Source organism: Sphaerodactylus townsendi, linkage group LG01, assembly GCF_021028975.2.
Source record: "Sphaerodactylus townsendi isolate TG3544 linkage group LG01, MPM_Stown_v2.3, whole genome shotgun sequence".
Taxonomy (NCBI): Eukaryota; Metazoa; Chordata; class Lepidosauria; order Squamata; family Sphaerodactylidae; genus Sphaerodactylus; species Sphaerodactylus townsendi.
Genome location: NC_059425.1, coordinates 76,337,196 through 76,397,685, shown reverse-complemented (window position 1 = coordinate 76,397,685; position 60,490 = coordinate 76,337,196). Strand labels below are relative to the sequence as shown.

The 60,490-nt window shown below is 63.5% G+C and overlaps 1 protein-coding gene across 2 annotated transcripts; it reads right to left on the bottom strand.

Annotated features, from left to right (window-relative positions):
- Positions 1-10,928: 10,928 nt before the first annotated feature.
- On the bottom strand, positions 10,929-53,631 carry EIF2AK2 (eukaryotic translation initiation factor 2 alpha kinase 2). 2 transcript variants are annotated; one of them, XM_048507599.1, is made up of 13 exons: positions 53,502-53,627; positions 52,074-52,230; positions 51,325-51,456; positions 31,725-31,842; positions 30,246-30,448; positions 27,711-27,837; positions 25,356-25,429; positions 21,770-21,866; positions 21,108-21,142; positions 20,762-20,833; positions 19,096-19,215; positions 11,609-11,743; positions 10,929-11,388 (listed from the first exon to the last, which is right to left on the bottom strand). In XM_048507599.1, the coding sequence occupies exons 2-13, from the start codon at positions 52,145-52,147 to the stop codon at positions 11,325-11,327; spliced, it is 1,251 nt and encodes a 416-aa protein (XP_048363556.1). In that variant the 5' UTR covers positions 52,148-52,230; positions 53,502-53,627; the 3' UTR covers positions 10,929-11,324. The 2 variants fall into 2 exon arrangements, with proteins under 2 accessions (XP_048363556.1, XP_048363565.1); XM_048507608.1 differs by lacking the exon at positions 52,074-52,230 and having other exon boundaries at positions 10,933-11,388; positions 53,502-53,631.
- Between the last annotated feature and the right edge of the window lie 6,859 nt (positions 53,632-60,490).

Here is a 60,490-nt window from a genome sequence, read left to right as displayed (position 1 = left end):
GGTGGGGGGGGGGGGGGGTGGGGGGGGGGGGGGGTGGGGGGGGGGGGGGGTGGGGGGGGGGGGGGGTGGGGGGGGGGGGGGGTGGGGGGGGGGGGGGGTGGGGGGGGGGGGGGGTGGGGGGGGGGGGGGGTGGGGGGGGGGGGGGGTGGGGGGGGGGGGGGGTGGGGGGGGGGGGGGGTGGGGGGGGGGGGGGGTGGGGGGGGGGGGGGGTGGGGGGGGGGGGGGGTGGGGGGGGGGGGGGGTGGGGGGGGGGGGGGGTGGGGGGGGGGGGGGGTGGGGGGGGGGGGGGGTGGGGGGGGGGGGGGGTGGGGGGGGGGGGGGGTGGGGGGGGGGGGGGGTGGGGGGGGGGGGGGGTGGGGGGGGGGGGGGGTGGGGGGGGGGGGGGGTGGGGGGGGGGGGGGGTGGGGGGGGGGGGGGGTGGGGGGGGGGGGGGGTGGGGGGGGGGGGGGGTGGGGGGGGGGGGGGGTGGGGGGGGGGGGGGGTGGGGGGGGGGGGGGGTGGGGGGGGGGGGGGGTGGGGGGGGGGGGGGGTGGGGGGGGGGGGGGGTGGGGGGGGGGGGGGGTGGGGGGGGGGGGGGGTGGGGGGGGGGGGGGGTGGGGGGGGGGGGGGGTGGGGGGGGGGGGGGGTGGGGGGGGGGGGGGGTGGGGGGGGGGGGGGGTGGGGGGGGGGGGGGGTGGGGGGGGGGGGGGGTGGGGGGGGGGGGGGGTGGGGGGGGGGGGGGGTGGGGGGGGGGGGGGGTGGGGGGGGGGGGGGGTGGGGGGGGGGGGGGGTGGGGGGGGGGGGGGGTGGGGGGGGGGGGGGGTGGGGGGGGGGGGGGGTGGGGGGGGGGGGGGGTGGGGGGGGGGGGGGGTGGGGGGGGGGGGGGGTGGGGGGGGGGGGGGGTGGGGGGGGGGGGGGGTGGGGGGGGGGGGGGGTGGGGGGGGGGGGGGGTGGGGGGGGGGGGGGGTGGGGGGGGGGGGGGGTGGGGGGGGGGGGGGGTGGGGGGGGGGGGGGGTGGGGGGGGGGGGGGGTGGGGGGGGGGGGGGGTGGGGGGGGGGGGGGGTGGGGGGGGGGGGGGGTGGGGGGGGGGGGGGGTGGGGGGGGGGGGGGGTGGGGGGGGGGGGGGGTGGGGGGGGGGGGGGGTGGGGGGGGGGGGGGGTGGGGGGGGGGGGGGGTGGGGGGGGGGGGGGGTGGGGGGGGGGGGGGGTGGGGGGGGGGGGGGGTGGGGGGGGGGGGGGGTGGGGGGGGGGGGGGGTGGGGGGGGGGGGGGGTGGGGGGGGGGGGGGGTGGGGGGGGGGGGGGGTGGGGGGGGGGGGGGGTGGGGGGGGGGGGGGGTGGGGGGGGGGGGGGGTGGGGGGGGGGGGGGGTGGGGGGGGGGGGGGGTGGGGGGGGGGGGGGGTGGGGGGGGGGGGGGGTGGGGGGGGGGGGGGGTGGGGGGGGGGGGGGGTGGGGGGGGGGGGGGGTGGGGGGGGGGGGGGGTGGGGGGGGGGGGGGGTGGGGGGGGGGGGGGGTGGGGGGGGGGGGGGGTGGGGGGGGGGGGGGGTGGGGGGGGGGGGGGGTGGGGGGGGGGGGGGGTGGGGGGGGGGGGGGGTGGGGGGGGGGGGGGGTGGGGGGGGGGGGGGGTGGGGGGGGGGGGGGGTGGGGGGGGGGGGGGGTGGGGGGGGGGGGGGGTGGGGGGGGGGGGGGGTGGGGGGGGGGGGGGGTGGGGGGGGGGGGGGGTGGGGGGGGGGGGGGGTGGGGGGGGGGGGGGGTGGGGGGGGGGGGGGGTGGGGGGGGGGGGGGGTGGGGGGGGGGGGGGGTGGGGGGGGGGGGGGGTGGGGGGGGGGGGGGGTGGGGGGGGGGGGGGGTGGGGGGGGGGGGGGGTGGGGGGGGGGGGGGGTGGGGGGGGGGGGGGGTGGGGGGGGGGGGGGGTGGGGGGGGGGGGGGGTGGGGGGGGGGGGGGGTGGGGGGGGGGGGGGGTGGGGGGGGGGGGGGGTGGGGGGGGGGGGGGGTGGGGGGGGGGGGGGGTGGGGGGGGGGGGGGGTGGGGGGGGGGGGGGGTGGGGGGGGGGGGGGGTGGGGGGGGGGGGGGGTGGGGGGGGGGGGGGGTGGGGGGGGGGGGGGGTGGGGGGGGGGGGGGGTGGGGGGGGGGGGGGGTGGGGGGGGGGGGGGGTGGGGGGGGGGGGGGGTGGGGGGGGGGGGGGGTGGGGGGGGGGGGGGGTGGGGGGGGGGGGGGGTGGGGGGGGGGGGGGGTGGGGGGGGGGGGGGGTGGGGGGGGGGGGGGGTGGGGGGGGGGGGGGGTGGGGGGGGGGGGGGGTGGGGGGGGGGGGGGGTGGGGGGGGGGGGGGGTGGGGGGGGGGGGGGGTGGGGGGGGGGGGGGGTGGGGGGGGGGGGGGGTGGGGGGGGGGGGGGGTGGGGGGGGGGGGGGGTGGGGGGGGGGGGGGGTGGGGGGGGGGGGGGGTGGGGGGGGGGGGGGGTGGGGGGGGGGGGGGGTGGGGGGGGGGGGGGGTGGGGGGGGGGGGGGGTGGGGGGGGGGGGGGGTGGGGGGGGGGGGGGGTGGGGGGGGGGGGGGGTGGGGGGGGGGGGGGGTGGGGGGGGGGGGGGGTGGGGGGGGGGGGGGGTGGGGGGGGGGGGGGGTGGGGGGGGGGGGGGGTGGGGGGGGGGGGGGGTGGGGGGGGGGGGGGGTGGGGGGGGGGGGGGGTGGGGGGGGGGGGGGGTGGGGGGGGGGGGGGGTGGGGGGGGGGGGGGGTGGGGGGGGGGGGGGGTGGGGGGGGGGGGGGGTGGGGGGGGGGGGGGGTGGGGGGGGGGGGGGGTGGGGGGGGGGGGGGGTGGGGGGGGGGGGGGGTGGGGGGGGGGGGGGGTGGGGGGGGGGGGGGGTGGGGGGGGGGGGGGGTGGGGGGGGGGGGGGGTGGGGGGGGGGGGGGGTGGGGGGGGGGGGGGGTGGGGGGGGGGGGGGGTGGGGGGGGGGGGGGGTGGGGGGGGGGGGGGGTGGGGGGGGGGGGGGGTGGGGGGGGGGGGGGGTGGGGGGGGGGGGGGGTGGGGGGGGGGGGGGGTGGGGGGGGGGGGGGGTGGGGGGGGGGGGGGGTGGGGGGGGGGGGGGGTGGGGGGGGGGGGGGGTGGGGGGGGGGGGGGGTGGGGGGGGGGGGGGGTGGGGGGGGGGGGGGGTGGGGGGGGGGGGGGGTGGGGGGGGGGGGGGGTGGGGGGGGGGGGGGGTGGGGGGGGGGGGGGGTGGGGGGGGGGGGGGGTGGGGGGGGGGGGGGGTGGGGGGGGGGGGGGGTGGGGGGGGGGGGGGGTGGGGGGGGGGGGGGGTGGGGGGGGGGGGGGGTGGGGGGGGGGGGGGGTGGGGGGGGGGGGGGGTGGGGGGGGGGGGGGGTGGGGGGGGGGGGGGGTGGGGGGGGGGGGGGGTGGGGGGGGGGGGGGGTGGGGGGGGGGGGGGGTGGGGGGGGGGGGGGGTGGGGGGGGGGGGGGGTGGGGGGGGGGGGGGGTGGGGGGGGGGGGGGGTGGGGGGGGGGGGGGGTGGGGGGGGGGGGGGGTGGGGGGGGGGGGGGGTGGGGGGGGGGGGGGGTGGGGGGGGGGGGGGGTGGGGGGGGGGGGGGGTGGGGGGGGGGGGGGGTGGGGGGGGGGGGGGGTGGGGGGGGGGGGGGGTGGGGGGGGGGGGGGGTGGGGGGGGGGGGGGGTGGGGGGGGGGGGGGGTGGGGGGGGGGGGGGGTGGGGGGGGGGGGGGGTGGGGGGGGGGGGGGGTGGGGGGGGGGGGGGGTGGGGGGGGGGGGGGGTGGGGGGGGGGGGGGGTGGGGGGGGGGGGGGGTGGGGGGGGGGGGGGGTGGGGGGGGGGGGGGGTGGGGGGGGGGGGGGGTGGGGGGGGGGGGGGGTGGGGGGGGGGGGGGGTGGGGGGGGGGGGGGGTGGGGGGGGGGGGGGGTGGGGGGGGGGGGGGGTGGGGGGGGGGGGGGGTGGGGGGGGGGGGGGGTGGGGGGGGGGGGGGGTGGGGGGGGGGGGGGGTGGGGGGGGGGGGGGGTGGGGGGGGGGGGGGGTGGGGGGGGGGGGGGGTGGGGGGGGGGGGGGGTGGGGGGGGGGGGGGGTGGGGGGGGGGGGGGGTGGGGGGGGGGGGGGGTGGGGGGGGGGGGGGGTGGGGGGGGGGGGGGGTGGGGGGGGGGGGGGGTGGGGGGGGGGGGGGGTGGGGGGGGGGGGGGGTGGGGGGGGGGGGGGGTGGGGGGGGGGGGGGGTGGGGGGGGGGGGGGGTGGGGGGGGGGGGGGGTGGGGGGGGGGGGGGGTGGGGGGGGGGGGGGGTGGGGGGGGGGGGGGGTGGGGGGGGGGGGGGGTGGGGGGGGGGGGGGGTGGGGGGGGGGGGGGGTGGGGGGGGGGGGGGGTGGGGGGGGGGGGGGGTGGGGGGGGGGGGGGGTGGGGGGGGGGGGGGGTGGGGGGGGGGGGGGGTGGGGGGGGGGGGGGGTGGGGGGGGGGGGGGGTGGGGGGGGGGGGGGGTGGGGGGGGGGGGGGGTGGGGGGGGGGGGGGGTGGGGGGGGGGGGGGGTGGGGGGGGGGGGGGGTGGGGGGGGGGGGGGGTGGGGGGGGGGGGGGGTGGGGGGGGGGGGGGGTGGGGGGGGGGGGGGGTGGGGGGGGGGGGGGGTGGGGGGGGGGGGGGGTGGGGGGGGGGGGGGGTGGGGGGGGGGGGGGGTGGGGGGGGGGGGGGGTGGGGGGGGGGGGGGGTGGGGGGGGGGGGGGGTGGGGGGGGGGGGGGGTGGGGGGGGGGGGGGGTGGGGGGGGGGGGGGGTGGGGGGGGGGGGGGGTGGGGGGGGGGGGGGGTGGGGGGGGGGGGGGGTGGGGGGGGGGGGGGGTGGGGGGGGGGGGGGGTGGGGGGGGGGGGGGGTGGGGGGGGGGGGGGGTGGGGGGGGGGGGGGGTGGGGGGGGGGGGGGGTGGGGGGGGGGGGGGGTGGGGGGGGGGGGGGGTGGGGGGGGGGGGGGGTGGGGGGGGGGGGGGGTGGGGGGGGGGGGGGGTGGGGGGGGGGGGGGGTGGGGGGGGGGGGGGGTGGGGGGGGGGGGGGGTGGGGGGGGGGGGGGGTGGGGGGGGGGGGGGGTGGGGGGGGGGGGGGGTGGGGGGGGGGGGGGGTGGGGGGGGGGGGGGGTGGGGGGGGGGGGGGGTGGGGGGGGGGGGGGGTGGGGGGGGGGGGGGGTGGGGGGGGGGGGGGGTGGGGGGGGGGGGGGGTGGGGGGGGGGGGGGGTGGGGGGGGGGGGGGGTGGGGGGGGGGGGGGGTGGGGGGGGGGGGGGGTGGGGGGGGGGGGGGGTGGGGGGGGGGGGGGGTGGGGGGGGGGGGGGGTGGGGGGGGGGGGGGGTGGGGGGGGGGGGGGGTGGGGGGGGGGGGGGGTGGGGGGGGGGGGGGGTGGGGGGGGGGGGGGGTGGGGGGGGGGGGGGGTGGGGGGGGGGGGGGGTGGGGGGGGGGGGGGGTGGGGGGGGGGGGGGGTGGGGGGGGGGGGGGGTGGGGGGGGGGGGGGGTGGGGGGGGGGGGGGGTGGGGGGGGGGGGGGGTGGGGGGGGGGGGGGGTGGGGGGGGGGGGGGGTGGGGGGGGGGGGGGGTGGGGGGGGGGGGGGGTGGGGGGGGGGGGGGGTGGGGGGGGGGGGGGGTGGGGGGGGGGGGGGGTGGGGGGGGGGGGGGGTGGGGGGGGGGGGGGGTGGGGGGGGGGGGGGGTGGGGGGGGGGGGGGGTGGGGGGGGGGGGGGGTGGGGGGGGGGGGGGGTGGGGGGGGGGGGGGGTGGGGGGGGGGGGGGGTGGGGGGGGGGGGGGGTGGGGGGGGGGGGGGGTGGGGGGGGGGGGGGGTGGGGGGGGGGGGGGGTGGGGGGGGGGGGGGGTGGGGGGGGGGGGGGGTGGGGGGGGGGGGGGGTGGGGGGGGGGGGGGGTGGGGGGGGGGGGGGGTGGGGGGGGGGGGGGGTGGGGGGGGGGGGGGGTGGGGGGGGGGGGGGGTGGGGGGGGGGGGGGGTGGGGGGGGGGGGGGGTGGGGGGGGGGGGGGGTGGGGGGGGGGGGGGGTGGGGGGGGGGGGGGGTGGGGGGGGGGGGGGGTGGGGGGGGGGGGGGGTGGGGGGGGGGGGGGGTGGGGGGGGGGGGGGGTGGGGGGGGGGGGGGGTGGGGGGGGGGGGGGGTGGGGGGGGGGGGGGGTGGGGGGGGGGGGGGGTGGGGGGGGGGGGGGGTGGGGGGGGGGGGGGGTGGGGGGGGGGGGGGGTGGGGGGGGGGGGGGGTGGGGGGGGGGGGGGGTGGGGGGGGGGGGGGGTGGGGGGGGGGGGGGGTGGGGGGGGGGGGGGGTGGGGGGGGGGGGGGGTGGGGGGGGGGGGGGGTGGGGGGGGGGGGGGGTGGGGGGGGGGGGGGGTGGGGGGGGGGGGGGGTGGGGGGGGGGGGGGGTGGGGGGGGGGGGGGGTGGGGGGGGGGGGGGGTGGGGGGGGGGGGGGGTGGGGGGGGGGGGGGGTGGGGGGGGGGGGGGGTGGGGGGGGGGGGGGGTGGGGGGGGGGGGGGGTGGGGGGGGGGGGGGGTGGGGGGGGGGGGGGGTGGGGGGGGGGGGGGGTGGGGGGGGGGGGGGGTGGGGGGGGGGGGGGGTGGGGGGGGGGGGGGGTGGGGGGGGGGGGGGGTGGGGGGGGGGGGGGGTGGGGGGGGGGGGGGGTGGGGGGGGGGGGGGGTGGGGGGGGGGGGGGGTGGGGGGGGGGGGGGGTGGGGGGGGGGGGGGGTGGGGGGGGGGGGGGGTGGGGGGGGGGGGGGGTGGGGGGGGGGGGGGGTGGGGGGGGGGGGGGGTGGGGGGGGGGGGGGGTGGGGGGGGGGGGGGGTGGGGGGGGGGGGGGGTGGGGGGGGGGGGGGGTGGGGGGGGGGGGGGGTGGGGGGGGGGGGGGGTGGGGGGGGGGGGGGGTGGGGGGGGGGGGGGGTGGGGGGGGGGGGGGGTGGGGGGGGGGGGGGGTGGGGGGGGGGGGGGGTGGGGGGGGGGGGGGGTGGGGGGGGGGGGGGGTGGGGGGGGGGGGGGGTGGGGGGGGGGGGGGGTGGGGGGGGGGGGGGGTGGGGGGGGGGGGGGGTGGGGGGGGGGGGGGGTGGGGGGGGGGGGGGGTGGGGGGGGGGGGGGGTGGGGGGGGGGGGGGGTGGGGGGGGGGGGGGGTGGGGGGGGGGGGGGGTGGGGGGGGGGGGGGGTGGGGGGGGGGGGGGGTGGGGGGGGGGGGGGGTGGGGGGGGGGGGGGGTGGGGGGGGGGGGGGGTGGGGGGGGGGGGGGGTGGGGGGGGGGGGGGGTGGGGGGGGGGGGGGGTGGGGGGGGGGGGGGGTGGGGGGGGGGGGGGGTGGGGGGGGGGGGGGGTGGGGGGGGGGGGGGGTGGGGGGGGGGGGGGGTGGGGGGGGGGGGGGGTGGGGGGGGGGGGGGGTGGGGGGGGGGGGGGGTGGGGGGGGGGGGGGGTGGGGGGGGGGGGGGGTGGGGGGGGGGGGGGGTGGGGGGGGGGGGGGGTGGGGGGGGGGGGGGGTGGGGGGGGGGGGGGGTGGGGGGGGGGGGGGGTGGGGGGGGGGGGGGGTGGGGGGGGGGGGGGGTGGGGGGGGGGGGGGGTGGGGGGGGGGGGGGGTGGGGGGGGGGGGGGGTGGGGGGGGGGGGGGGTGGGGGGGGGGGGGGGTGGGGGGGGGGGGGGGTGGGGGGGGGGGGGGGTGGGGGGGGGGGGGGGTGGGGGGGGGGGGGGGTGGGGGGGGGGGGGGGTGGGGGGGGGGGGGGGTGGGGGGGGGGGGGGGTGGGGGGGGGGGGGGGTGGGGGGGGGGGGGGGTGGGGGGGGGGGGGGGTGGGGGGGGGGGGGGGTGGGGGGGGGGGGGGGTGGGGGGGGGGGGGGGTGGGGGGGGGGGGGGGTGGGGGGGGGGGGGGGTGGGGGGGGGGGGGGGTGGGGGGGGGGGGGGGTGGGGGGGGGGGGGGGTGGGGGGGGGGGGGGGTGGGGGGGGGGGGGGGTGGGGGGGGGGGGGGGTGGGGGGGGGGGGGGGTGGGGGGGGGGGGGGGTGGGGGGGGGGGGGGGTGGGGGGGGGGGGGGGTGGGGGGGGGGGGGGGTGGGGGGGGGGGGGGGTGGGGGGGGGGGGGGGTGGGGGGGGGGGGGGGTGGGGGGGGGGGGGGGTGGGGGGGGGGGGGGGTGGGGGGGGGGGGGGGTGGGGGGGGGGGGGGGTGGGGGGGGGGGGGGGTGGGGGGGGGGGGGGGTGGGGGGGGGGGGGGGTGGGGGGGGGGGGGGGTGGGGGGGGGGGGGGGTGGGGGGGGGGGGGGGTGGGGGGGGGGGGGGGTGGGGGGGGGGGGGGGTGGGGGGGGGGGGGGGTGGGGGGGGGGGGGGGTGGAGCTTCCTCCCCAACAAACAACCCTTTAAAGGGTTGTTGTTTAGGGCAGCCTGAGGTCAGCCTTCTGGGGAGGGAGAGCGCATCCAGGTCGTCGTAATCGGCGTGCCTGGGGGCGGCGTTTACCGCCTCCCCAGGTCACGTGGCCACTGAGTGGCCGTGCGGAAACGGCCTCTGTGATGGCAATCCCTTACATGTTTTTTAAAGGCTAAACGCTGCATGGGGATGATTTGAATCAGAGCTACTGCACTGAGAGGGGTTTTTGTTTTTAAGTCCCTTCTTTGATACCCATTTTTCCAATCTTAATCCATCACCAATGAAACAACTATGAGTCTCTGTTTGCTCTCATGGGTCTCCTAAGGAAGACGAGAGAAGCATAGTAAATCAGGACAGGGAATATCATGGCTCTAATCCAAATTCCCTCCACATTCACAGCTTTAAAGGACCATGGGAGGTCTTAATCACATTTTAAGTTAGGCCTAAAACTATGAGCTGGCATTATTTAGTGGTGAGAGAAACTTAATCAGCACATGTCCAGTGGCACTAGCAATTCAAGGCTAAAATGAAACCTTGTTCTCCTATCTACTCCCACTGTTATGAAAGTCACTTAGAGGTAATTCTAACAAGCCAAAATGGCTTCTGGAGAGTTGCTTTTGCAGGACTTTTTCTTCCAGGAGGGTTAAAAGGACAATTCAGAGGTAACTGGTAAATTTCTGAAGCTTAACAAAATAGAAGCTTAAGGGCAAATCAACAACAAAATTCATACCAATTTAGCAATCTTGGCATTTCTGAGGAACTCTGGCAACAGCAGTTATCCAAGGTCCTATTTGTTGAAAACAATTGCCAAGAGCAGTTAAACTGAGAGCCAATGTGATATAGTGGTTAAAGAGTCAGACTAGGATCTGAAAGACTCAGGTTACAAAACCTACACTGCCATGGACTTTGGGCAACTCGCATACTCTCAGCCTCACCTACCTCACTTAAAGAGAAATCCTATGTTGGTCTAGAAGTATGTTCCAGAAGTACTTTCATGTGTGTGTGCGTGGGGGGGGGGGGGGGGTTGTAAATAAATTTTTATCAAACCTGTTTAGTATTTTTGGCAACTCTGTCAGAATGCAGGTTTCCTCACTAACTAATACAGAATTTCCTCAGTAATACTTAGGAAAAAATGACTACATATGAATCCACATGTCTGCATTCATGTTAGGGCAGTCAGAGCTTGCTTATGAACAAGCATCCCCCAACTGCTCTTCCCATTGGGGTGCGGGGGTGAGGTCTTGTATGCAGACCTGGCAACAAGCCGGGTTGTACCCGTTTTAGCTTAATCACAGTGATGTTTACCATCTGAAGACAGCCAAACAGAATACTGGTACTCCTTGAAAGTGGATGGAGAAAATCCCTGCAGGATTACTCCTCCCACTTGTTTCATTATGCTAATTAGGCAAGTCTTTGGTGGATTCCACAACACAAATATATAATGGGTTGCAGTAATTATAAAGGAACTCGTTTTGCTTTTTCCAATTCACATGCATGCCGTGCAGCCAGCAATTGGAACAAACTCATTTTTGGGACAGGACCTATGCAAAGTGTCCTACCCTACCCAAAATGGTTTGTATTGCGCTCTACACCTGTTATATTTCCCTGTGTAGAATCCACCTTTGAGACAGCCAGCAAGGAAAACAACATCCCGGCAGTGCATGTGTGACAGACCTAAGGAGCAGACAGTAGCAGAAAAGGCTGACTCTAAAGTGTTAATCCTTCACACAGTCTGAGTGTGTGAGTGACAGGCTGGGAGTGGATGGAATTTTAGGAATCAGAGCTTCTGACAGGATTAGAAAAAAAAATCAGCTCTGAGATCCAGTGAGAACAGACTTGTTTAGCATCTATTATAGATGTGTGGTCTTGACAAGAAGAGAATATTGGGGTGAAAAGGGACCCTACTCTAGTCATGGAGGAGAATTATCTTCCAGGGAGGGAAGAATTCCTAGGGTCTAAAAACAGAGCTAGTTCATCTTCTGGAAAGAGTAGGTAGAACTGCGGGAACTGACTTAGAGTTTGTGTCACAGAGTGACGAGTCTCTAGTCAGAAGAGGAATTTACACAGCACATGGGAGAATTCCCATCCCTAGTTTTTTTTAGAAACATTTACTTCAAATGCTGTGAAGCAATCCTAAAGTTTTGGAAGTCTGAAGAGAAAGATTTGGGAGAATACTCCTTTCTGTATAGTTTACAGACACCAGAGTTAACACATGAACCTCTGATTGCTAGCTTGACTTAAACCTGAGAAACTGCTTGAAAGTCTACCATATTGTAGAGCATTAAGAACGCTATAACCAACTGAAATCTGAACAATCAGCCATAATTGGGTGAAAACAACTTCATACTTGTACATAGAACCACTTATTTTCTTATTACCAATATTCTCTCCTATCCTATTTCCCTGAAGTGTTGAGTGGTTATCTGAGGTAAAACAGAGAGAGAACAGGAAGGGGAAAATCACTTCAGTTTCCTAATCTGGTTCAGATATGTATTTGTTTTAAAGAGGTACAGGGTGGGACAACTGAAGAAAAACCCTAGAAGGTTTTATATTTTTAATTTTTTTTATGTATACACAAACACACAGAAAAGTTGACCAGCAGCAAAGATCAGAAGAAAAGAAGATGTGAGGAGAATCAGAGAACATTGGCCCATTCTGCACAGCACAAATAAGATGTCTAGAGGATACAAAAAAAAGTTATCTTAGGAAGGACCTCAACACAGTTTTTTCTCCAAATCATCCTCAGGGCATTTTATTTCAGCCCAAGCCATATTATTTAGTAGATGCTAAAAGATGGACTTTTCCCCCTCAAGTCATCTGCAAAATGGCTCCTGCTTGGCTGTGCAGAACTCAGCAGGTATCTTATTTTTCCGGCCTGGCTCTCAGTTTCCTCCTCAGCTTGTGTCGAACATTTTGTGCGCTACTGAAGGGATTCTCCCTGCCTCCATTTGCTGAAGGTTGTCCCAGGATTTCTGCTCTGCAGGTTCCATTCCTAAGTGCCTTTTCAGGCCAAAAAGTACACAGTTGTACTCAGATTGTCCTGCCGATTCTGGCAACATATAGTTTTCCTATTTTTTTCTTTTTGATGAGGTCTCTGCGAAGAAACGCAGATACAAGTAAAGAAACAAGTAAAGCTCCATTACAATCATGGGGAAAGAAAATCCCAGTTCCCCCCTTCTCACAGCCAAAATTTTATGAGCAACGTCTCACTAATGTCTTACCATCTGTTGGGGGCAGGGGTTTTTGTTGCCTCACAGTACTATTCAATCCTGGCATAGAAGATTAACTCAAAGAACATTACGTCATGGAGTTACCTTTTACCACCTATGCTGTCTTCTAAGTTAAAGCTGTCTTTCCCAATCCAGCAACCATAATATCGAACAATGTGATCATGTTTAAGGTCTGCTAAAGCTTTCACTTCACGTTTTGCTTCTGCCATTTCTTCTTCTCTGGTTTGGGGAAAAAAGACTAATTACAAACAGTTGAATTTTAGAATTGAAAATGGCAACTCTAAAATTGTGATCTGTTTATAGGATTATAGGGGAAAAAACAAAGGTAAATAAAAAAGATATAAGATATAAATTATTTTCAAAAATGAGGTTTCTGCTTTGGAACTTATTGGTACAGAAAGTATGTCAGAAACATAAAGAAAATACTACAACTGAATGATGTTTTGTCATTACTATAATTGAGGTATTTCTAAATTCCAATGACAAAAATCATTTAAAAAAGATTAATATTTAATTTAAAAACATTTTTATCTGCACAGCATAGACTTGACATTAACAAAAGAAATATCTCTATTTACTTGTTTTCCAAATGAAATACTCTCATGGCTAAGAGACAAATCATTTAGGCACTGTTGCGTTAACAGTGAGACTGCCACGGTTATCAGATCAGTGTGGGAGTATATAAGAACATTTGCTCATGTGGTTCATTCTGACTGTAAGGAATTCCATAGAAGCAGAAATAAAAGGCTCTTTGGTGAAAAAAGACCGTTTATTCAGACATCTTAGAAAGCTCAAGTACACGCAGTGGCAGGAATGACACTTCCCGCCAGAAGCACAGGTTATAACTCTGTTCATCCCATCCCCCTCCCTGCTTCCCATGGGAACGGAGACCTCATCTCCCGCGCAGAGATAAAGTCTCCGCCGATGAAGCTGGCCCATCGCCCGGGCTGTGGAATGTACTCAAGGTTAGGCGGCTGCCCTTACCATCAACACCATTGAAACCTTTACACTCTGCCTCCCTTAAAGAAGACCCCCCCCCCCCAGGTTTATGCGGAAAGGCGCGGTGGAAAGCAGAAATAAGGGTGGGGGCGTCAATATTTTCGGAATAAACCCATTGATTATACCCAGAGGAATATCCCAGCCAAGAAACTAAATATTGCAAGCGTTTGCGATTAAAGCGAGAGTCCAGGATGGCGTCAATTTCGTAGTGCTTGTGGCCATCAATAATAGTTGGTGGGGGTCTCTCCGGCTGGTCGCGGCCAGGCATCGGAAGCTGAGGAGCCTCCTTGAGTAAACTGGAATGGAAGACAGGATGAATGTTACTAAGAGAGTTAGGCAAATCAATCGGCAGTGACATCATTAATCACTTTAGTAATCTGAAAAGGTCCCACGAATCTTTTGCCTAGTTTGGAAAATTTATGCACGTCTCTGGAGATTTTTGGTAGACAAATACACCCAAGCCCCACACGCAGAGGAAAATCCGAAGGTGCTTATCCGCTTGCAGCTTTTGGGAGTCCTTAGCCTGTTGTAAGGCGGTCTGGACCGATTTCCATCCCTCGCTAGGGATGAAATCCATTGTTGAAACTCTGGAGGATCCAAAGTTGTCGCGGGTAGTTGCGGCAACGGCGAGGAACGAGCGACCAGACACAATTTCAAAGGGGTTTTCTTTGTACTGCTATGAACCGCATTGTTATAGGGCGTACTCCGCGAAGCGGAATGAGCTCGCACCAATTGTCTTGGTGGTAGTTGGTGTAACAACGTAAATACTGCTCTAGGGTTCTGTTCGTTCTCTCCGACTCACCGTCACTTTGAACGTGTTAGGGGGCGGCGACCGCCGGGGCGGCCCCCAACAACCCCAAAAACGCCTTCCAGAACTTTGAAATGAATTGGGGGCCGCGGTCGGAGACCACCTTAACGGGGGCGTAGTGTAGACGGTAAACCTGTTGAATGATCAGCCGTGCTAATTTAGGAGCGGAGGGGATGGAAGCACATGGAACAAAATGGGCTTGTTTAGAAAATAAGTCCACCACCACCCACAAGACCGTGTTGCCATGACTTTCGGGCAAATCTGTAATAAAATCCATGGAGATGACTTCCCAAGGGCGGGAGGCCACCGGGAGAGGTTTCAACAGCCCATGGGGCTTTCCCGGAATGGTTTTGGCTTCTGCACAAACAGAGCAGCCTTTAATATACGCCTCAATGTCCTTGCGCATTGCGCGCCACCCGCACTGCCGGCGGGGCAAATGCAGCGTTTTCGGACAGCCAACATGTCCAGCCGCGCGGGCGCCGTGGCCTGCTTCCAGAACCTGCTTCCGGAGGGGAGGCACGTGCCAACACTCCCCCCTCCGCCAAACTCCATTCTCCAAAGCGCGAATTGGGAGTCACTTTCCCCCGCTGGAGGCTCGTGCAGCCCCGCCTCCTCGAAGTTCCCCGCAGGAAAGGAGAGACGAGACTAGGAATGGGCGGTGAAGGAGGAGTGGACGCTTGAGATCGGGTGACAGCCAGTCCTAACTGGGAGGGGAGAGAACAGTGCGTGGAATGTCTCGTAAGGCAGCTCCACCCCTCCTCGGGTAGGCGAGAGAGCGTCAGCCAGTTTATTGGTTTTCCCGGGAAAAATGGACTGTGAAAGAGAAACGAGAAAAGAAATCATTGCTCCAACGGAGTTGTTTCTGCGGACATCTTGAGGGGTGGAAAGATGCGGCCAGGTTTTTGTGATCCGACCAAACCTGAAAGGGTATTTAGCCCCTCCAGCCAGTGGCGCCAAGTGGAGAGTGCTACTTTGATGGCTGCAGTCTCTTTATCCCCACAGTCCAGTTGAGTTCAGCACCGGAGAATTTCTTTTGATAAATAAGCACACGGAACCAGCCTACCATCTTTATTTTTCTGCAACAGGGGCTGCCCCAAGCGCTTTGTCCGGAGGCATCCACGTGAACCACAAACGGTAGATCTGGGTCAGGGTGCTTTAGGATAGGTTACGTGGTAAACGCAGACTTTAAGAGCTGAAAGGCTGTTTGACATTCTTCAGACCAGGAAAGGGGGGCCCCGGGCTTGGCGGACAGTGGATCTTTACCCTTAGTGCGTAAGAGGTCTGTGAGAGGGAGAGTCAGCTCAGCTTAATTGGGGTATAAAGTCACGATAGAAATTAGCAAAACCCAGAAAAGATTGGAGTTCTTCTGCGGTTGGTGGGGGCAGGCCATTGGAGGACCGCGCCAATTTTAGCAGGATCCATTTTTAAGCCCTCGGGCGAGATCCGGTAACCCAAATAGTCAATGGAGGTCTGGTGGAAACAGCATTTAGAGAGTTTGGCAAAGAGAGAGTTGTTGAGCACGCGTTTCAATACTTCCTAACCAATGCTTCATGCTCTTCTATGGTTTGTGAATAAATTAAAACGCCATCTAAGTATACCACAACTCCCTTTGTACAATAAATCATGGAGAACTTCGTTGATGAGGGCCATAAAAGCCCCGGGGGCCCCACTTAACCCGAATGGCATTATTAAGTATTCAAACTGTCCAAACTTTGTGTTAAACGCAGTCAAGTGTTCATAGCCTTCAGCAATTCTGACCCTGTAGTAAGCTTCTCTCAAGTCTAATTTAGTAAAGATGCGCCCTTTGCCCAGTGCATCTAAAAGGTCCTTGATCAAAGGCAAAGGATATTTATTGGACAGAGAGACTGCATTGAGACCTCGATAATCTGTGCAAAGCCGTAAAGACCCATCTTTCTTTTTTACAAACAAAACGGGAGCAGCGTGTGTGTGTTTGGTAGCCCGCCGTATGAACCCGCGCGAAAGCGAGGTTCTTGTCCAAGAAGGCACGAAGTTCCTTCTCCTCATTGGGACTCATACGGTAGATTCTACCTTGGGCAGTTGCTCTGGTTGTATAACGATTTTGCAGTCAGTGTCTCTATGGGGTGGCAACTGATCGCATTCTTGCTCCTGAAAAACTCTGGCTAGATCTTGAATGCGCCCGGTGGGATGCCAATAGAATCGGGAGCAATCACTGATGAAGCCAGGGAGGGGGGTGTGTCAGGAGAAGTTGAGTTTTCCCCCCAATTCATGTGTTCACCGCAGGGAGGGTCAGTGAATTCTAAGATCCGTTCTTTCCAAATGAACTTTGGTTCATGTAACAATAACCATGGCATGCCCAAAACTATGGAGTGTTTGGCCACTGGTAAAATAAAACTAATTTTCTCCCAATGGTGGCGCAACGGAGGAGAACCGGTTGTGTTTTGAACTGGGCCGGTCCTTCGTTCCTGTGAGGGCTGCCGTCCATTTGGGTGAAGGGTATGGGCTTAGCCAGAATTTGGTCCAGACCTAGCTCCTCTGCCACCTGGGGCCGCATTAAGCAATGGGAGCAGCCAGAATCCACAAGGGCCGAGGCTATAATGCGGGTATGTTTAGCGGGGTTGGCCAGAAACGCTTGGACAGTAATGGGAGCGCTGCCTTCACTCACCGCGTCAGGAGTCGGACCCACATCCATGGGGCTGAAGAAAGGCAAACAGCTGCTTCCCCTCCTCTGGGTCGCCTTCGATGACCGCCTTAGAAGAGCCCGTCGGAGGCGGCCCCGACTGGCGTGGTGGCTTGGCAGATGGGGTGCGCGTGGCTGGGGCGGTTGGTTTTTGTTTCTTCGGACAGTTGGCGGCTAGATGACCTGGTCCTCCGCAGTAAAGGCACAATCCCAGTCGGCACGGCGCCAGAGGTGGTCTCGGTGGGGGCGTGGGCTTGCCTTGGTGGACGCAGTGGCAGGCTCGGGCGTGGGGCAATGACCTCCGGCACGCAGTGTGTTATTCCGCGAGACGCCACCTGGGATCCCAACTGGATCCAATCAGCAACAGTGCGAGGAACTCGAATTAAAAACACCGTTTCGCGCAGCTTGCCGTCAACAGCATCTGAGAAGTATTCGCATTTCATGCGTTCAGGCCACTCAGGAGGGAGTCGAGCAGCCGCCGCACGAAATTCACGGGCAAATTCTGCAAACGGACGGTTGCCCTGCTGGATAGTTTTGATGGTGCGGATAGCCTCATTTTCGGCCGGATCTTGGAAGCGCGCTCTTAAGGCTTGGAGGAATGCGGGCACCGTCGCGAGAGTCTTCATCTTGCAAATCCAAAAGGGTCACAAACCAGTCGGCTGCTGCCCCATCCAGGACTGAGCCGATGTCCCGTATTTTTTCGCGCTCAGACCGGTATAAATCATCATAGTCCTCCATGTGGGCATCGAGTTGCAAAATGAAGTAGGGAAGCTTGGAAGCGGTCCCATCAAAACGGGCAGGTATCGGGGGCCTATAGTAACCCCTTTCCACGGCTCTTGGCTGCAGGGGCGCAAGCGGCGCGCGGGTTGAAGCAGGTTAGGCGAGCAGCGGTTGTACAGGGGAGCCGGAATCGTGAGGCGGTATCAATGCCGGTGCCGCTGGCGTTTGGGTGGCAGGACCCAGCCACGTTGCCCCTCTGGCACCGGCAGTATCAGTAACAGCATAGACTCCAACTTGGGGCTTCCTGGTCTGCTGCCTCCTCAGTTCCCTCTCCAACGAGCCAGCTCTCTCTCCTTGCGGGTCAATGCATCCTGGTGCGCATGCAGGGCTGCTTTTTCTCGTTCCAATTTAGCCAGTTCGTCCCGTTTAATAGCTGCAGTGAGCTCACTTTGCGGCGCAAGGCCTGAAGCAGCTTCGGCGTTGCGCTGTAAATCCAGTCTGGAGTGTTCCAGGACCTTATCATGGACTGACAGGTTCTGGCGATATTGTCGTTGGAGCGCATCTTTGGCACGGTCCAACTTCGAAGTTGGACTTCTTTGCGTTGCTGTTCCCGGTCCCTCTGCAGGTTTCGCGCTCTTGCTGCAGCTGTGCCCGTTCCTCCTCCCATAGCTGGCGTTCACGGGTCCATGCTATGCGTTTGGCATCTCGCAGTCGGCCCACTTCCTCATCCCAGCTTTCTTTCGATGGGAGAGGGAACAGATCCGGCTGGGAGTGCAGGCTTTCCTCGGACTCTTCGTCTTCTGGAAGCGAGACATCGGAGACACCGTAGCCACCGGTGGCTCCCTGGGGTGCAGCCGCTGACCCGGGATCAGGGGGGTCCGATCGGAAGACGGTACGGACACCCCTCCCAATCCCAGGTTTAGTCCCAGTGTCCTTCGGACGGGCCCCAGTGCTGTGCCACGGTGGTTCTTTGGGAGCATCACCAAAATACGAGTCCAGGAATTGTTCAATGGACTCCTGGGTTGCCGCATGAAAGGTGGTCAGGCCCGTCTCCTCCATGACAGGTTGCATCTGAGGTTTGTAATCCATACGAAAACGGGTAGAGATCCGATCCACAGGCGCTCGATCCATAGACAGCGCCCAAACGACTCATGTAAGTCCCCATGGTCGTCGGCACGGCCCTCGTTCCAACGGAGTAAAGGAAGACTCGTGCTGATACGAGGACGGGAAAGAGTCACCAGCAAGGCCCGTTCTCCCGCCGGTTCCTCCAGATCCAGAAGGGAAAGGTCGGAGCCCTCTTTGGGGGCTACCGCACCTTCCGCAGTAGTATTCAACCTCTCCATGCCGAGACACCAGAGGTCCACTGCACTAGGGATATAGATGAATTAAGATTCCTGCCACAATGTAAGGAATTCCATAGAAGCAGAAATAAAAGGCTCTTTGGTGAAAAAAGACCGTTTATTCAGACATCTTAGAAAGCTCAAGTACACGCAGTGGCAGGAATGACACTTCCCGCCAGAAGCACAGGTTATAACTCTGTTCATCCCATCCCCCTCCCTGCTTCCCATGGGAACGGAGACCTCATCTCCCGCGCAGAGATAAAGTCTCCGCCGATGAAGCTGGCCCATCGCCCGGGCTGTGGAATGTACTCAAGGTTAGGCGGCTGCCCTTACCATCAACACCATTGAAACCTTTACACTGGACTGTGGACCTATGTAACATGACTGTGGACCTATGTAACATGAAAGTCTCAAATACAGATGCTACTTGGCTATTATTTAAGCACTCTGGTGAGAATCCAAACACTATTTTCTGCCAGTGAAAGTCAGTTCTGCCAGTGGAAGGTGGGGGGTGACTGCTGTAATTTCCCTCACCTGTTGCAGTCTGAGTTCCCACAAACAACATTCTTGGTAGGAAGAAAAACAAGTAAAAATGGTATCTCCCTCCCCAGCTGTTTACACTGATGGAAAAAGACCTCTGCATCCTACCCACTTTCAGGGCAAAGCAAGTAGAGTAAAAATTATGCAATTACTTAGCTTGGTGTAAGAGCTACTGTAGAGTCAACAACAAACGTGTCTTTGCAGCTACTTCTAAAAAGGGTCTTAGAAGCAAAACAGTAGTGGGTATATTTTCTCTAACATTTTAAAATGTTTCTCTGCTATAATGCTTGACAAGGATAAATCAATGTGTGGGAACTTCAGTTTTATGTACAAAACAATCAGCAATGTACAACCAAGAAACTGAAAGTTAGTGGCACATATCAATGCAATTACACCTCAATTAGAACTAAAATTATCATAGGCTAAACAGATTTTAATAGGAACAATAACATATCTTTTTAAGAGCCAATAATAATTTAATAATGATAAACATCGAGTTACTTACAAATTGAGTTCCACTCGCTTGACAGCGCGCAGTTTCTCATCAATTTTATGCTTTGCCTTGAAAACGCGGCCAAATCCACCACTACCAATTTTTTCTATATCTACAAAATTGTCAAGAAACCTGTTTTAAGAAATAAAAATGAGTGTTATACATGGCAAAAAATTTTAACTCATTAAGGTGATAATACAGTTCCATGATTATGACAATTCTAGATCCAAGCAGGCCAACAAAAGTATATTAGAAGACTCATCATTTGCCCTGTCTTTTATATGCTGAAGGGTCAATGATGTCTCCAATGCCCTGCTTCCACACTCCAATCCATATTTCAATTGTGGTATTTACAGTGTGTCCTAAGCAGAGTTACACCCAAATCCACTGAAGCCAATGGGCTTAGGAAGCCATAACTGCTTAGAATTACACTGTTAAGAATGTTCTAGTAATATTGATTTTTTTAATGTTCCTTTAAAATTCAGTTCCAAGAAACATATGAACCGTATACAAAGATCATGGCGAGAAACAAGTTATGTTTGTTTCTTTTTTTAATGGCAATAACTTCCATTGTATTAGTTTAAGCAAACTATGCCCAAATGACCAAAAACTGTTGCTACTTGCCAACACAAAGAACAAGACACCAAGACATTCACCTAAGTTCCAGCAGCAATCAAGAAAAAATCTACACTTTATACAATCCATGTTTTCTGCAGCTAACGCAAAAATAGTAACCATGGTACAGCTCCTCATAAATTCACATAGAATCATCAGGTTTAATGAAGCCTCCCAGGAATTATAAGCGTATAGAGCTGGGTTTGTCGTTCACATTCTAAAGCTAGGTTTGATCATAAACATTCTTAGGCACGGATTTATATATGACTATGAATTAGCTGAAGGAACAACTGGTTATGGGGCGCTGTGTATAAGAAGGGTAGAAAGGGCGGTCCAACTATGGAAATGTTACAACAGCTATGGCCCAGTTCAATGCGTTTCTGTGAAAAAGCTAGGCAAAGCGTTATATGTGGTGGCTACTGGCCTGCATAGATAAAGCTTGTAAAAAACATGGGAAGTAACAAGATATTGCAGATCTTAGCAACTGGTAACAACTGAAGTACGTTCAGAGGATGGAATCATTTGGTCAATACATAGAATAAAGAACTACCCAGAGAAAACACTGGAACAAAGAAATCAATGTAAAATTTGTTAGGTCTATAGGCCACAATCCTATGCAGGCTGATCTTGGAGTAACAAAGACAGACTGTTTCATGCCATTAGTATTTTAGGGTACAATTACCTACACTACAAAATGTAGCTCTGTTTTATAAACCATTTTCCAAGGACTGGTCCAGAAGCAACATTAATGCTATGATTTGTACAAAATCCATCTATAATCTAGGGATCATTGCTTCTATGGGAATGCTGAAACACATAGGGAGGTCGCACTGACACCCTGGAGCTACACACATATGAACTACACATTCAGAGTTGTCTTGGACATTGCAGTGAATGGAGAAGCCTGTCCACACCCTAGAAATTAGTTTTTGCCATAATCTGACCAACATACATCTTTCTAAGTAGATCTAAGCTGGATCTCACTTCACTACTTTTATCAAATCCAACTGACATCGGAGTAAAAATAAATCTTATTGAATATTAAACAGCAATTTCTTCGTACTTTTCATTGGTAGTATACTTGTTTTCCCTTTGATGCAGTTTTGAAAACGTGGGTGCCAACAGCGTCTCTCTCCTGAGAAAAATGAAAAGTTAAAATGAAAACTTGTACTCTTATGCAGCAAACATAGATGCATGTGAACATTACACTTTGAAGCTGATCATTTTCACCAGCTGATAACCGATTAAGGTAGAAAGATTGAGATACAGATCCGAAAAGATGCACATTATTTATCTGTTCCATTTTTATCCTGCCCTTCCACCAAAGAGCTTAAGGAGACATACATGGTTCTCCCTACCCAGGTTTATCATCACAGTCACACTGTGAGGTAGATTAGACAGAAATATACCTTTTAGATTTCACAGCGGAAACTGCAGGACTTCCCTATATTAACACAAAGAGAAATATTAGTTTCAACATAATATGACTTTGGTGCCAAATGTACAGATTCAATGGTTCCTTACAAAATCCTAAATCACCTAACATTAGATATCATGTGTCTTGGGCCAATGATTACATCCGTGATCCCTCCACCAGCAGATCACCAGTTGGAAAAATCTTCTTCCAGTCCCACATTGCTCAGCACAAACCACAGGACCTGAATCCTCCTCCAAATCCTGAGAGTCAGATAATTCAGTGTCTGCTACATGGTTCCCAGGCCTCCTGCACTGCCCAAGTCTCAGCAAGAAGCCACTGATGAAGACACCAACAGTGTAATTCTAAGCAGAGTTGAAGTTAATGAGCTTCAAAGGGCTTAACTCTGTCCCGTCAACACCTCTAAACTGCCTGACCTGCTGCTACCTGTTGCTTCCCTTAACTTGTTCCTGAAGGGCTCAACAAATGTTTAATTCCACAGTTGAGATCTATCATTTTTGTAAGTATATAAACCACCAATATGGTTTTAATACACTAACCAAGTCTTTTTTTTGGAAAAGAATTAAAGTAACTTCAGCATGCAGAAGCAAAAATAAATTTTGATGATCTACAATGTAAATTATTTTCATATCATACCAGAGCAGATGAAGCACCAGTTTCAGTAGATGAAGCACCAATTTCAGTAGCCGGTTTGCCATTTATGCCTTTACATTCCAAGTCAGAATCCATACCACTGTAAAGCAAATAAATAAATTTCAGTAGTATTTGAATTTAATCCACTGAGCTCAAGGTATGCTTTTTAAAAAAGACAGAAATTAAGAATGAAAGCGCCCTACTGGATCATACCAGTGGTCAATCTACTCAAGTATCCTGTCTCAAACAGCCACCAAACAGTTATTGAAGAGCAGAGGTGTCAAACACGCAGTCCAGAGGCTGGATCCAGCCCCCCCCCCCCCCCCCGGAGGGCTTATCAGGCCTACGAGCCAGCTGAGGTAACTGCCCTCTCGCTCCTGATCTGGCCTGGTGAGCCTCCATAGGCTCAGCAGTCCAGGCACCCAATCCACACCACTGCAGTCTCACCAGTCTAGGCAGTCAACCCCCAGCCCCCCTTTGCAGGCTGGCCTGTTCAGGCAGCCACCCCATTCCTGATCTGTCCTGGTGAGCCAACCCCTACCACCACGCAAGTCTGGGCTGGTGAGTCTGCTGTGGGCCTGCCAGCCGAAGCAGCCACCATCACCCCAGTGCCAATCACCGCTCTCAGTACTGTTCTAGGCTGGTGAGTCTGCTGTGGGCTCAACAGTCAAGGTAGTCACACACTCACACCACTACCAACCTGGGCTGGTGAGCTCGCTGCCTGTTCAACAGCTGGTACAGTCACCTCTCCCCCAGCAAAGTCACATTTGGATGCTAACAGTATCTTGGTTATATTTTCTTCAGTGTTAGTTCATTATTAGTTAGTGCACCTGATTAACTGAGTATACCCGTCCTGTACTTCATGCAGATAACTCTCCTAACTACATGACACACTTAAGCACAAATCAATTCCTCCAAGATAAAATACCATGAAACCCTAAACTTTCACATTGGTGTTTTATTTGTATTCATCCCTTCCCTGGGTAAATTTTCTATTTCCTTAACTGAATCATAACTTGTGAGTTATATTATGGCAACCTTTTGCAAACAAATTCAACAAACATACACCATTATCAACTGTTAATTAATTACTATGGAGAGGAGAATTCTTCAAATTTCCTTTTCTCTCTGTAGCTTCTTCATGATTTAATTCACTGACATAATCTTGGTAAGGAGAATAAAAGCACACTATCACAGACAGACTGCACAACAGAAAAATTGTGATGTTACTAATCAAATTCCGTTGTCTCTTAAACAGACCTGTCTGGATTAGAGTTTAAAATGACAGTGGCACAGTCAAGTTGTATACTTCTTTACAATTATTTTTTAATCCTAGAACAAAGACTATGAAGATTGTTTGGCCGTTTCTGCACAGCCACGTTGCGGGGGTGCATCAGCGTAAACGACGCCGATGCACCCCCCTGGGACCGTTCACACGGACGGTTCCAGTAGGGGCGGGGAAGATGGCGCAGCCTACGCAGAGGCTGCACCATCCCCCAAACGCGGTACCATCCCTCCGACCTTCCGGCATGTCGCCCAGGCCAGGAGACACGCCCCCCTGCCCTGCGCGACTGCTCTGGAGTCGCAGGGCAGGGGGGGCATGTCCCCTGGCCTGGGCAATGCGTCGGAAGGTCGGAGGGATGGTAAGGCGTTCGGGAAAGAGGGGTGGCGCCTTCCAGTTGCTGCCGTTCGCACGGCAGTGGTTGGAAGCCGTTGTTTCCGAAAAATCTCGCTCAAGGTTTGCGCCGCTCAGGGGTTGCGAGGCAGCAGTGGCAGTCGTGTGAACCCCTCCCCAGGGACGCTGTTTTTAGCGTCCCTGGGACACTGTATTCCGCCCATGTGGAAACAGCCTTTCTTTGCTTGTCATAAAACTGAAGAAACAGTGCAGCATAAACCAACCAAAGTTAGAATGCTGTTTAGGAGAACTTTGGGATCTTGAAATTGCTTTTTCATTTGTGTAAATTCTCCTGTCAATTATACTTTCTGTGGAGCTTGCTGATTTTTTCTCCATTTGGTTTTTATTGTACTGATTTTCAATTAACTTCAAGCATAATCTGCTCAGGAATATATGAAATACAACCCCCCCCCCCCAAAAAAAGGGGGGCCTTTTGTCCTCGGCATTGACTCACTTTTCCTCTTTTAGAAAACTCGGAGCCAAAGGACATATAAGCATACACTCTTTCCCCCCATTACAATATATTATGGTTCTTCCTGATTTGATACTGTTTCTCTGGAACAAGAGAGAAAGAAGAGTGGATGCACAAACAGCAGAAGCACCATGATGCATTTTCCTAAACAAGAAATCATAACACAGACATACCAACTCATAAGGCCTCTATTCTCCATCCTGGAAGGGCACTTGACATAACAATGATACAGTCAGTCTTGTTCACATGGAGGCAGTTGCACCAGCCAGGCAAATGTCTATGTACAAATCTAATCTAGTAAATTCTGTTATACATAGGGAGGGGTGTACCCGAAGGAGTTATACATAGGGAGTGGTGTCCCCCAAGGATCCGTTTTGGGACCAATGCTCTTTAACCTATTCATAAATGACCTGGAAGTAGGGGTGGGTGGCGTGGTGGCTAAGTTTGCAGATTATACCAAATTAGGTAGGGTGGTGAGAACCACAAAGGATTGCGAAGAGCTCCAAGTGGACCTTGATAAATTAGGTGAGTGGGCGAAGAAGTGGAAAATGCAGTTCAATGTAGCAAAATGCAAAGTGATGCACATAGGGGCAAAAAATCCAAACTTCACATACACGCTACAGGGGTCAGTGCTATCAGTCACAGACCAGGAAAAGGATTTGGGCGTCTTAGTTGATAGTTCCATGGGAATGTCAACTCAATGCATGGCAGCTGCGAAAAAGGCAAACTCTAGGCTGGGGATAATTAGGAAAGGAATTGATAATAAAACTGCAAAGATTGTCATACAGTAGTGCGACCGCACTTGGAGTACTGTGTTCAGTACTGGTCGCCACATCTCAAAAAGGATACTGAAGAGATAGAAAAAGTACAGAGAAGGGCAACGAGGATGATTGAGGGACTGGACCACCTTTCTTATGAGGAGAGGCTGCAGTGTTTGGGACTCTTTAGTTTGGAGAGGAGACGTCTGACGGGGCATATGATTGAAGTCTATAAAATTATGCATGGGTAGAAAATGTTGACAGAGAGAAAAATTTTTCTCTTTCTCACAATACTAGAACCAGGGGGCATACATTGAAAATGCTGGGGGGAAGAATTAGGACTAATAAAAGGAAACACTTCTTCACGCAACGTGTGATTGGTGTTTGGAATATGCTGCCACAGGAGGTGGTGATGGCCACTAACCTGGATAGCTTTAAAAGGGGCTTGGACAGATTTATGGAGGAGAAGTTGATTTATGGCTTGATCCTCTTTGATCTGAGATTACAAATGTCTTAACAGACCAGGTGCTCGGGAGCAACACCCGCAGAAGGCCATTGCTTTCACATCCTGCATGTGAGCTCCCAAAGGCACCTGGTGGGCCACTGCAAGTAGCAGAGAGTTGGACTAGGTTGACTCTGGTCTGATCCAGCTGGCTTGTTCTTATGTTTTTACATATCACTTACTTCATAGATGCCTCTTCTGAAGCTTCCTGAGAATTATGAAGAAACCTATTTATAGAAGCAGCACTTTGTTCTGTCTGGAAAACAATACAGATTCATCCAGTAACAACCAACCAAATGAAAGGAAACACATTCACTAAGCGCATGTTACTCTGACAGCAAAAAAAGGTAAAATTATGAATGCAATTTTCACCTGGAAACCTAGTTTGATGGAGTTTTTGTGACATCATCACTTATGATATGCTTTTAGGAAATGAAAAAAATGGTGCACAATGGAAAAAATTACCAGATGGTGAGGGCATCCACATAGGTAAGATCTTGTGGAGTATTTATATGAATGGGGGACGATTTGCAACTTCGTTCTGTCCACTGCAGATCATTCAGTCAGACCCAGTTCCCCTACCCCGCTGTTTCTGAAGGGGTCCCGTAGGAGTAGATTTCTGGGGCCTTTCAGCTTTGGTGAGAAAGGTGTGGTCTGCTCATGTAAATCCCTTCTGTCAGAGGACATTTCGGTAAGATCCACATTAAGGGTGTGCATGAAAAACTATTGTTTAAATTTCAGGAAGGCATCATTATTATTTTCATTACATATTGGAAGTATTGTTACAATGTGGAAAGTCATGTCAGAATCACTACTCCCAATTTAGTGAAAATGATAATTGTGTCCTTTTTCAACTAAAAGGGAAATTATCAAGAGCTATACCCATTAGGCAGCAGCAACAGGGAGAAGGAGAGAGAAGGCGGCTGACCTGGCCCACAGGTGATCAGTGACATTCGGAACTTTAAACTTTAAATGAGCATTATTTCCTATGGATCTACCAGATAATAATGCTCCATAAACTTTAAAGGGCTAATGTGCCATGAACCAGCCTGGGTACAGTCCCTTCTCCACAGCTGCTCCACATCTTTCTGCCTCCCAACATGATTCCTGATTCCAACATTTTCGGAACTGGAAATACAGAAATTGAGAACTTTCAGCAAGGGAGATTTTTGCAGTATCTGATATTGCTGATCCAATCCGTAATATATTTATTTGGTCAGCAATATCCAAATTCACATCCCTAATCCAGGGATTGCAGGGGACATTCCCACCTTCTGCTGAAAACCTGCTGGACCAACACCCATGAGCAGAAATGTAGCTTGCTTTTCAAACCTTGTTTCTGAATGACTTTTTAACTATTTACCTTTTAGCTTAATATTCCATTAGTCAAACTGAGGCTTTGAGTATACTATTTCTGTTCAAAAAATAAGCCTATTTTGGGAAAACCAAAAGAGTATAAGACAAACATGACCTACTTCACAGATTTTGTTCCCAGAAAGTCAGCAGGTATTTTTTTCAACCAGGAACTTGATGTGCAATTAGTCTGTTTTAAATCGCCATGTTGAAATAATAATTAATTAAAGCAGAGATGAATTTATCTTTACTCTAAAGTCTGCTATGGGGACATAGCGAGTCAAATGTCCCTGGGCGCCACCCCCCCCCCCAATTTGGTCACATAGGGAGGCACAAAAAATTCAGGTTCGTTTGTGGGTTTTTTGTATTTTTTTAGTGTTTTTTTAGTTTTTGTCCTGCAGGGGGGCGCAGTTTTTAGGTTAGCAGCTCCCAAAGAGGGGTGCCCCCATTGTTTCCAATGGGAACTAATAGGAGATGGGGGCTAAACTTTTGAGCGTCCATAACTTTGGACCTCCTGAACCAAACTTCACCAAACCTGGGTGGTATCATAAGGACAGTCTCCTAAAGATACCCTGAAAGTTTGGTGCTGCTAGCTTAACAGTTGCACCCCTGACAGCAGACACCCCCCAAATTTCCCAATTCTCCTTTTAAATCCACCCGCTTCAGCATGGATGTAAAAGGAGAATCTGGCCTCCCTCGTGTAAACACCATTGAAAATGATGCTGTTTGGGGGTGGATTCCAGCATCACTTTCAATGTTGTTTAAACTAGGGACCCCAGATTCTCCTTTTAAATCCACCTTAAAGGGAGAATCTGGGGTCCCCCGTTTAAACAACATTGAAAGTTATGCTTTTTTGGGGGGGGGGAGAATCCACCCCCAAACACCATCACTTTCAATGGTGTTTAAACTAGGGACCCCAGATTTTCCCTTTAAGGTGAGTGCCACAGGTTAAGGGAGGGCGGTGATCCTCTGGAGCCAGAGCCCATGCCAGCATGTTGACTCAACCCCTTCAAGCCTGCCCAGCAGTAGACCTGGACGCTCTTCCATGAGATTGACAGGCAGCGTGGAGGCGGGGCTACATGACCCACGGGGGGGCAGGGGTGCCTGGAGGATGTTTTGTTCCTGGGCTCCACTTCTCCCCCCCCCCCCCGCCCCCATATGCCTCTGCTAAGAGTAATACATACCTTAGAAGCTGACTGGGCTATCAACTTTTCATAAGCTTGCTTGGCTGCATTATTCTTTGCTGTTTGCTTGTTTTTGCCTGTACCTTCACCATAAATTTCACCATCAACTGTACAGGCACAGGAAAAGCTAGATAACAAAGAGAGGGGAACCAATGATCACTGAATACATTTTAGCAAAGTGTGATATCAAGGCCCCAATGCATCGCATAGGTACCCCTAGATGTGGTACCATTACTGGGAGCCAGGCGTGCTTGTTTCTAGAGTATGACATAAGGAGGGGCCAGTGGAAAGAAGGACAGAGCCACTGCTATCCTCTTGAATTCTTAGCACTGGCAAAGTTAAACTCAACCAAGCAGGATATTTCCTGCTACATCTAGCCAAATTAAAAGAAGTTATCCATTCCTGTACCACCTTCTTGAACAGAATGCTCCTGTGACCCCAGCATGAATAATGTCTAGTTATTTCAATTCTACATGACAGAAGCAGCTTGGCCTACAAATATTCCACAGAGCAAATGTTTTCAGGCTCCCTGTATACAAAACCTCTTTCCTGCCCACATGCCTCTGAATCAGGACTCAGCATATCCTTCATATCTAGAGTCACTGCCAATATAAAAATTTAATACCTGGCAGAGAAACTATTAAAGCAAATTGCTAGCATAGACACATGACTGACAAGACTGGTTCAAAATTCAGACCTAGTTCACCATATATCACCAAATCAACGTGCTCTTTGCTTCCATGTGAGGACTCTCCATCCCAGGGGCTAAAGAATGGAGGGCCAGCACCACTGGTAGGGAAACTCACAAAAATATATAGTTTCTACCCGGTAAATCATGCTATATGTCACACTGCTCACAGGAACATAATAGAAGATGAAGGCTACAGCTTTGAGGGTCCATAACTTTGGACATCCTGAACCAAACTTCACCAAACCTGGGATGTACTATCAGGAGAGTCTCTAATTGATACCACCCAGGTTTTGTGAAGTTTTGTTCAGGGAGTCCAAAGCTATGGTCTCCCAAAGGGGGTGCCCCATCCCCCATTGTTTCCAATGGGAGCTAATAGGAGATGGGCGCTACACATTTGAGGGTTCATAACTTTGGACCCCCTGAACCAAACTTCACCAAACCTGGGTGGAATCATTAGGAGAGACTCCTAAAGATACCCTGAAAGTTTGGTGCTTCTAGCTTAACAATTGCACCCCTCACAGCAGGCACCCCCCAAATTTCCCCAGATTCTCCTTTTAAATCCACCCTCTTCGGCATGGATTTAAAGGGAGAATCTGAGGTCCTCAGTTTTGAAGAAGAAGAGTTTGGATTTATATCCCCCCTTTCTCTCCTGTAGGAGACTCAAAGGGGCTTACAATCTTTTTGCCCTTGCTCCCTCGGCCACAACAAACACCCTGTGAGGTGGGTGGGGCTAGATGGGAGAGCTCCAAAAAGCTGTGTGACTAGCCCAAGATCACACCCAGCTGGGCGTGTGTGGGAGTGCACAGCAGGCTAATCTGAATTCCCCAGATAAGCCTCCACAGCTCAAGTGGCAGAGCAGGGAATCAAACCCGGTTCCTCCAGATTAGAGAATGCACCTGCTCTTAACCACTATGCCACATTGAAAGTGATGCTGTTTCAGGGTGGGGGATAATCCACCCCAAAACAGCATCACTTTCAATGTTGTTTAACTAGGGACCCCAGATTCTCCCTTTAAGGTGGATTTAAAAGGAGAATTTGGGTTCTCTAGTTTAAACACCATTGAAAGTGTTTGGGGGTGGATTCCAGCATCACAGCGGCTGCCGGGGGGGGGGGGGGCTCAGATTTTGCAACAGGCTCCATTTTCCCTCTATGCCTCTGCCCAGAGGGGAGGGGTAGGGCAGGGGAGTCTGCCATCCCCGACCTCAGAGAGCTGCTTTTATAAGAGCTAGGCCAGGGGCGGGGCTTGGGGAGGCGTGGCCATGCCCTAGGGGCGTGTGGGCGTGTGGCACCCCACCCCCATACGTCCCTGAATCTGACATAGCCACATGTATTTCCCAGTCTCCATAATATGGTGCAGAAGCAGAGAAATGAGCACCTAAACAAATCAACATTTAGGGGAAAGTTGAATTTGACACACTTGCTGTTCTCCACAGCAGTCACATGTTCTTTGTTCCAGTAAACAGAAGGACAGAGAGCAGGAGGAAGCATTACAAACAACTGGCATCAGATTGACCACCCAAAGCATTCCAGACTTCTTGAAAAAAAAATGAGAGGAAAAAGTGATAACCAGCCAAAGCATTCCCAAGCTTGACAAACTGTCAGTCAATAACACATTTTTTTAAAGGAAGTAGTTGGTATATTGCGCTAATTTAGCAATCTGCTCATTTGTTCAGAATTTTATAAAACTGTTAAACATATGACTTTTAGAACTGAAAAGAAACTTTTGGTGCCAAACTGAACATCTACTTGTCATCAAGAATATTAATACAAAAAAGATCCAACCCCAACCCCCCCCCCCCCCCACACACACACATATATTCATCCCAGGATTATGGATAGCTCACTTTGGTTTATGTTCTTCTCCAGATTTATCCATCAAAGGATACTGAACATATACTTTATTCTTTAGCGCATATTCATTGAGAAAGCCAATATAGTTCATAGATGAAGATACCACATCTGAAGAAGGTTGTGGCAATTGCGATGGCGGCGAGGATGGGGGTAGAGATGGTTGCGGCTGCTGCAGTGGGGCCGAAGCAGAACGTGCCTATAAAAAGGAAATGCACAAATTAACCAACTTCATAATAAGAGGCTGGCTGCAGACTCCAAGAGTCAAACTGAGTTCTTCCCCTGCTAACCAGAGGAATGAGCCATGTCTGCTCTAACATTAAATTTCACGTTTTCTTGGGCATGAAGAACTGATACATCTTAAAGTATCACTCTGTTGAACAATAAGTTACATTATTCTTATATCCATGGTGGCAAACCAAAAGCAGAAAGAGAAATGTGGCTGAATAATACAGGTTTGTATTCACAGTAGATTCTAACAAATGTGCCAAGTTAAGTTTTCACTACCTGTAAGATCAGTCACTGGCCAAACAGTAGATTTGCATATTTCATTTCTATATTTGTATTTGTTCTCCACATGCAGGATTCTGCAAACTCACTAAAGTTTATGAGGTTTCTTTCATTCTGTTTTCCCCAACCGTTTAACTCACTGTCAAAACTTCTCTGACTGTTCTGTGGCTTCATCATAAAGCCATTTTACTACATGTAACACTACAGACTAATATATTTGTGTGGGTCATGCTATATAGTAAACAACTGGAAAAGAATAACATATACGTGTGTACACAGGCATGTGTATAAAGTGCCTTCACAGCTGACTTAATGGCAACCCCAGCAAAGAGTTTCCAAGGCAAGTGAGAAGCAGGTGTGGTTTGCCATTGTCTTTCTATTCAGTCTTCTTTGGTGATCTCCCTTCTAGGTACTGACCCTGCTTAGCTTCTAAGATGTGATAAGATTGGGCCATTTTCCCACCACTATTATACACTTTCTCTGTGCCTGGAGTCCTGAAAGAACTTTTATCCAATTGTGACTCATTTGCTCCATGTCATGTGAGATTTCTGAGGCTGCTTATTGTATGTTACAGATGTTATCAGGTGATCTTTTTACTGTAAGTCTCCTCAGTCCATCTTTGCAGGAGAAAGGTAGAGGAAGATGCATTTAAAAAACAGTGGCTGGAGTGTTGGAAAAGGATCTGGGAAACCCAAGTTCAAATGCCCATTCAGCCATGGAAACCTACAGAGTTACTTTGGGCAAGTCACATACTCCTAGCTTAACTTACAATGCAGACTTGATGTGAGGATAAAATGGAGGAAAGAAGAATGATATAAGGTCCCCATTGCTGAGAAAAGCAGGGTATAAATGAAGCAAATAAATAAATGGTCAAGGTTCAAATGGACATTACCATTTTCTGGCAAAAAATGTTTTCTCAAACATCAGAAGTAACCCAGTAGCTGAACTCTACACAATGCACTCACCTCTTCATGGAGTATAGTCTCCCAAGTTAATTTTGCTGCACGTTTTCTTGCCTCCCTCTTGGATTTACCAGTTGCTGGGGGATATTCTTTCTCTTCTATTACAACCATTACAGTGAAGCTGCAATAACAAAAATAATTAATAAAACACTTCCAATATATCTGAATAAAAATAAAATCTCCGGCAGCTTTAGTAAATCTCCCTTTTTAAATGCTACTACAATACACATTGAAATATGCTTAATTTCTTTTTGGACACTGCCAGCACTTGAAACTATTAATCACTAACTGTGAAAAAAGGAAGCAAGTATAAAGATTGTACGGCCCAGCAATAACTGGCCATGTTGTGCCATACACTAAATACCATTACAGGCAGTGGTTATTAGGGGAGGAGAATGCAACTACATATAGAAAACACTGTCTAACAAATATTATAGTGATTGGTTGTTAAAATGTACTAGTTCTTTCAGAATGGCCACGAGAACACATCAAATCATGAGTGATAGGTTGCTTAAAGTACGGTCTATAGGGATGGCGTGAAAGATTAGGCTGTTAAAAGGTTAATTTGCAAAGATGCAGTTAGCCAGAACAAGAGTACCCCATAGATAACCAGAGCGCAACCTGATTGGCTGGGCTGAAATGTAATACCTGATAGCCACAGATAAGGTGTGCTCCTGTAGCTGTTATAAAAGCAGGAGAAGCCTGCCAGAAAGATTGCGGAACTGAGACTGTGTGGAGAGAGACGCAGTTTTGAGCAGTAGTCAAACACAGATTGTGTCAACTCACAGATCCTTCAGACTAGAGATTTTGTCTAGTAGCAGAGAGGCCAGAGAGAGATGGAGAGAGGAAGGCTAAGTGGCCAGATTCCTCTAAGTGATCTCAGAGAGACAGTGAGGAAGAATCAGTGTACACCAGAGGCTAGAGGCCTAATTGGTGGGAGACTAGAGGAAAACATTACACAGAGACCCTCCTAAGCCAGTGTGAAATCCCACTGGAGTTAAGGGTGGGTGTTTAAGGGGTGTGTTCTGGACCATGTGTCGAAGGTTTACCCTCATAGTGTCACCTGTGCGTGTTTAATGCTGAAGTATGAACTGAAAAGCCATTTTTCTGAAACTGCTTGTATTTCTGTAACATCTAAGAAGATAACCTGAATTTGCTCAGTAACCGCTAAGAAATATCTGCCTAAAGTAACGCTTATGTGCTTCTGTGAACCAACATCCTAAAAGAGAAGTTGCTGTAAAATAAAATACAGTTTTGTGTTTAATCTTCCAAAAGTTCCATTTGTTTTACATCAGTTTCTGGTGGCAGAATTTATATCTACAGATTGGTTTTCCCTGACAGGATTTCTGTTTAAAGGCCTGCGTGTGAGTAAGTTGAAGAAAGTGCCTTAGGCCGACAAACAGCTATCCAAATATCCATCCTCAGCAACAGGCTTCCCTCCCTTTTGGGGCCTCTGTCTTCCCTCAGGGAGCAGGTGCCGTTGCTAAACGTATTGTTCCTGACTTAAAGAAACGATTTTGACTGAGATATTTTAGGCTTACACTGGCTTACGTTGAAAACCTGGGTACCAAACATGATGCCGAACTCTTCACCAATGGGTGTTGTGAGTTTGCAGAGTCCAGCTTCTCCATTGGTGGAAGGTTTGTGGTGGGGACATTCGATTTCAGCTCTGTGGGCCCCACCCCCAACAGCTAGGCTGGGCATCAGAACAGCTGATCCACCGCCCAGCACCTGGGCCCACAGAGGCCCATCAAAGTTCCCTCAGCTCGCCTCCCCCCCCCCCCAACAGTAGCGCTGGGCCCACAAAGGGCCTGGTAAAGCCCCCAGCCCTCCCCCTCTTTCCCAACACCAGCGCTGAACCCATATAGAGCCAGGCACAGCCCCCAACCCTTGCCCTCCCCACAGTCCCACAATCAATGCCAGTCCATGGAGTAGCTCTGTGGGCCCAACCAAGCCTCACCCCCATCCCCCAAACCAAGGCCAGGCCTGCGGAGCTGCTCTGCAGGCCCAGCCAGAATTCTGCACCTCCCCCCCAAGAAGAAGCCTGGCCTCTGGAATTGCTGCTCCGTGGGCCCAATAAGCCCATTTTGCCTCCCCGCTCATTCACTATCATCCCAATTCCACTCCCCCACCCGAAGCTACAGCTTTCCACCCTCCCCAAGCCTCACCTTCTAACCCTCACCACGCCTCATTCTGCCACCCTCCCCCACCCCCAATACTAACCTCCCCATCCTCATACTCACCTACCAATCCTCCCCCACCCCTAGCAATACCTCCCAATCCTTCCACCACCCCAAGCCTCACGTTGCCACCCTGCCCCACCCCAACACTAATCTGCCAACCCTTCCCACCTCATACTCAATTACAAACCCTCCCCCACCCCAGCCACACTTTCCAACCCTCCCCACTCAAAGCCTTACCTTTCAACCCTCCCCCCCAACCCTCAGCTTGCCACCCTTTTATTATTATTATTATTTATTTAATTTGTATACCGCCCGATCCCCGAAGGGCTCCCTTGCCACCAGAACCTTCACCTTTCCAACCTCTCCCACCTGAAGCCTCCCGTTCCACCCTCTCCCAATCTGCCATCCCAAGCCTCTCCTTTCAACCCTCCTCCCACCACAAGCCACTCCTTTTCACCCTCCACCTATCCTCACCGTCAAACCTACCCCAAGTCACACGCTGCAGCTTCTCCTAACCCCACGCCACCGACCCAGAACCAGGTAAGTGTCATGCCACAAGCAAGGGTAGGACCACTACAGCCCCACTGAAGCCCATTGTGGGAAAGATGCTTCCTCTTCCATCCTTTGCTAGAGCCCATTGCATCCCCCCTACAATGAGCTTTGCTGCTAGTTTTATATAACTATCTAATATTCGATCTTAGTCATCCAAATATTTCATTTGTATTTATAGTTAGATAGCGAGTACATTGTATTTTCAATTTGGACCACAGCGTCTGATGTTAGGTCAAAAAGTGTGATACTGGATTCCTTTGTGTTCTGTCATTAGGTGATTCCTCATTGGCAAAATATAACAGGTTAAGGGGTGTAAAAAAAGCGTTATGTGGGAGAAGTTCCCACAGAACTCACCCCCCCAAAATGGTTCTAACCCATTTTATTTTGCTGAACCTGTTAAATGAAAGTTGCTAAATTTGCAACTTTTTCCCTTTAACCTGGTTGTCATACACTTCCTGTTTGCATGTGACAACTACAGCAAGCAGGAAGCATTAGAAGACAATACCACCCCCTCCCATCATCATGACAGCTGACAGCCGTGGGGGTGGGGGGGGGGGGGGGTGGGGGGGGGGGGGGGTGGGGGGGGGGGGGGGGGGGGGGGGGGGGGGGTGGGGGGGGGGGGGGGTGAGGGGGGGGGGGGGTGGGGGGGGGGGGGGGTGGGGGGGGGGGGGGGTGGGGGGGGGGGGGGGTGGGGGGGGGGGGGGGTGGGGGGGGGGGGGGGTGGGGGGGGGGGGGGGTGGGGGGGGGGGGGGGTGGGGGGGGGGGGGGGTGGGGGGGGGGGGGGGTGGGGGGGGGGGGGGGTGGGGGGGGGGGGGGGTGGGGGGGGGGGGGGGTGGGGGGGGGGGGGGGTGGGGGGGGGGGGGGGTGGGGGGGGGGGGGGGTGGGGGGGGGGGGGGGTGGGGGGGGGGGGGGGTGGGGGGGGGGGGGGGTGGGGGGGGGGGGGGGTGGGGGGGGGGGGGGGTGGGGGGGGGGGGGGGTGGGGGGGGGGGGGGGTGGGGGGGGGGGGGGGTGGGGGGGGGGGGGGGTGGGGGGGGGGGGGGGTGGGGGGGGGGGGGGGTGGGGGGGGGGGGGGGTGGGGGGGGGGGGGGGTGGGGGGGGGGGGGGGTGGGGGGGGGGGGGGGTGGGGGGGGGGGGGGGTGGGGGGGGGGGGGGGTGGGGGGGGGGGGGGGTGGGGGGGGGGGGGGGTGGGGGGGGGGGGGGGTGGGGGGGGGGGGGGGTGGGGGGGGGGGGGGGTGGGGGGGGGGGGGGGTGGGGGGGGGGGGGGGTGGGGGGGGGGGGGGGTGGGGGGGGGGGGGGGTGGGGGGGGGGGGGGGTGGGGGGGGGGGGGGGTGGGGGGGGGGGGGGGTGGGGGGGGGGGGGGGTGGGGGGGGGGGGGGGTGGGGGGGGGGGGGGGTGGGGGGGGGGGGGGGTGGGGGGGGGGGGGGGTGGGGGGGGGGGGGGGTGGGGGGGGGGGGGGGTGGGGGGGGGGGGGGGTGGGGGGGGGGGGGGGTGGGGGGGGGGGGGGGTGGGGGGGGGGGGGGGTGGGGGGGGGGGGGGGTGGGGGGGGGGGGGGGTGGGGGGGGGGGGGGGTGGGGGGGGGGGGGGGTGGGGGGGGGGGGGGGTGGGGGGGGGGGGGGGTGGGGGGGGGGGGGGGTGGGGGGGGGGGGGGGTGGGGGGGGGGGGGGGTGGGGGGGGGGGGGGGTGGGGGGGGGGGGGGGTGGGGGGGGGGGGGGGTGGGGGGGGGGGGGGGTGGGGGGGGGGGGGGGTGGGGGGGGGGGGGGGTGGGGGGGGGGGGGGGTGGGGGGGGGGGGGGGTGGGGGGGGGGGGGGGTGGGGGGGGGGGGGGGTGGGGGGGGGGGGGGGTGGGGGGGGGGGGGGGTGGGGGGGGGGGGGGGTGGGGGGGGGGGGGGGTGGGGGGGGGGGGGGGTGGGGGGGGGGGGGGGTGGGGGGGGGGGGGGGTGGGGGGGGGGGGGGGTGGGGGGGGGGGGGGGTGGGGGGGGGGGGGGGTGGGGGGGGGGGGGGGTGGGGGGGGGGGGGGGTGGGGGGGGGGGGGGGTGGGGGGGGGGGGGGGTGGGGGGGGGGGGGGGTGGGGGGGGGGGGGGGTGGGGGGGGGGGGGGGTGGGGGGGGGGGGGGGTGGGGGGGGGGGGGGGTGGGGGGGGGGGGGGGTGGGGGGGGGGGGGGGTGGGGGGGGGGGGGGGTGGGGGGGGGGGGGGGTGGGGGGGGGGGGGGGTGGGGGGGGGGGGGGGTGGGGGGGGGGGGGGGTGGGGGGGGGGGGGGGTGGGGGGGGGGGGGGGTGGGGGGGGGGGGGGGTGGGGGGGGGGGGGGGTGGGGGGGGGGGGGGGTGGGGGGGGGGGGGGGTGGGGGGGGGGGGGGGTGGGGGGGGGGGGGGGTGGGGGGGGGGGGGGGTGGGGGGGGGGGGGGGTGGGGGGGGGGGGGGGTGGGGGGGGGGGGGGGTGGGGGGGGGGGGGGGTGGGGGGGGGGGGGGGTGGGGGGGGGGGGGGGTGGGGGGGGGGGGGGGTGGGGGGGGGGGGGGGTGGGGGGGGGGGGGGGTGGGGGGGGGGGGGGGTGGGGGGGGGGGGGGGTGGGGGGGGGGGGGGGTGGGGGGGGGGGGGGGTGGGGGGGGGGGGGGGTGGGGGGGGGGGGGGGTGGGGGGGGGGGGGGGTGGGGGGGGGGGGGGGTGGGGGGGGGGGGGGGTGGGGGGGGGGGGGGGTGGGGGGGGGGGGGGGTGGGGGGGGGGGGGGGTGGGGGGGGGGGGGGGTGGGGGGGGGGGGGGGTGGGGGGGGGGGGGGGTGGGGGGGGGGGGGGGTGGGGGGGGGGGGGGGTGGGGGGGGGGGGGGGTGGGGGGGGGGGGGGGTGGGGGGGGGGGGGGGTGGGGGGGGGGGGGGGTGGGGGGGGGGGGGGGTGGGGGGGGGGGGGGGTGGGGGGGGGGGGGGGTGGGGGGGGGGGGGGGTGGGGGGGGGGGGGGGTGGGGGGGGGGGGGGGTGGGGGGGGGGGGGGGTGGGGGGGGGGGGGGGTGGGGGGGGGGGGGGGTGGGGGGGGGGGGGGGTGGGGGGGGGGGGGGGTGGGGGGGGGGGGGGGTGGGGGGGGGGGGGGGTGGGGGGGGGGGGGGGTGGGGGGGGGGGGGGGTGGGGGGGGGGGGGGGTGGGGGGGGGGGGGGGTGGGGGGGGGGGGGGGTGGGGGGGGGGGGGGGTGGGGGGGGGGGGGGGTGGGGGGGGGGGGGGGTGGGGGGGGGGGGGGGTGGGGGGGGGGGGGGGTGGGGGGGGGGGGGGGTGGGGGGGGGGGGGGGTGGGGGGGGGGGGGGGTGGGGGGGGGGGGGGGTGGGGGGGGGGGGGGGTGGGGGGGGGGGGGGGTGGGGGGGGGGGGGGGTGGGGGGGGGGGGGGGTGGGGGGGGGGGGGGGTGGGGGGGGGGGGGGGTGGGGGGGGGGGGGGGTGGGGGGGGGGGGGGGTGGGGGGGGGGGGGGGTGGGGGGGGGGGGGGGTGGGGGGGGGGGGGGGTGGGGGGGGGGGGGGGTGGGGGGGGGGGGGGGTGGGGGGGGGGGGGGGTGGGGGGGGGGGGGGGTGGGGGGGGGGGGGGGTGGGGGGGGGGGGGGGTGGGGGGGGGGGGGGGTGGGGGGGGGGGGGGGTGGGGGGGGGGGGGGGTGGGGGGGGGGGGGGGTGGGGGGGGGGGGGGGTGGGGGGGGGGGGGGGTGGGGGGGGGGGGGGGTGGGGGGGGGGGGGGGTGGGGGGGGGGGGGGGTGGGGGGGGGGGGGGGTGGGGGGGGGGGGGGGTGGGGGGGGGGGGGGGTGGGGGGGGGGGGGGGTGGGGGGGGGGGGGGGTGGGGGGGGGGGGGGGTGGGGGGGGGGGGGGGTGGGGGGGGGGGGGGGTGGGGGGGGGGGGGGGTGGGGGGGGGGGGGGGTGGGGGGGGGGGGGGGTGGGGGGGGGGGGGGGTGGGGGGGGGGGGGGGTGGGGGGGGGGGGGGGTGGGGGGGGGGGGGGGTGGGGGGGGGGGGGGGTGGGGGGGGGGGGGGGTGGGGGGGGGGGGGGGTGGGGGGGGGGGGGGGTGGGGGGGGGGGGGGGTGGGGGGGGGGGGGGGTGGGGGGGGGGGGGGGTGGGGGGGGGGGGGGGTGGGGGGGGGGGGGGGTGGGGGGGGGGGGGGGTGGGGGGGGGGGGGGGTGGGGGGGGGGGGGGGTGGGGGGGGGGGGGGGTGGGGGGGGGGGGGGGTGGGGGGGGGGGGGGGTGGGGGGGGGGGGGGGTGGGGGGGGGGGGGGGTGGGGGGGGGGGGGGGTGGGGGGGGGGGGGGGTGGGGGGGGGGGGGGGTGGGGGGGGGGGGGGGTGGGGGGGGGGGGGGGTGGGGGGGGGGGGGGGTGGGGGGGGGGGGGGGTGGGGGGGGGGGGGGGTGGGGGGGGGGGGGGGTGGGGGGGGGGGGGGGTGGGGGGGGGGGGGGGTGGGGGGGGGGGGGGGTGGGGGGGGGGGGGGGTGGGGGGGGGGGGGGGTGGGGGGGGGGGGGGGTGGGGGGGGGGGGGGGTGGGGGGGGGGGGGGGTGGGGGGGGGGGGGGGTGGGGGGGGGGGGGGGTGGGGGGGGGGGGGGGTGGGGGGGGGGGGGGGTGGGGGGGGGGGGGGGTGGGGGGGGGGGGGGGTGGGGGGGGGGGGGGGTGGGGGGGGGGGGGGGTGGGGGGGGGGGGGGGTGGGGGGGGGGGGGGGTGGGGGGGGGGGGGGGTGGGGGGGGGGGGGGGTGGGGGGGGGGGGGGGTGGGGGGGGGGGGGGGTGGGGGGGGGGGGGGGTGGGGGGGGGGGGGGGTGGGGGGGGGGGGGGGTGGGGGGGGGGGGGGGTGGGGGGGGGGGGGGGTGGGGGGGGGGGGGGGTGGGGGGGGGGGGGGGTGGGGGGGGGGGGGGGTGGGGGGGGGGGGGGGTGGGGGGGGGGGGGGGTGGGGGGGGGGGGGGGTGGGGGGGGGGGGGGGTGGGGGGGGGGGGGGGTGGGGGGGGGGGGGGGTGGGGGGGGGGGGGGGTGGGGGGGGGGGGGGGTGGGGGGGGGGGGGGGTGGGGGGGGGGGGGGGTGGGGGGGGGGGGGGGTGGGGGGGGGGGGGGGTGGGGGGGGGGGGGGGTGGGGGGGGGGGGGGGTGGGGGGGGGGGGGGGTGGGGGGGGGGGGGGGTGGGGGGGGGGGGGGGTGGGGGGGGGGGGGGGTGGGGGGGGGGGGGGGTGGGGGGGGGGGGGGGTGGGGGGGGGGGGGGGTGGGGGGGGGGGGGGGTGGGGGGGGGGGGGGGTGGGGGGGGGGGGGGGTGGGGGGGGGGGGGGGTGGGGGGGGGGGGGGGTGGGGGGGGGGGGGGGTGGGGGGGGGGGGGGGTGGGGGGGGGGGGGGGTGGGGGGGGGGGGGGGTGGGGGGGGGGGGGGGTGGGGGGGGGGGGGGGTGGGGGGGGGGGGGGGTGGGGGGGGGGGGGGGTGGGGGGGGGGGGGGGTGGGGGGGGGGGGGGGTGGGGGGGGGGGGGGGTGGGGGGGGGGGGGGGTGGGGGGGGGGGGGGGTGGGGGGGGGGGGGGGTGGGGGGGGGGGGGGGTGGGGGGGGGGGGGGGTGGGGGGGGGGGGGGGTGGGGGGGGGGGGGGGTGGGGGGGGGGGGGGGTGGGGGGGGGGGGGGGTGGGGGGGGGGGGGGGTGGGGGGGGGGGGGGGTGGGGGGGGGGGGGGGTGGGGGGGGGGGGGGGTGGGGGGGGGGGGGGGTGGGGGGGGGGGGGGGTGGGGGGGGGGGGGGGTGGGGGGGGGGGGGGGTGGGGGGGGGGGGGGGTGGGGGGGGGGGGGGGTGGGGGGGGGGGGGGGTGGGGGGGGGGGGGGGTGGGGGGGGGGGGGGGTGGGGGGGGGGGGGGGTGGGGGGGGGGGGGGGTGGGGGGGGGGGGGGGTGGGGGGGGGGGGGGGTGGGGGGGGGGGGGGGTGGGGGGGGGGGGGGGTGGGGGGGGGGGGGGGTGGGGGGGGGGGGGGGTGGGGGGGGGGGGGGGTGGGGGGGGGGGGGGGTGGGGGGGGGGGGGGGTGGGGGGGGGGGGGGGTGGGGGGGGGGGGGGGTGGGGGGGGGGGGGGGTGGGGGGGGGGGGGGGTGGGGGGGGGGGGGGGTGGGGGGGGGGGGGGGTGGGGGGGGGGGGGGGTGGGGGGGGGGGGGGGTGGGGGGGGGGGGGGGTGGGGGGGGGGGGGGGTGGGGGGGGGGGGGGGTGGGGGGGGGGGGGGGTGGGGGGGGGGGGGGGTGGGGGGGGGGGGGGGTGGGGGGGGGGGGGGGTGGGGGGGGGGGGGGGTGGGGGGGGGGGGGGGTGGGGGGGGGGGGGGGTGGGGGGGGGGGGGGGTGGGGGGGGGGGGGGGTGGGGGGGGGGGGGGGTGGGGGGGGGGGGGGGTGGGGGGGGGGGGGGGTGGGGGGGGGGGGGGGTGGGGGGGGGGGGGGGTGGGGGGGGGGGGGGGTGGGGGGGGGGGGGGGTGGGGGGGGGGGGGGGTGGGGGGGGGGGGGGGTGGGGGGGGGGGGGGGTGGGGGGGGGGGGGGGTGGGGGGGGGGGGGGGTGGGGGGGGGGGGGGGTGGGGGGGGGGGGGGGTGGGGGGGGGGGGGGGTGGGGGGGGGGGGGGGTGGGGGGGGGGGGGGGTGGGGGGGGGGGGGGGTGGGGGGGGGGGGGGGTGGGGGGGGGGGGGGGTGGGGGGGGGGGGGGGTGGGGGGGGGGGGGGGTGGGGGGGGGGGGGGGTGGGGGGGGGGGGGGGTGGGGGGGGGGGGGGGTGGGGGGGGGGGGGGGTGGGGGGGGGGGGGGGTGGGGGGGGGGGGGGGTGGGGGGGGGGGGGGGTGGGGGGGGGGGGGGGTGGGGGGGGGGGGGGGTGGGGGGGGGGGGGGGTGGGGGGGGGGGGGGGTGGGGGGGGGGGGGGGTGGGGGGGGGGGGGGGTGGGGGGGGGGGGGGGTGGGGGGGGGGGGGGGTGGGGGGGGGGGGGGGTGGGGGGGGGGGGGGGTGGGGGGGGGGGGGGGTGGGGGGGGGGGGGGGTGGGGGGGGGGGGGGGTGGGGGGGGGGGGGGGTGGGGGGGGGGGGGGGTGGGGGGGGGGGGGGGTGGGGGGGGGGGGGGGTGGGGGGGGGGGGGGGTGGGGGGGGGGGGGGGTGGGGGGGGGGGGGGGTGGGGGGGGGGGGGGGTGGGGGGGGGGGGGGGTGGGGGGGGGGGGGGGTGGGGGGGGGGGGGGGTGGGGGGGGGGGGGGGTGGGGGGGGGGGGGGGTGGGGGGGGGGGGGGGTGGGGGGGGGGGGGGGTGGGGGGGGGGGGGGGTGGGGGGGGGGGGGGGTGGGGGGGGGGGGGGGTGGGGGGGGGGGGGGGTGGGGGGGGGGGGGGGTGGGGGGGGGGGGGGGTGGGGGGGGGGGGGGGTGGGGGGGGGGGGGGGTGGGGGGGGGGGGGGGTGGGGGGGGGGGGGGGTGGGGGGGGGGGGGGGTGGGGGGGGGGGGGGGTGGGGGGGGGGGGGGGTGGGGGGGGGGGGGGGTGGGGGGGGGGGGGGGTGGGGGGGGGGGGGGGTGGGGGGGGGGGGGGGTGGGGGGGGGGGGGGGTGGGGGGGGGGGGGGGTGGGGGGGGGGGGGGGTGGGGGGGGGGGGGGGTGGGGGGGGGGGGGGGTGGGGGGGGGGGGGGGTGGGGGGGGGGGGGGGTGGGGGGGGGGGGGGGTGGGGGGGGGGGGGGGTGGGGGGGGGGGGGGGTGGGGGGGGGGGGGGGTGGGGGGGGGGGGGGGTGGGGGGGGGGGGGGGTGGGGGGGGGGGGGGGTGGGGGGGGGGGGGGGTGGGGGGGGGGGGGGGTGGGGGGGGGGGGGGGTGGGGGGGGGGGGGGGTGGGGGGGGGGGGGGGTGGGGGGGGGGGGGGGTGGGGGGGGGGGGGGGTGGGGGGGGGGGGGGGTGGGGGGGGGGGGGGGTGGGGGGGGGGGGGGGTGGGGGGGGGGGGGGGTGGGGGGGGGGGGGGGTGGGGGGGGGGGGGGGTGGGGGGGGGGGGGGGTGGGGGGGGGGGGGGGTGGGGGGGGGGGGGGGTGGGGGGGGGGGGGGGTGGGGGGGGGGGGGGGTGGGGGGGGGGGGGGGTGGGGGGGGGGGGGGGTGGGGGGGGGGGGGGGTGGGGGGGGGGGGGGGTGGGGGGGGGGGGGGGTGGGGGGGGGGGGGGGTGGGGGGGGGGGGGGGTGGGGGGGGGGGGGGGTGGGGGGGGGGGGGGGTGGGGGGGGGGGGGGGTGGGGGGGGGGGGGGGTGGGGGGGGGGGGGGGTGGGGGGGGGGGGGGGTGGGGGGGGGGGGGGGTGGGGGGGGGGGGGGGTGGGGGGGGGGGGGGGTGGGGGGGGGGGGGGGTGGGGGGGGGGGGGGGTGGGGGGGGGGGGGGGTGGGGGGGGGGGGGGGTGGGGGGGGGGGGGGGTGGGGGGGGGGGGGGGTGGGGGGGGGGGGGGGTGGGGGGGGGGGGGGGTGGGGGGGGGGGGGGGTGGGGGGGGGGGGGGGTGGGGGGGGGGGGGGGTGGGGGGGGGGGGGGGTGGGGGGGGGGGGGGGTGGGGGGGGGGGGGGGTGGGGGGGGGGGGGGGTGGGGGGGGGGGGGGGTGGGGGGGGGGGGGGGTGGGGGGGGGGGGGGGTGGGGGGGGGGGGGGGTGGGGGGGGGGGGGGGTGGGGGGGGGGGGGGGTGGGGGGGGGGGGGGGTGGGGGGGGGGGGGGGTGGGGGGGGGGGGGGGTGGGGGGGGGGGGGGGTGGGGGGGGGGGGGGGTGGGGGGGGGGGGGGGTGGGGGGGGGGGGGGGTGGGGGGGGGGGGGGGTGGGGGGGGGGGGGGGTGGGGGGGGGGGGGGGTGGGGGGGGGGGGGGGTGGGGGGGGGGGGGGGTGGGGGGGGGGGGGGGTGGGGGGGGGGGGGGGTGGGGGGGGGGGGGGGTGGGGGGGGGGGGGGGTGGGGGGGGGGGGGGGTGGGGGGGGGGGGGGGTGGGGGGGGGGGGGGGTGGGGGGGGGGGGGGGTGGGGGGGGGGGGGGGTGGGGGGGGGGGGGGGTGGGGGGGGGGGGGGGTGGGGGGGGGGGGGGGTGGGGGGGGGGGGGGGTGGGGGGGGGGGGGGGTGGGGGGGGGGGGGGGTGGGGGGGGGGGGGGGTGGGGGGGGGGGGGGGTGGGGGGGGGGGGGGGTGGGGGGGGGGGGGGGTGGGGGGGGGGGGGGGTGGGGGGGGGGGGGGGTGGGGGGGGGGGGGGGTGGGGGGGGGGGGGGGTGGGGGGGGGGGGGGGTGGGGGGGGGGGGGGGTGGGGGGGGGGGGGGGTGGGGGGGGGGGGGGGTGGGGGGGGGGGGGGGTGGGGGGGGGGGGGGGTGGGGGGGGGGGGGGGTGGGGGGGGGGGGGGGTGGGGGGGGGGGGGGGTGGGGGGGGGGGGGGGTGGGGGGGGGGGGGGGTGGGGGGGGGGGGGGGTGGGGGGGGGGGGGGGTGGGGGGGGGGGGGGGTGGGGGGGGGGGGGGGTGGGGGGGGGGGGGGGTGGGGGGGGGGGGGGGTGGGGGGGGGGGGGGGTGGGGGGGGGGGGGGGTGGGGGGGGGGGGGGGTGGGGGGGGGGGGGGGTGGGGGGGGGGGGGGGTGGGGGGGGGGGGGGGTGGGGGGGGGGGGGGGTGGGGGGGGGGGGGGGTGGGGGGGGGGGGGGGTGGGGGGGGGGGGGGGTGGGGGGGGGGGGGGGTGGGGGGGGGGGGGGGTGGGGGGGGGGGGGGGTGGGGGGGGGGGGGGGTGGGGGGGGGGGGGGGTGGGGGGGGGGGGGGGTGGGGGGGGGGGGGGGTGGGGGGGGGGGGGGGTGGGGGGGGGGGGGGGTGGGGGGGGGGGGGGGTGGGGGGGGGGGGGGGTGGGGGGGGGGGGGGGTGGGGGGGGGGGGGGGTGGGGGGGGGGGGGGGTGGGGGGGGGGGGGGGTGGGGGGGGGGGGGGGTGGGGGGGGGGGGGGGTGGGGGGGGGGGGGGGTGGGGGGGGGGGGGGGTGGGGGGGGGGGGGGGTGGGGGGGGGGGGGGGTGGGGGGGGGGGGGGGTGGGGGGGGGGGGGGGTGGGGGGGGGGGGGGGTGGGGGGGGGGGGGGGTGGGGGGGGGGGGGGGTGGGGGGGGGGGGGGGTGGGGGGGGGGGGGGGTGGGGGGGGGGGGGGGTGGGGGGGGGGGGGGGTGGGGGGGGGGGGGGGTGGGGGGGGGGGGGGGTGGGGGGGGGGGGGGGTGGGGGGGGGGGGGGGTGGGGGGGGGGGGGGGTGGGGGGGGGGGGGGGTGGGGGGGGGGGGGGGTGGGGGGGGGGGGGGGTGGGGGGGGGGGGGGGTGGGGGGGGGGGGGGGTGGGGGGGGGGGGGGGTGGGGGGGGGGGGGGGTGGGGGGGGGGGGGGGTGGGGGGGGGGGGGGGTGGGGGGGGGGGGGGGTGGGGGGGGGGGGGGGTGGGGGGGGGGGGGGGTGGGGGGGGGGGGGGGTGGGGGGGGGGGGGGGTGGGGGGGGGGGGGGGTGGGGGGGGGGGGGGGTGGGGGGGGGGGGGGGTGGGGGGGGGGGGGGGTGGGGGGGGGGGGGGGTGGGGGGGGGGGGGGGTGGGGGGGGGGGGGGGTGGGGGGGGGGGGGGGTGGGGGGGGGGGGGGGTGGGGGGGGGGGGGGGTGGGGGGGGGGGGGGGTGGGGGGGGGGGGGGGTGGGGGGGGGGGGGGGTGGGGGGGGGGGGGGGTGGGGGGGGGGGGGGGTGGGGGGGGGGGGGGGTGGGGGGGGGGGGGGGTGGGGGGGGGGGGGGGTGGGGGGGGGGGGGGGTGGGGGGGGGGGGGGGTGGGGGGGGGGGGGGGTGGGGGGGGGGGGGGGTGGGGGGGGGGGGGGGTGGGGGGGGGGGGGGGTGGGGGGGGGGGGGGGTGGGGGGGGGGGGGGGTGGGGGGGGGGGGGGGTGGGGGGGGGGGGGGGTGGGGGGGGGGGGGGGTGGGGGGGGGGGGGGGTGGGGGGGGGGGGGGGTGGGGGGGGGGGGGGGTGGGGGGGGGGGGGGGTGGGGGGGGGGGGGGGTGGGGGGGGGGGGGGGTGGGGGGGGGGGGGGGTGGGGGGGGGGGGGGGTGGGGGGGGGGGGGGGTGGGGGGGGGGGGGGGTGGGGGGGGGGGGGGGTGGGGGGGGGGGGGGGTGGGGGGGGGGGGGGGTGGGGGGGGGGGGGGGTGGGGGGGGGGGGGGGTGGGGGGGGGGGGGGGTGGGGGGGGGGGGGGGTGGGGGGGGGGGGGGGTGGGGGGGGGGGGGGGTGGGGGGGGGGGGGGGTGGGGGGGGGGGGGGGTGGGGGGGGGGGGGGGTGGGGGGGGGGGGGGGTGGGGGGGGGGGGGGGTGGGGGGGGGGGGGGGTGGGGGGGGGGGGGGGTGGGGGGGGGGGGGGGTGGGGGGGGGGGGGGGTGGGGGGGGGGGGGGGTGGGGGGGGGGGGGGGTGGGGGGGGGGGGGGGTGGGGGGGGGGGGGGGTGGGGGGGGGGGGGGGTGGGGGGGGGGGGGGGTGGGGGGGGGGGGGGGTGGGGGGGGGGGGGGGTGGGGGGGGGGGGGGGTGGGGGGGGGGGGGGGTGGGGGGGGGGGGGGGTGGGGGGGGGGGGGGGTGGGGGGGGGGGGGGGTGGGGGGGGGGGGGGGTGGGGGGGGGGGGGGGTGGGGGGGGGGGGGGGTGGGGGGGGGGGGGGGTGGGGGGGGGGGGGGGTGGGGGGGGGGGGGGGTGGGGGGGGGGGGGGGTGGGGGGGGGGGGGGGTGGGGGGGGGGGGGGGTGGGGGGGGGGGGGGGTGGGGGGGGGGGGGGGTGGGGGGGGGGGGGGGTGGGGGGGGGGGGGGGTGGGGGGGGGGGGGGGTGGGGGGGGGGGGGGGTGGGGGGGGGGGGGGGTGGGGGGGGGGGGGGGTGGGGGGGGGGGGGGGTGGGGGGGGGGGGGGGTGGGGGGGGGGGGGGGTGGGGGGGGGGGGGGGTGGGGGGGGGGGGGGGTGGGGGGGGGGGGGGGTGGGGGGGGGGGGGGGTGGGGGGGGGGGGGGGTGGGGGGGGGGGGGGGTGGGGGGGGGGGGGGGTGGGGGGGGGGGGGGGTGGGGGGGGGGGGGGGTGGGGGGGGGGGGGGGTGGGGGGGGGGGGGGGTGGGGGGGGGGGGGGGTGGGGGGGGGGGGGGGTGGGGGGGGGGGGGGGTGGGGGGGGGGGGGGGTGGGGGGGGGGGGGGGTGGGGGGGGGGGGGGGTGGGGGGGGGGGGGGGTGGGGGGGGGGGGGGGTGGGGGGGGGGGGGGGTGGGGGGGGGGGGGGGTGGGGGGGGGGGGGGGTGGGGGGGGGGGGGGGTGGGGGGGGGGGGGGGTGGGGGGGGGGGGGGGTGGGGGGGGGGGGGGGTGGGGGGGGGGGGGGGTGGGGGGGGGGGGGGGTGGGGGGGGGGGGGGGTGGGGGGGGGGGGGGGTGGGGGGGGGGGGGGGTGGGGGGGGGGGGGGGTGGGGGGGGGGGGGGGTGGGGGGGGGGGGGGGTGGGGGGGGGGGGGGGTGGGGGGGGGGGGGGGTGGGGGGGGGGGGGGGTGGGGGGGGGGGGGGGTGGGGGGGGGGGGGGGTGGGGGGGGGGGGGGGTGGGGGGGGGGGGGGGTGGGGGGGGGGGGGGGTGGGGGGGGGGGGGGGTGGGGGGGGGGGGGGGTGGGGGGGGGGGGGGGTGGGGGGGGGGGGGGGTGGGGGGGGGGGGGGGTGGGGGGGGGGGGGGGTGGGGGGGGGGGGGGGTGGGGGGGGGGGGGGGTGGGGGGGGGGGGGGGTGGGGGGGGGGGGGGGTGGGGGGGGGGGGGGGTGGGGGGGGGGGGGGGTGGGGGGGGGGGGGGGTGGGGGGGGGGGGGGGTGGGGGGGGGGGGGGGTGGGGGGGGGGGGGGGTGGGGGGGGGGGGGGGTGGGGGGGGGGGGGGGTGGGGGGGGGGGGGGGTGGGGGGGGGGGGGGGTGGGGGGGGGGGGGGGTGGGGGGGGGGGGGGGTGGGGGGGGGGGGGGGTGGGGGGGGGGGGGGGTGGGGGGGGGGGGGGGTGGGGGGGGGGGGGGGTGGGGGGGGGGGGGGGTGGGGGGGGGGGGGGGTGGGGGGGGGGGGGGGTGGGGGGGGGGGGGGGTGGGGGGGGGGGGGGGTGGGGGGGGGGGGGGGTGGGGGGGGGGGGGGGTGGGGGGGGGGGGGGGTGGGGGGGGGGGGGGGTGGGGGGGGGGGGGGGTGGGGGGGGGGGGGGGTGGGGGGGGGGGGGGGTGGGGGGGGGGGGGGGTGGGGGGGGGGGGGGGTGGGGGGGGGGGGGGGTGGGGGGGGGGGGGGGTGGGGGGGGGGGGGGGTGGGGGGGGGGGGGGGTGGGGGGGGGGGGGGGTGGGGGGGGGGGGGGGTGGGGGGGGGGGGGGGTGGGGGGGGGGGGGGGTGGGGGGGGGGGGGGGTGGGGGGGGGGGGGGGTGGGGGGGGGGGGGGGTGGGGGGGGGGGGGGGTGGGGGGGGGGGGGGGTGGGGGGGGGGGGGGGTGGGGGGGGGGGGGGGTGGGGGGGGGGGGGGGTGGGGGGGGGGGGGGGTGGGGGGGGGGGGGGGTGGGGGGGGGGGGGGGTGGGGGGGGGGGGGGGTGGGGGGGGGGGGGGGTGGGGGGGGGGGGGGGTGGGGGGGGGGGGGGGTGGGGGGGGGGGGGGGTGGGGGGGGGGGGGGGTGGGGGGGGGGGGGGGTGGGGGGGGGGGGGGGTGGGGGGGGGGGGGGGTGGGGGGGGGGGGGGGTGGGGGGGGGGGGGGGTGGGGGGGGGGGGGGGTGGGGGGGGGGGGGGGTGGGGGGGGGGGGGGGTGGGGGGGGGGGGGGGTGGGGGGGGGGGGGGGTGGGGGGGGGGGGGGGTGGGGGGGGGGGGGGGTGGGGGGGGGGGGGGGTGGGGGGGGGGGGGGGTGGGGGGGGGGGGGGGTGGGGGGGGGGGGGGGTGGGGGGGGGGGGGGGTGGGGGGGGGGGGGGGTGGGGGGGGGGGGGGGTGGGGGGGGGGGGGGGTGGGGGGGGGGGGGGGTGGGGGGGGGGGGGGGTGGGGGGGGGGGGGGGTGGGGGGGGGGGGGGGTGGGGGGGGGGGGGGGTGGGGGGGGGGGGGGGTGGGGGGGGGGGGGGGTGGGGGGGGGGGGGGGTGGGGGGGGGGGGGGGTGGGGGGGGGGGGGGGTGGGGGGGGGGGGGGGTGGGGGGGGGGGGGGGTGGGGGGGGGGGGGGGTGGGGGGGGGGGGGGGTGGGGGGGGGGGGGGGTGGGGGGGGGGGGGGGTGGGGGGGGGGGGGGGTGGGGGGGGGGGGGGGTGGGGGGGGGGGGGGGTGGGGGGGGGGGGGGGTGGGGGGGGGGGGGGGTGGGGGGGGGGGGGGGTGGGGGGGGGGGGGGGTGGGGGGGGGGGGGGGTGGGGGGGGGGGGGGGTGGGGGGGGGGGGGGGTGGGGGGGGGGGGGGGTGGGGGGGGGGGGGGGTGGGGGGGGGGGGGGGTGGGGGGGGGGGGGGGTGGGGGGGGGGGGGGGTGGGGGGGGGGGGGGGTGGGGGGGGGGGGGGGTGGGGGGGGGGGGGGGTGGGGGGGGGGGGGGGTGGGGGGGGGGGGGGGTGGGGGGGGGGGGGGGTGGGGGGGGGGGGGGGTGGGGGGGGGGGGGGGTGGGGGGGGGGGGGGGTGGGGGGGGGGGGGGGTGGGGGGGGGGGGGGGTGGGGGGGGGGGGGGGTGGGGGGGGGGGGGGGTGGGGGGGGGGGGGGGTGGGGGGGGGGGGGGGTGGGGGGGGGGGGGGGTGGGGGGGGGGGGGGGTGGGGGGGGGGGGGGGTGGGGGGGGGGGGGGGTGGGGGGGGGGGGGGGTGGGGGGGGGGGGGGGTGGGGGGGGGGGGGGGTGGGGGGGGGGGGGGGTGGGGGGGGGGGGGGGTGGGGGGGGGGGGGGGTGGGGGGGGGGGGGGGTGGGGGGGGGGGGGGGTGGGGGGGGGGGGGGGTGGGGGGGGGGGGGGGTGGGGGGGGGGGGGGGTGGGGGGGGGGGGGGGTGGGGGGGGGGGGGGGTGGGGGGGGGGGGGGGTGGGGGGGGGGGGGGGTGGGGGGGGGGGGGGGTGGGGGGGGGGGGGGGTGGGGGGGGGGGGGGGTGGGGGGGGGGGGGGGTGGGGGGGGGGGGGGGTGGGGGGGGGGGGGGGTGGGGGGGGGGGGGGGTGGGGGGGGGGGGGGGTGGGGGGGGGGGGGGGTGGGGGGGGGGGGGGGTGGGGGGGGGGGGGGGTGGGGGGGGGGGGGGGTGGGGGGGGGGGGGGGTGGGGGGGGGGGGGGGTGGGGGGGGGGGGGGGTGGGGGGGGGGGGGGGTGGGGGGGGGGGGGGGTGGGGGGGGGGGGGGGTGGGGGGGGGGGGGGGTGGGGGGGGGGGGGGGTGGGGGGGGGGGGGGGTGGGGGGGGGGGGGGGTGGGGGGGGGGGGGGGTGGGGGGGGGGGGGGGTGGGGGGGGGGGGGGGTGGGGGGGGGGGGGGGTGGAGGGGGGGGGGGTGGTGGGGGGGGGGGGAAGGGTGGGGGGGGGGGGTGGGGGGGGGGGGGGGGGGAGGGGGGGGCTGGCGGGGGGGGGGGGGGGTGGGGGGGGGGGGGGGTGGGGGGGGGGGGGGGTGGGGGGGTGGGTTGCGAGGGGGGGGGGGGGGGGGGGGCGGGTGGGGGGGGGGGGGGGGGGGGGGGGGGGGCGGGGGGGGGGGGGGCGGGGGGGGGGGGGGGAGAAGTGGGGGGGGCCGGGGTGGGGGGGGGGGGGGGTGAGGCTGTCAGCTGTCATGATGATGGGAGGGGGTGGTATTGTCTTCTAGCATTCTATTACCCCCACCTTCCATCCACCATTATGGTGGATTCTGTAGGCAGCCACCATTAGAGTGGATTCTCTAGGCAGCCGCCATTTTGAGCAGGTATGTTTCTGGGGGGATTCTCAGGTTGGGGTATTCTCGGGTGGGGGGATTCTCAGATGTGCATTTCACAGGGAAACAAAGCATTTCCTGTGCAAAGCATCCCACATCCTGTTGCCAGGTTCCCAGTGATCCCGGATGGTCCCTGCACCCGCCGTGCGAGCAGTGGGACAGGCAACATGGGTTCATTTAACCCATTTGTATCGTCTGTGCAGAATGAGCCATAGTGATTTTATGCACATAAGGTAGGCTATTGTGGGCCTTCCACTATGATGTGATGATTTTAATTTGAAATAAATGCATCTGTATTTTGTTATACTGCTGTTTTTTATCTAGTGGCCCTAGTCAATTCTTAACCTTTTGGTACTTAACACCCATAAAAACGCTGCATTTCCATGCAGGTAAACAAGATTACTGGGAATCAGATGATTTAGCAGGAGCCATACATTTGAATTGTCAATACAATCTATCTGGCCATTTGTAAAACAGTCATTTTAATGCATTCTAATGCCCACCTGAAAATTCAATTCATTCATACAATCATTAGGTATCATTCCTTTCAAAATTAATCAAATTCTTCCCAAATAATCCAAGGATTGTTTTCTGTCTACATGCAATTGCTTGAAAAGAAAACACATCTAATCTCCTGCTATTGCCGCTGAAGTATTTTACAAAGTGGCATATGCTAATACAGTATTGACTATGGAAGCAAACGGTAACATTCCTTTCCTTAAAGCTGAAATGACAGAAGGATGCAAAAAACACTGTTTCTAGAGAACTCCTCACCACCCACGAGAAGGGCAGAGAAGTAGAATGCTGCAAAAGGAGCCCCACTTCTCAACACTCTGCCAGCTGGCACCTACTTCTTCACTCAAGATAGGAAAGAATTACTAAGGGAAGTATGCCAAAGTGTCTCAAATCTGTACAATGTAGGCCCTGCCCAGCTGCTACAAAGACCTGACTATTATTAGACAGCTTTCTAGCCTTCCCTTTCATTTACAACCAAAAAAATCATACCCTTACTGCGAGGAATTAACAAGACAAATTACTATGCCATGGCCACATATCCCACCTACAGAATAAAAAATGAGCTATCAATATGTCAGAGTGGCTGAAGATTCCTGCTCACTTTTCACATACATGCCCCAACCTCTCTTGATGGCCTTTGAAAACTTACATACGATCATGAGGAGGTCCTGTGACATCAACATCTTTATAGTCGTATTTTAATTGTTTTTTCTGACAATACTCATTAAGGTCGGCTGTGTACTTCCTTAGCGCAGCCTGATTGTCCACCATTATTGTACACCTACAAAGGTGAAAGAAATTCTGATTAAAAGATGTTGCATCTTTAATTAGCATGACTTTAATTAGCATGATGAAATATGAAATGGCAGAACAGCAGTTCTTCTAAATTTTTGGCGGTCCAGGACAAAAAACCTGCAAAGGTTCCCTTCCAACTCTTTGGTTCTGCTATTGACTTCTTTTTCTACTAAGCTAAATTACAAACTCAAGTGGTTACACACCAGTCTCAATGGTAAACCACCCAATCAATCTTAGAGGCAGTCTCCCAATGGGAAGGATACAGAACACATTTGCCACTCTTCCAATACATGTAACTGCAGAAATCCTAGGACAATACTCTGTTTCCCAATAGAGGAGAGCGAACAATTCCACAGGGAACAACAGAAGCGTCACAAAATGTTACAAACGGGCATGCATTCAGCAAAGCCAAACTGAAAGAAACAAAAAAAAATACCCCATCGCTATTTTTTTTGGGGGGGGGAGCTCCCCAGAAAAATGGTGGCAATATAAGAGCCAAAATGAGAATCCCCCAAAATGTTGAATTTTTCCAGCTTTTTTCCCCATGCTTTGGCCCTGCCACCATTTTAAAAAATGAGCGGACCACCTCTCTACTTCACTTACCTGCTGACCACTGCAGTCCACATTGGTTTGGAAGTGACAGACATCTGAATGCTGGGTTCAGTCCAGTCCAACATTTAGTGCTGTGCCTCTGCCTCCGAAGTCCATGAGGGTTTGGCCAAGCCCAGTCCAGCATTAAGTTCTGCACCACCTGCCACCTCTGAGACCCATTAGGACTTTAGAGGCAGCTTGGAATTTTTTGAGATCAGATTTAATAGACACAATAAACTTCAAATAATCTGAAAAAAGCTGTGAAAAACTCCATACTAGTATGGGGATTCAGCTTTTTATTTATTTATTCAGTGGGCAGGACGACTCATCTCCCTACCTTCCTTTGGATGGGGAATTGAGCAGAAGGAGCATTCCGTGCGCCTTCTGAAAACCATTCTCCTCTGACCCCAGCACCATAATGCCCTCTTCCCGTAAGCACTGGAATGGCCCCAGCCTCCCTGCCCTTCCCCTCACCCAGGCACATCCCCCCAGGTGGTCTTGCCCCCTATTAATCTTCTAGGTACCCTACTATGCCCTTGGGAGTGGGCCCTCTGCCTCTCACTGGGAGGGAGAGCTATGGGAAGACCCAATGAATGGATTCTCACTCCAAATTGGGGTCTTCTGACCAGGCCGTTCCCCCACTGTGTCCCAGGGGCTCTATCCCACTCAAGCAGGAAGATGGATATCCACTGCACGAAAACTACCAGACCACAGTCACACAGCCTGGAAAACCCAAAACAACCTTCAGGCATTTTACATTGGAAATGTTTGCTATCCGTTTGCCCCATTCCTGTTTACCCAGTCTGTTGTTAACCAATTCAAGCACTCCACGAACTGCTCCAGAAGTGCATTTCTTTGAAAGATAAAGTCATCCATTAAATCCGAGTCGGGACTCAGATACCAACAAGATTTCCGGGATGCAAGTTTTCGAGAGTCAGAGCTCCCTTCGTCAAACAGTCGTCAGTCCGATCCTATGCATATTCCTCCAAACTAAACTCAGGGTCAATTATTCCCAGATGAACGTGATTAGGTTTGCAGCCTGAAATATTTCAATTTACCGGAAATCAAATAGGTTAAGCACAGACAGGATCAGACTGCACCGAGAAAAACCGAGAACTTTCGCTCCACAGCGCTCCAAGGAATGGGGAAGAGCAGCGCATATTTCCCCCTTTGGAGCTTTCCCGGGGGAGGCGCCGTCGAAACGACCAGGAGCCTCACTTGCGCGCGAGGTTGAACTCTGCAGTTCTAAATGTTGGCAGACAGCAGTTCTGCAAGGGGCAGCACGCCATTACCCCCGCCTGCAGCAAACCTGGCACGCACTGCTCGCCTGGCCATGGCCCTCTGACCGCCACACACACCCCCTCCCCCCCGGTCCCTCAGATACTGCCTGCTTGTCCCCTGCACCTCCTGCCCAAACAGGCCCAGTTCCCTTCGACTTACTCACGAAGTGGGCATTTATTTGGTTGTCCCCCAAATAATCTGCCTCACGCGCCTCTTCACTGCTGCACGGCACTCCTACAATCCGCGGCAACAGTTTCTTTTCCCCGCAAGCGCTTCCCCTGTTACCCGCCCCTTCAGGCAAGCCCCGTTCCTTCGGGAGCTGACGCGCCAGCAGCAAGAAAATCGAAACTGAAAGGAGGGACTCTCCCCAGAACTCACCGCGGGAGTAGGGGAGGAGAAGCATTCCTGGCCGCCCTTTCGCTAGATCGTTAGGCTCGCCGAAGGGTTAGAAGGGAGTCCCCGTGGCAATTTGAACGCTGACCTTTTATGGTTTGGAAGCTGGCTTCCTCAGATGGACTAAGCCGACCTCCCATTTGCATGCAGAGAGCAGCACGGACAGTTTGAAAGGAAATGCAATCTAAAGAGCAGCCCTTCCACTCAGGAGGTGATGACTGATCGCAACTTTTTGGTAGCTAGGCGAAAACGCATTATCACAAAATCCAGGATGAAGCAGGAACAAGTCCTATTAGTAAAGTACAAGAAAAGGAACTATAGGTATTCGACTGAACAATGCCAGCGTCGACTTATGCTAAAATGTTAGCACCCATAATGAGGGAGAAATCTCCATCCTTGTCTTTGCTTACACTGAAGGCAATGATACTGTGAGAGTGTTACCGCCAGGAAAATATGAAAGATATTTTCCTAAGCCTATCGCCTGACTGCACTGGCTAAAGGCCAGAGCAAAGAGACCAGTGTTACCCAAAAGTCTCCATAGGGCCTGAAAAGGACGTGTACATGTGGTTGTGCTAATGTTTCACATGGTTTTCTTCCTGCTTTTATTTATTTTAAGACTTAGTATAAGCCCCTCAGTGTTGGATTTATTGTTTGCCTAATGTTTATGCTTCTGTTAATCATTTTTTTAAAATGGGGTTGCTGGACGCCACTTTATTCATTAGTCTTCATTTTTATCGCTGCGTTTAAAGGTTTTAGTTGTTTTATCTTTATATGTGACTGTTGTACACCGCCCAGAGCCCTTCGGGGATGGGGCGGTATTAAAAGTTGAAAGAATAAATAAATAAATACATCTTAACTGGGTTTTCTAAGTGAGTCAAGGTTTAATAATGTTAGCTTAGGATATTCTTGTTCACATATATAAAGGTGCTCTTTATGATACTGTAAGTTCTGTAGGATTGCATCTAGTGTTTAAATTAGAAATATTACTTTAAATATTTGTATCTGTTAGCAAAAGCAATAGCTTGTACCAGCTGATATTAAGACCCAAGGAAGTTAGTCTTGGAATTCAGTTTGGGCCAACACCCAGTAGATCTCTTTAACAAGAACAGACCCTTTTTGGATTACTAATTGAATCTGATGACGGCACTCCAGAGGTCCCAGCCCTTGAGGAATGAACTAAGATCGCCATTGGACCATTTGAACTTTCTTTTGTTGCGGGACTGAGGCGCGGGAGCCTCAGGACATCATTCAAGGAAAGCAGCCCATCTGATAACCAGATACCTGGGTGCATTAACAGCCTCACACAGTTTTATGAATAGACACTCTTCAACCCCTTCTGCGCTATCGTAAAGTCTTGTGGGAAGACGCCTGACAGTGGGATCTCATGGTCCCATTCACAAAGTTGTAACTGTACCTTTCTTTTATGTGTTGATGTTTTCTTTATTGTTGCAAGGTAAGGGACCTGCCCCCTTTTGATCTTTGTGTATAAAAAGTCCTACGCTTGGCTACAAGAACGCAATTCCCCCTGCCTGAGCTGTAGCCACGACTTTCAAATAAAATATTCTGTTTTGAAGAAGCCGGTGGGCTTCCTGTGCCTCACTACATTGCCTGAGCTGAAATCACTTAATGTTACCCGGGCAGCAGCAGTAACAAGAGGGCAAAATACTGATCTATTGTCTCCCATTTATGCTGTATTTTTGGCCCAGAAGGAATGAATAACAGGTCAAGTCTGTAGATAAGTGCCCGTTTTTGTGCACTGTCACCAACAGTTATGTGCTGCAGGCTTTCTGGTGTATGGTATCGGAAAGTAATAATTTGGAAACAATTTTCTTCAGGGAATTTTCTAGGGAATTTACTATTTACTCAAGGTGATGAGCAAGGAAATGTGAGGACTCTAGTTAAACAACTTTATTATTGCATACCATTGCAAGGTACTAACTCAAGATGGCTGTAAGACAGGTTCTTTGTACAACTAGCAAACTAAAGAACAAAAAAGTTACTAGCTTGTTACAAGAAGCCTTGGAGCACCAGGCTTTTACAGTTGTATGGGGTCTGATAGAAATAAATGTCAGATTTTGAATCTGGCCACAGCACTCCCTCATGATAGGAATTTCCCTGTGTCTATGTTCCTCCACATCCCGACGTTCCTGAAAGGGATTATATGGCTGTAACTCCCACCACCACCACCTTTTAGGTCCACGGGTTTCCAACATGGAACCTACACATAGTGTTATCAGCACTTACAAGACCTTTGTTCGAACTGATGTAATCCATACCATTGAAATAGCTATGTATGAAAACATTGTTCCTTGTGGATCTGACATCAGCAGAAGACTGCCTAACCCATCAAACTGGAACTATTCATCTTCCATCCTGACAAGGTTGCGATGCACACTGATCCTATTTTTAAACCCTAAGGTGGCTACCAAATTTCACCTGTCCCAGGAAATCTGCTTACCTTCCTTCTGCCAACCAATCCAAAGCATCCAGGTACTTCTTAGACCAAGCAGACATCAGATTTTATTTGAAGATACAGAAATTTTTTATAACTCCAATGACTGCTATTTCAGACTACACAGAAATGCCATTGAAATTCACAAACACTGAGACAGTTTCAACAAAAAGAGAGTCTGAAATTCAACAAAACCTGGCTGCCAATGCTAAAAAAAACACCAAAAACCCAGAGACATTCAAACACAACTGCAAATGAACTCTTTTTTCTAGGATTTTATTGGGAAAATAATAAATGGAATAAAATAAAATCTCACTCACAATCACTCAATTACTGGGGGTGAAAAAAATACACACACACGGTGTCCTAGGATGTAATTTAGAGGTGAAAGACAGGTTTTGGATATATATAGAGAGAAGGGATGGGAAATCAAAGAATATATTTACCAGTTTTGTAATGAACGTCCAGGAAACAGATCTAATGGCTAGGCTCTGGATGATCAGCACTGTTGGAACAATAATATCGAGCACCATGGTGGTGTGAGATAATATTCAACAACTGACTGGGGTCTGGGGTGGGCTTTTATAGGGAAAAACATCTCTTAGGGTCAAGGAAATCCTTTAACAAAGGATTTTTTCTGCTGTTCCAGGTGATGTAATGGTCTTGAGTATCAGACCTGATGGCTGACTCATTTTCTTGATGGTTTTTGCCAGATGTTGGACAAAACAGGTAACAACCCTTAATGGATGTTGCAAGATGGTCATAAGAAGGATGAGTGAGAGGAAAGGTTAACAAATATAGACAAAAGAGAACTGGTTTCGCCCAGGTGTGCTGCTGTTCATATTAAAACACTGTTTCCTGCATTGGAGTTGGAAGGCTGCAGAACTCATTAAGTTGGAGGAAGCAAGGCTACTTCATGAGTTCTGCAGCCTTCTGCTGCTTTCAGTCTCCACCCCTTTCTGGGTCATCCCATTCTGAACACAGGGGTTACAAGAGCACATCATCATGTTTACTGTATGACAATGATGGTAGCAAAGTGAGCTCACTTTTCTACCATGGTTGTATCTGCACAGTGCAGTCTTGTCAGGTTGGCCTGGATGTTGCGGGAAGGGAGCTCTGGTCTGTGTGAATCTGCTATGTGAAAGTATTATTCTGCTGCTTCTTGGCTCCTTATTTTCTCTGCTAGCTGGTGAAGGCCACATACCTCGGTCTGTAGTGCAGCTGTGAATTTGTACGGTGGGAGGGGGGACGGGTTTGCTGGTTGCTTTATAGTATCAAAGTCTCTGCTGGGCTGGCAGAGACTTCTTTGTACTGTATGGGGCTTATCTTGCCTGCAATAAAGAAATATTTGTTCATCCACAAGTGTTCCAATTGTCTGGTCAAAGGAGGGTCTGACAGTCTGGCAGAACTGTTCCAGATTGTGAAAAGGACTTTTGCCTCAATACTCAGAAAATATACAAGCCTGCTGTGATACCTTTGCAATGCATTTTGGAAATAAAATTGTTCATGTCCACCACAACTTCGACCCCACAGTTGGACTGGTTCAGTCTCAGCATGTTATTGGAGCACAGTCTAATTTTACTTGGATGGATGATTTTCAGTTGGTGAGGTCTGATGAAGTAGACAAGGTGCTTCAAAGTGTATGGCACACCACAACAACTCTTGCCCCTTGCCCCTCATGGCTTATCATTTCATACTGGGCGGGGTAGGTTGACTGGGTCCAGGAGGTAATAAATGCTTTTCTGTGGGAGGATACAGTTCTGAGAAATTTGAAGTAGTTGTGAAACACCTTCCGAAAAAGGCATCCCTCAATCCAAATTACCTTAACAACTACTGCCTAGTAACTAATATTCCATTCTTGGATGTGGTACTTGAGTGGATGGTGGCTAAAACAGCTTCAGACGAACTCAAGGATGCAGATTATTTAGATTCATATCAATTTGGATTTAGACCTGGTTTGGGGAAAAAATGGCCTTGGTCAGTTTGGTTTTTAAATGCTTTTTATTATTTAATATTCAGGACAGATAACTTGTCCAAAATGCTTACAATATATTATACAAAATATATCCCATAATTAAGATTTGATACAAAATTAGATGCCTTATTTCTTAACTAATACAGTTACAGCAAAGAAATTAACTATTTTCCTGCACCAAAAAAAGAAGACAGATTAAACCATTATATTGGTCTCTATGAATACCCAGACTCTTCAATTTAAGATTGTATTTCTGATGACAGAAATTTATATTCTTCTTTTTCCTTGAGAAAGTTCACCAATGGTCTCCAATCCTCCAAAGATTTATCCAGATTATGTTGATTGTCACTGTTAAATTATCTATGGTTGCATATTCTGCCAGTTTGTGCAACCAATCATTTGTTGTTGGAATTTGAGAGGATTTCTGTTTTGTTGCCAGATGTATATTGGTCCATTTGATGGATGATCTTTGCCTGGAGAGTACATCCCGTTGATTTTCATGAAATTCTCAATGACTTTCAGTTCCATTGACCATAGTATCCATTTGGTGAGGCAGGTTGGTCTGAGAGTAGATAGCAACATGCTTTGATGGTTCCACTTACTTGAACAACCAATTTCAGAAGGTGGGGCTGGGAGACTGTTGCTCTGCCCCATGGCAATTATGCCACGGGGCTCCTCTGGGTTCCACTTTATCCCCTGTGCTGTGTAACATCTGTATGAAACTGCTGCGAAAGGTCATCCAGGAATTTGGAATGAGGTACTACCGATATGCAGATGATGCCCAGCTCTATTTCTCTTCAACAGCTATGCTAGGTAGATTTGAGGAATTCTTGAATAGGTGCCTGGAGAAGGTAATGAAGTGGATAAGGGGGAGTAGAATAGACTACTGTAACTCACTCTATGCATGGCTACCCTTGAGACTGCTTCAGAAATTACTACTGGTCCTGAATGTGGTGGCGTGGGTCTTGTAAAGAGAGCACACATACAACTAATGCTCTGATAGCTGCACTGGCTCCAGATTAAATACTGGATTAGGTTCAAGGTATTGGTACTGACCATTAAAGCCCTAAACAGTCTGAAACCATCGTATCTGTGGGACTACCTCTCCCAATATGCCCCCAAAGAACACTGCACACAATTATAACCAACCTGCTAGAGATCCCTGGCCCAAAACCTATTCAGCTGTCCTTGACCAGAGCCAGCTGTTTTTTTAGCGCTGGTCTTAGCCTGTGGAACTCTCTGTCAAGTGAGACCCAGACCTTGTAGGACTTTGATCAGTTTGGTAAGACAGAGATATTCTGCCAGTCCTATGCTTGGGGGACAGCAACATTTGTACACTAGTCTCCCTGCCTCCTGCTCCCCAGCCACTGGATGTACCTAAGGTTTATGCCTCCTGTTATTTTTCTGTGCCTCCTGATGTTCACCCAGAGGATAAGAGGGATTCACCATCTTGCTGCCATCTGTTAGGATTAGGATTTTTAATTGTATCATATTTTAAGTGCACTTGATATTTATTTAACAAGTACAATTGTATAATGTTATCACTGTTCACTATCCTGAGCCCGACCTCAGTTGTTAAAGGGCAGGTTAGAAATTCAACAAAATAAATAAGAACAAACAAATAAAGCAAAACTCAATCCAGACAAGACTGAGGTACTGTTGGTGAACAGAGAAACTGCTCAGGGATTGCAGAGCCAATTTGTCCTGAAAGAGCTGCACTATTCAAAGTGCTGGTTGTTACCTAAGTGGCTTGGCATCAGGGTATCCTCCATACTATCCAGTCTGTCAGTTAAGATCTGCCTCTCAAGCTTTGCTCTCTGCTTCCCCTCTTGAGAGGTGTGGTGGGTAATGAATAGAGACCAGGCATTTTATAATGTGGCACCTTTCCCTTGAGGCTCACCTCGTGCCCACTTTACATTCTTTTAGAAGCCAGGCTAGAGCATATCTTTTTTAGACTAAGCTTTGAAGGGTTTTGATTTAAGATTGGACTAATTTGAATCTGTAAATACCAGAACTAGTATCATAATTTTGCAGGATTCAGGAATATGGCCAGAATCCAGTGTACTGAAATGTATGTATATAATTGTATAATTCGGCCTTGAAATATAGCCCTATCTTTGAATTTTTTTTCTTCAAAGTTCATGAAGCTGTTATATTTTAACAGCTTGCTACATAATTCTGTTGTACTAATCTGATAATACAGTCATGCTATTATCAGATCCCCACCCCACCCTTCGTGCCAATACCTGGTGAATATTCAGTTTCATACTGGTTGTTTCAATATATATTTTAATAAAATCCAGCAAAGACAAATAGTCTCTATTACCT

Coding starts and splice junctions, on each gene's coding strand:
- EIF2AK2 (XM_048507599.1), bottom strand. CDS start 52,147: ATGTTGGACTGGACTGAACCCAGCATTCAGATGTCTGTCACTTCCAAA. Junction 31,843..51,324: donor GGACCTCCTCATGATCGTAT/GTAAGTTTTCAA, acceptor TTGTTATTGCAG/CTTCACTGTAATGGTTGTAA. Junction 20,834..21,107: donor TCCGCTGTGAAATCTAAAAG/GTATATTTCTGT, acceptor CATTTTTCTCAG/GAGAGAGACGCTGTTGGCAC.